Source organism: Capra hircus, chromosome 6, assembly GCF_001704415.2.
Source record: "Capra hircus breed San Clemente chromosome 6, ASM170441v1, whole genome shotgun sequence".
Classification (NCBI taxonomy): domain Eukaryota; kingdom Metazoa; phylum Chordata; class Mammalia; order Artiodactyla; family Bovidae; genus Capra; species Capra hircus.
In genome coordinates this window covers 86129028-86201116 of record NC_030813.1, presented here as the reverse complement: position 1 = coordinate 86201116, position 72089 = coordinate 86129028, and the positions used below count along the sequence as shown (strand labels likewise).

Below are 72089 nucleotides of genomic sequence, written 5' to 3'. Positions count from 1 at the left end.
CGCTGCTGAACAACCATCGACAGGAGAATGTTGGATCCCACCGAGGAAAGATGCCTCATGTCCAAGGGCAAAGGAGAAGCCCCAGCAAGATGGTAGAAGGGTGAAATAGCATTTAGAATCAAACCCCATACCTGCCAGAGATGCTTGGAGGGCTCAAATAAACCTGGTATGCACCAGGACCCAGAGACCCCACAGAGACTGAGCCAGAACTTTGTTTGAATGTCTCCTGCAGAGGTACAGGTCAGCAGTTGACTGCTGTAGGGCAGGAGCTCTGAGTGCAGTAGACCTAGGTATGGCATAAGCCCTGCTAGAGGAGGTCACCATTAACCCCACCATAGAGCCTCCAGAACTTACACAGGACTGAGGAAACTGACTCTTGGAGGGCACAAACAAAAGCTTGTGTGCACCAGGACACAGCAACATGAATCCACCACAGGTATAACATGAAAAAGGTTTGGGATATTTTTTAATTTTTTGACTAGTTTTCCTTATTGTTTTGGCTATTGGTCTGTTTTATTTTCATGTTCATTTGAGGATCCCAGCCACTTATTTGCCAACAGTAAGAACAGGAAAATAAACATCTGATGCTTTCAGATGTTTGCCTAAAAATCAAAGAGGTGTTTATGGATATAATCCCTGAGAGGGAGTTAACACAATGGAAATATTATAACAAAAATTTCAATACATTTAAATATTAAAACTATGTGTTAAGTTATTTGAAATTGGTAAAAAAGCTTAAAGAGGGAGGGAGGAAGGAGGGGGATTCAGGATGGGGAACACGTGTATACCTGTGGTGGATTCATGTTGATGTATGGCAAAACCATACAATATTGTGAAGTAATTAACCTCCAATTAAAATAAATAAAATTATATTAAAAAAAGCTTAAACTAGTTCCTAATATTTTAAGGATTTAGTTCCTAAACTAATTGGAGTTTGCATGAAATAAGAATTTAACTAAAAACATTTCTGATCTTCGTCTATGGTTTATATATTTATTTTTGTGAATTATTTTAAGCACATATTATAATTTAAAAATATTTTCAGGATTTTTCCTCCCAAATGTGTTTTTTCTATCACATGAGAATTTTAAAGGTTTTCTCTAGATGACAAAGTTTGATTTCTTTATTCCTAGAAACCAGAGGAATATCCAGAAGATTATGACTTTAATAAGAAAAATAAATGTAAAAATAAATTACTTATATAGCTATTTTGTTCTATAAAATATAACTGTATTTAGAAATTTACACAATTAAAGCCCTTAAATAAATTTAAAAAATTTGATACAAACTGATTAGATGAAATTAACTTACCAAAAATGGCAGGGTTAATGCCAGGATAGTCACAACTAGGAAAAAACTCTTCATCATTGCACCTTAAATTAAATTAAAAACATTAGATTAACAGGATCTGTTGCTGATAATTTAGGAGTGACTTGGAGCAATGTTTTCTTTGGTTTAAGGGTGGGAAAAGCCAGATTTAGGGGGAGATTTAGCCAATGTGAAAAATCTATTTTATCAAAAGCTTTAGAGAAACCAAACGGTAGGAAATATATGAATTTAATTTTTGGTTATGTTACTGAATGTCTCACTACAAGGTTAATCCTGTATTCCTTTCATATGTGCCAAGAACATAGTAGGAACAAAGCTCTGTGTGTCAGTGATGAGATTATTAAGGTGAATTGGTCAAGTAACATAAATTTTAGGAAGAGTTGCAACGTACACAAATCACTGTTAGATAAGAGAGAGTAGAAAGTGTCACAAAAGTGCTGTTCTACAGATAGAAGTGTTCAGTTAAGAAATCAATAAATTATTTCTGTAGGACATAGCATATAGGTGGGACTTGCCCATGCAGAGATTAATAGAGAGAAACTTCAAGGAAAAGAGAACTCCTTAGGAGTATCCATGGGCATTTGAATGGAGAAAAGGGAAAGACAAAGTTGGAAAGGAAGTTTAGGGCAGAGAAAGATGAGGCATTAAATGCCAGCCAAAGAATTAGATAGCTTTCCTAACACTTAGTTGAGTGGCTTCAGATAAGAAACTGAGGTGACTACATTCCTTTGGAGAACTGATCTCTATCTTGGGCTCTATTCTCTACTTTGAATCAGTATTTCCCTTTATCTGGCCCTAGTATTCTTCTTGCCTATAAATAGAAGTTTGAACTGAAATTTCTGAAATTCTCTGATTCTGTGATTGATCTAATAGGAATACTTAAAGAGACTGGGGGGAGTATCCTGAAACTTCATTTTTCATAATCTGCTTCTCCAGTAATCATAAGTTATATAATTAGCTTGATCAATTTAATGAAAAAAATAAGATATGACAATTACAGTTTTCTGGATGAAATATTTGAAGAAATAAATTAACCTTATCTTTCTAAAAACTCGAGTATACGGTAGTAATACCTATTTATTTGATTTTAAAAGCTAAATTGTCTTTTTAGAAAGATACATATAACATTTTAGATTTTTAAAATATTAATAAATTTTGCATTTATAAATTAAATACTACATTTTGTTACAGCTATTGTTATCATCATACTTGTATAGACTTGAAACCTGCAAACTGAGTTTTACAGACTAGGGTCACGGAGTTAGAAGTTCAGGCTTGATAAAGAGCGCACACCAGACTCAACTCACTTTTGATTTCCAGGTAAGAATGATTAGAAAGGCTGTCTACTAAACTGACTTCAGAAACTCTGATGGAATATCATTGAATGGAAAAGAAGTTAGTGTGAGTTCAAATTTGAGCAACCTACAGCGTTGATTGTTTCCTCAAATTTCATTGAATAGAATGGAGCTCCTTATGAATTCTTCACTTGTCAGTGAAATTTTTCTTAGTTGAAATAGATTTAATATATAACATTGTGTTAATTTAATGTGTCTAACATATTTATTTAATGTATTTGTGTTTTGTAATTTGATTGCAATTGTATTGATAATTAACAACTCTGTCATGTCACATAATTATCATTTCTTTTTTGTGGTGGAATAATTAATATCTAGTCTTTTAGCAAGCTTGATGATTATAACACATTACAGTGAATATAGAAACAATATTGTACAATAATCATTGGCTAACTTTTAAGATTGTAGTCTGAACGACATTTCTATGGTGAATCATGGAATCTTTTATAATTCATGCAAAATTATATCACAAACACTCATACAAAAACATCTTGTAAAACGGTAGTAATTGTTCCCTTTTAAGCATAAACAGAAACCAGAGAAATAAGACCATTCTTTACTTATCAGTTACTTAAAACAGTAAGTACTTGAATTTGCCTTCATAACTTGGCAGTCCAGAAAAATTTGTGAAACAGAACTATTCAGCTTTCGTGAGGGATGTATAAGTCCTGTTATTTTTTAAATTTGTATACTATAACAAATGAAATTATAACCTTTAGACAGAAATAAAATTTTGAAATTAATTAAGGGATCAATCTGGATTATCCTGTACTTTCATCTTCCTAAAAAGTTAGCCCTCCACATTTGTCTGTGGGAATAGATTCACTGTCTTGAACATACTTTTTTTTTTTTTTTTAAGAATCTACATTTTCTTCAATACTTTAGCAAGTATCAAATCTTGACTTTAACCCACAGTGAAGTTAAAAATAAATTTGATCATAACATTATACAGAATCTAATGTTTAGATAGAAACTAATATCATAATGATGACAAAGGATATTCAAGCTTAACAATAAAAGCCAAAAGGAAGAAAATGTTCTTCTAAAATAACTTTGGTGGTGTAATAATCACAAACTGCTGTGAAGAAGAATTATTCTCTTAGAATGTTTTAATGTGATTACCTTTCCTTGTGACCGTCAGCTCTTGCTTGGCAGTAGATTCAGTTGGCCTTTCAACTGTAAGGAACACCCAAGGTAAATAACCAGGGACTAATTAAAGGGTGTTAGTGTCTTGCGTCATGAGATTTATCTTCCTTTTACGTTGCACCAACAGGAAGATGACAGAAAGGAAAGATCTGACGATAGCAGGGCCATCTTTACATCAGTCTCAGTTAATGGAATGCAAAGAAGGAAATAGAGTTGTCATTCATAAGATTTGAAAACAGATTATTCACCCTTTTTTAAGACTGAATTTTTATGTTTATGAAAAGATATAGAGGATTTTTAAGAATATTCATTGTATTTTAATCAACTAATTTCACCTATTTGAATTTAAAGATATTATTGCCAGAGCACTTTTACATTTCAAATGTTTCTTATTATTTCAAGAACCTGGGTATGAAGTAATTCTACATATATTATGGGCTGTGGTTGGTCGTCCTCTTTCTAGAATTACAGCCATCAGTATTTAACAATTAGAAAACTGACCATCTTTTATATGCCCAAGAATAATTAATGTTAAATCCAAATATGAAACATTAATCAATATAAAGTAGGGATCCATTTTCATTTTATTCATCAGTAAATTCATCATTTAAACACCTGTTTGTTGATTAATTTCTTATAAATCAAAGTTGCACTTAGATTTTTTAAAAAATTTTTGAAGGAGTCTCCATAATGTTCTCCATAGTGGCTCTACCAGTTTACATTGCCACCAACAGTGTAGGAGGATTCCCCTTTCTTCACGTCTTCTTTAGCATTTATTATTTGCACTTAGATTTGTAAATTTCAATAATATAGGTGAACCATTCTGGCTGTACAAAATTAAATAACTAAATTCAGAATAATTGTTCTGTTTCAAAGATGGCTTATCCTGACTTACAAAATATATATCTTAAAGCCACCAATATGGGGGGTATTTTGGTAAAATACCACTAACCAAATAATTTTCCTAGGTAATTAAGGAAAGACTATCTGCTTTTGCTTACATTTCTCCACAAAAAAATGTTAACTGTGATTTCATTTTATCTGTGAAGTCCTGATCAGATTGTGGTATTTACAGGAATCGATGTAGGACTGCCAGGATACAAACAAGAATTAATAACAGCATTGTGTTGTATTCCTCTTTTTCTTAGAAGTATTTCATGTCTTGGAAGCTTCAGAGTGATGGTCATGATCCTAAAATGTTTATTCAGATTGTACAGAGTAAATTGAAAATTTCTATTTCTCAGAATAGTTTGACTTCTTCTGTCAAAAGAGAAAGATGGCAGAATTTCAAAACTGCTAACACAAGCTGCTGCAGTAAGACCAGCCATTCTGTTTAAACTGTTTTATCACACCATTTTCCTTTGGTCTTTTGGGTCAATTGATAGTTGCAAGATTAAGGTCTGGTCAGTCCCTAAATTATGAAAGTTTTCTATTCCACATAATGATTTCTCAGTCACCGATTTAGAGCCATAAAATCATATAGATTTATAGTTGAGTCTTTATTTAATTCACAAATCCCATAGACTCAAAATATCTTCAATGAGATTGTTTTCTCAAGATAATATATTTCACCTGGGAAGGATAGGAATTCTTCCCCCTACTAAAAGACAAACACTTCTACAGTGGGGCGGGCGGTCTCCTATCCACTTCAAACAATAATCTGTATTTTTGGGGAACTTTGCAAACTGGATATTATTCTTTTAGCACTTATAATATTTCAGGTTCTGTTCCAGGTATTAGGCTTCCCAGGTGACTCAGTGGTAAAAAAATCTGCCTGCCAAAGCAGGAGACACAGGAGATGTGGGTTTGATCCCCGAATTGGGAAGCTTCCCTGGAAAAGTAAATGGCAACCCACTCCATATTCTTTCCTGGGAAGACCATGGACAGAGGAGACTGGTGGGCTACTGTCCATGGGGTTGCAAAAAGTTAGACATGACTGAGCACGCATGCATGCATGCTCCGGGCATGAAGGATAAATTAGTAACCAAAGCAGGTAAAAATTGTTGCTCTGGTTGAGCTGATAGTCTAACACTTACTTGAATACTAGTGACACTGAACATTCCCCATATCAAATATACTGAACTAAGGGATTGAAAGAGTTTTGAATGATTGTTGTAGACAAACTGGGTATAATCTATACTGAAGCTGTTCAGATACCCTGATGTTTTCCAAAGAAAAGCTAAAGAAGAATCAGATCTCCTATGAAATGAAATCTACCAGGATGTTGGGATGGTGCTGAACAGTCTCAAAACTACTGTTTGTGATCTAGAGTATATTCACCAGCTTTGATCTAGTCATGTATTCTTCAGAGAGGCCGTGGTAGACTCCTAAAACACCTCTAGAATATGGGAGGAGGACCAACAGGGCATGTCAGTCAAGCAACAACTTCCTTTTGTTTAGATCCTGATAAGCAGTATCCATTAATGCAACTCTTACACAGTGGAGCCCCTGTATTTTGTAATAATGCTGTATTTCCAGCACTATGAAATAAACATTTTGTGATAAGTGGTATGATTATTATTGACTCTATGCAGTTTTTACTCACAACAATTACCCCTTGTTAGTATTTATTATTTCAATTGTGTAGTTTATCTCTGTTTCCCCTTCTTTTGGTAGTATTTACTTGCATATGGTTTTGTTATTTTTTTTAATGTACTATTTTATTTTTCAGCAACTTCATTATTGTGAAGCTAATCTCACTAGTTTCTACAATAAGCTTGAAGTACAACAATGTTTGTGATAGTCACAATATAAATTACTAACATAACTTTCTATATGATTCATTCTTAAGACATCAGAAAAGTAACATTTTAGTGCAGCATCATGTATGCTTTAGAAACCATTGCTGTGATATGTGAAAATCATAGGAAAATAGCATAAAATGCTCCTAAAATATTGTGTTCAGTCACTAAGTCGTGTCCAACTCTGCCACCGATGGACTGCAGTACGCCAGGCTTCCTTGTCCTTCACTATCTCCCAGAGTTTGCTCAAATTCATGTCCATTGAGTTGGTGATGCTATCAAACCATCTCCTGTGTCCTGCTTCTCCTTCTGCACTCAATCTTTCCCAACATCAGGGTCTTTCCAATTGACTCTTTGCACCAGGCAGACAAAGTATTAGAGCTTCAGCTTCAGCATCAGTCCTTCCAATGAGTTTTCAGGGTTGATTTCCTTTGAGATTGACTGATTTGATCTCCTTGCAATCCAAGGGATTCTTAAGAGTCTTCTCCAGTACCACAGTTTGAAAGCATCAGGTTTTTGGTGCTCAGCCTTCTTTAGAGTCCAACTCTCACATCTGTATATGACTACTGGAAAAACCATAGCTTTGATTATATGGACCCTTTTCTGCAAAGTGATGTCTCTACTTTTTAATATACTGTCTAGGCTTGTCATAGCTTTCCTTCCAAAGAGCAAGTTTCTTTACATTTCATGGTTGCAGTCACCATCTGCAGTGATTTTGGAGCCCAAGAAAATAAAATCTGTCACTGCTTCCACTTTGTGGTGGTTTAGTCGCTAAGTGATGTCCAACTATTGGGACCACATGGACTGTAGCCTGCCAGACTCCTCTGTCCATTGGATTTTCTAGGCAAGAATACTGGAGAGGGTTGCCATTTCCTTCTCTAAGGGATCTTCCCAACCCAGGGATTGGACTCGGGTGGCACTACAGGCAGATTCTTTACTGACTGAGCTACCAGGAAAGCACCTTCTATTTGCCATGGAGTGATGAGACTGTATGCTATGAATCGAAGTTTTTTGGATGTTGTGTTTTAAGCTGGCTTTTTCCATTCTCCTCTTTCACCCTCATCAAGAGGCTCTTTAGTTCCTCTTCACTTTCTGCTATTAGAGTGGTATTATTTGCATATCTAAGGTTATGCCTATTTTTCCCAGTAATCTTGATTCTGGCCTATGATTCATCCAACCTGATATTTCACATGATGTACTCTGGGTAGACGTTAAACAGGGTGATAATATACAGCCTTGATGTACTCCTTTCCCAACTTTGTAATTAGTTTGTTGTTTCATGTCTGGTTCTAACTGTTGCTTCTTGACCTGCATAAAGGTTTATTTCCTGTCTCTTTAAGAATTTTTCAGTTTTTTTTTTTTTTTTTTTTTTTTTTTTTGTGATCCGCATAGTCAAAGGCTTTCATATAGATGTTTTTCTGGGAAGCAGTAGATGTTTTTCTGGAATTTTGTTCTTTTGTCTATGATCCAACAGATGTCGGCAATTTGATCGCTGGTTCCTCTGCGTTTTCTAAACCCAGCTTGTACATCTGGAGGTTCTCGGTTTATGTACTGCTAAAGCCTAGCTTGCAGAATTTTGAGCATAACCTTACTAGCATGAGACATGAGAGCAATTATCTGGTAGTGTGAACATTCTTTGGCATTGCCCTTCTTTGGAATTGGAATAAAAAATGACCTTTTCCAGTCCTGTAGCCACTTCTGAATTTTCCAAATTTGCTGACATATTGAGTGTAGCACTTTAACAGCATCAACTTTTAGGTGTTTAAATAGCCAACTGGAATTCCATCAGCTCCATTAGCTTTGTTTGTAGTTAATGCTTCCTAAGGCCCACTTGACTTCACACTCCAGGATGTTTGGCTGAAGGTGAGTGACCACACCATTGTAGTTACCCAAGTCATTAAGACCTTTTTTGTATAGTTCCTACCTATTCTTAATCTCTTCATTTTCTGTTTGGTCTTATCATTTCTATCCTTTATCATGCCTATCCTTTCAGGAAATATTCCCCGATCTCTCCAATTTTCTTGAAGAGATCTCTACTCTTTCCCATTCTATTGTTTTCCTCTTCTTTGCATTGTTCATTGAAGGAGGCCTTCTTATCTTCCTTGCTGTTCTCTGGAACTCCGCATACAGTTGGGCATATCTTTCCCTTTCTCCTTGCTTTTTGCTTCTCTTCTTTCCTCCACTAATTGTAAGGCCTCTTCAGACAACCACTCTGCCTTCTTGCATTTCTTTTTCTTTGGGATGATTTTGGTCTCTGTCTCCTGTACAAATTATGAGCCTCTGTCCATAGTTTTAACACTAGCAAAGTGGAATATCATGATCTTGTTCTCTGTAGACCATTAAAAAATAAGGCACTTTGGGGAATACAGTAGATAGTCATGACCTCTACTTGCAAAGAACATCTAAAGAGAACTTGTTTTCAGCTGGACATTGATAGGAAGGCTGTGAAGAGACGTTTGATGTTATATGGAGTCCGAAATGAGATGTCATGGTGGCTTTAGTACTAGTGCACACATAACTTCATGATTTAGTAACTTTTCTGATTTCAGAATTTCTGGGTTTCTTTTAAGCACACAGATTACAAAATATAAGGGGTAAGCACAAAACTTTTCACTTTTCATTTCTATAAAGTGTTAATCATCCAGTATGGTTTTAGGGCTCTCAGTAATTCTGTCTTACATTTACTCCAATAGGTCTTTTACTCCTTTCAGGACTTTCAAAACAGATAGCCAGGTCAATTGTGACCTACGTGTGGCCAAACCCATTGCTAACGTTTAGAATCTCTGCTTGGTCTTAGCAGCCCTTGGAAACAGTGATGGTCTTTCTGACTTTAATGACTTATTTTTGTTTGTTTGTTTTTTGTTTTTTCCTCTCAAATCCCTGGTTGCCCTTAATTTCTCTCCTAGTTCCTTTTACTTTCTTTAAACTCTAAAGTTGAGAAAACTTTTAAAGATTCTTCCTGAGTTCATCCCTCCTCTACCTTCCCTCCAGGCTCTATCTTAGTATCATTCTAGTTGACCTACCCTATTTTTATATATTATTTCCATGCTGTTGACTTCACTGAACCACAGATATAAGTATCCAATAGCTTTTGTAATATCTCCATTTGTATTTGAATTAGATGCCCCAAATTTATCATGAACAAAACCTACTATTTGATCTGCAAACCTGTCCCTGTCTCAACCATGTCTTCCATTGGTCTTTTCCTTTTTAATAAATGGTCCTATGATACTCCCAGTGGTTCAAGAGAAAAGCCTATGGGTCATCTTTTGTTCCACCCTCCTCCTTTCCAACAGTCCATTAGAAGAATTATAAGCCCTGAATCCACCACCACTGTCTAGTCTTACCTAATGAGACCCAGCTACTGGCATCACACACTTGGCTATCCTAACAGCTTCCTGTCTGATCTCACTACTTTCACTCTTCTCATCTTATAATCATTCTTCATATAGCTATAAAAACGTGACTTGAACATATATCTGTCATGATTATTCTCCCATTTAAAAGCTTTCCATGGCTTCCTGTAGCACTTAGAATAAGTTCCAGGTCTTCCTCAGAGCCTATTACTCTTTCTTTAGTTCTCTTACCTTATCTTCTACCAATCTTTCTTTCATTATGTGCCAGTTTCAACAACCTTTCTGTTCCTAGGAAGGGCCAAATTCTGGGATTTCTGGGAAAATCAGGAACTTTTCACTTTTGTTTGCAATCTCTGAAACATTCTTACCCTAATTTTTCTTGTTAGTATCTCCATTATATTATTCAGGTTTCAGTTTGAATGTTTTTTTCTCAGAGACACTTTCCTTGGCACTTTTTCTGAGTAGTCATTTCCTTTTCTTCATCACCCTATCATTTTAACTTTTTATTTTCTTCATAACTTGTCACAAGAAATGATTTAAAAATTTACATATGTTCATTTACTATCCTCTTCTTCCACTAGAAGATAATTTCCCCAGCGCATATATCTTTTTCTGGTACATATGGGACACTCAAATGTTGCAGGAATGATTAAAAATGTGGGCTGTTTAAGTTGTAAATTCTGGCCTCACTCCACACTACTGAGTCAGAATTGTGGAGACACATTCCTGGAAATCTACACAGTTAATAAGCACCTAAATAATTTTGGTACAGATGAAAGTTTAAAAATCACAAAGTGGACAAGCATATTATCTGGAATTCTAATTTATTTCACTGAAGAGCTAGTATATGTGGTTGAGTGATGCATTTTTCTGAGATTAGTTTTTCTGTGAGAGCCTTAGAACAGACTTCCCCCAACTGCTGGGGAGACTGGGTTCTAGCTGAACTCTTGTTTGAAATGAGGGCAGCTGGATTTCAGTGTGGCCCTAAATTATTCTTTTTTTCTTCTTCTTCCTCTTTATTCCAGAACCAGAGTCTTGAACTGTTAAGGAAACCTGGAGGCTTTCTTAGGCTCTGGGATGGAGGGGCACTTCAGTTATCAATGCTTCACTTTTCCCCTTGTTTTGTGGCTAATTGCCTTCATCTGCCTTGATTTGACCCAACTTTGACCGGAAGTTTCAACTCTGTCTGGGTGTCAATAAATTGACATACATATCTGGGAAAATACTATCTCTTGGGTATCTTAACTATTTATATAAGAAAATAACTTATCAGGTGAAATTTGTTCTCTATATTTTTATAACAGAAATGCCATACACTGAACAACAAGAATATTGCTAACATATTTATTTCTTTTCCCTTTGTTTCTCAGGTCACAGGTTATTTCTAAGACTAAGAGAAGTTTATAAATTCGTTTGTATATTCATTAGAAATAGCTTCTAAATGATTTTATTTCCATTTTTCCCTCTTTTTTACTTTGCTGGTTGAGCTAAATATTATTAAAAATACCAATTTGAGTACTGAATTTATCCATCTGATAAGCATCTATTGAACATCTAATTTATGTTTATCTAACTGTCAATACCTATTTATCCTTTCAGGTTCAGCTCAAAGTCACCAGTAGGACCTCACCAAATTTGTGTAGGCAGAACTAATTTTTCCTTTACTTAAAAACGAAACGACCAAAAAAAAAAAAAAAAAAAACAAAAAACCAAAAACAAAAACAACCCTCTCTATGAATACCTTATTGGAACATTCATTATATTTATTGAAATTGTGTACATGTTTTAGTTTCCTCTTGCTAGACTAAGATCCTTAAAGCTGAAAAATGAATAATTTTGTTCAAATCCCTAGCATTTAGCAGAACAATTGACACATAAATAATACTTAGTTTTTTAGTGAATGGATAAAATTTGGAAGATTATATGGGAGAGGTATGAGTCCTCTCCCGCAAGGAAGTAGCAGAATACTGGAGTTGAATATAGCTCTTTGTTTACTTTTCCATGAAAGCTTTTTTCAATAATTAGTATATAAACTCTACATGAATATGGCCCCCAGTGTCTCTATAGCTGACTACATTTTAAGATGGCATAATGTGTTCAGGGACACACTGATTTTGACAACTGTTTTAGATGAGTTTAGGGGATTGGTCTATGGTCAATATAGTTTGGAAAATGTAGTGAAGAAAAACTATTTTTTAAACAGGCATTTTCAAGAATGTTACCATGTGTATATATACTGTAAATTTATAAGAGATATTTTGAGGTGCCACCTAGTGATATTAATGTTTCAAGAAACATGCTTTGGTAAACAGTGCTTTAGTGGGTCCTATCTTTTTTAACCAACATTGGATTACAAAAGAAAATGAAGGTTTGATTGACAGGTTTATTGGGAAACTACCCCACCAACCACAATAATAAAAAATGTCAGGACCAAAAATGATGTTGTCCAAATACACTGGGAGAATAATTGATTCACTTTAATAGAATGTATTTGCCTCAGAAATATAGTAGATAAAACATATGATGTTTTCTTTTTTCCTCAGAAGTCTACAGTGATGTAATTAAGCTGGATAAATTAAAAATCCTATTCCAAGAGTTAAGAAATATATCAAAGATTAAAAAAGAGGAGGGAAGATCATAAATTATTTGCAGAGCTGCCCTCCTAACCTTCAGAGCAGCCAAACGTTTTCTTTGGCTACTCTTCAGGGCTCTGGATCCTATCTTCTTTATGCCCCTCCGTCTTGCTTTCTCATGACTGCCTTTCATCAGTCATTCAATGGCATTCAATTTGTCAGCTGTAAGGTTGGGAAACAATTCCTATAAAATTAATTTTTCAAATTATATTGAGGACAGTGTGGTCCTCTGGCTGTCATTCATATAGTTTTAACTGTGATCACTAATTTTAGTGCCAAAGAAGGAGTGTTTAATGTTTGAAGAACTTCTGATCCCTGAAAATGGTTGACAGAGACAGCAGTTTCCCTGCTCAAGCCATGCCAAGAGGCTCATTAGGCTGGCCTTGATCTACAGCCAGCTTATGGTCATGGCAGAATTTCCTGCACTGATGCTAAGGGTCCAGTGATGACTTAAACTTGGGGTGAAGAGATGTAATCTTTACTCAGTGAGAATTCTAATTTCCTGATAAATTACCTATGGGACAAAGGCTGCCATTGTGACACAATGAAAGGCTTATTGTGTAGGTAGATTCTTGCCGGATGACTTCTGTCATATACTGCAGGGAAGCTCCTTTTCGTTGCCACATGCTACCTTTTTTTCCTTTCAGGGGTTTTGTTTCTAGAATGTTCATCATGTGATTTACGGGAACTGATGATTAGGACAAACTGATCCTCAATAAAGGTCACAGCCCTTTGCTATATGCACTTACCTTTATATGTAAGATAAATTATACTTGATAAACTGAAAGTCTCTGAGCTTGGTTTTCCCAAAACACATTGTGTGTGTGTGCGTTTGTATGTGCGTGTGTGCATGTGTGTGCGTGTGTGTGTGTGTGTGTGTGTGTGTGTGTGTGTGTGTGTGCTGCTTTCATTTTCTTGGGGAATCGTTATATTCTTGTGATACTCCAGGGGATCTTGGGCGGCCTTGGCTGGCAACGAACGGCTTGAAGCAGGGCTTGGGTCCCTAGCCAGAGACTGAGGCCAGCTCACAACAGTGAAAGTGCCAAATCTTAGCCACTAGACAGTGACAAGGTCAGTGACAAGGGCCCTGGCACTTCAGGTTTGCAGAAAAGAATTTCCATAAAGACACAAAGTAGTGAAGCAAGTAAAAAGTATTTATTAAGAGGAAAAAAAGGACAGTACCAGTGGATAGACACACTGGGGGACTCAGAGAGTGAGAGAGTTGCTGAGTCGTGCCCTCATTGCAGTTTGAATTACTTTTATGGAGCACTTCTTCTGAGTTTCCTTTGGTCAATCATTTTGATTTGCCTGGTTCACAGTCTATATTTGGTATATCTCAGGATCCTCACTTGTGTGCACACGCATCTCTTAGCCAAGATGGATTCTACTGAAAAGGCTTACAGGTAGGATATTTCTTGGCTTCACTCCCCATTTGACATCCAAGGAGCCTTTCTGAACATGTGTGGCCAGGGAGGTCTCCTGACTTTGAGAATAAGAAATATGCAGTCTGGGCTGGGCCCAGCCTTTCTTAATTGTCCTGCTATTCCCATCTTGGAGTTTCAGTCCACAAGGAATGAATCTCCAATCACTTTACCCTGAAGGGCACAGCCACCTCCGTCTCACAGGAACTTAAAATCTCTTCAAGAAGGAAACAGAAATACAAATTATTTATTTTACTAGAGGGTAAATTATAAGAGGATGCATTAAAAAAAGTGGGGAAAAAGCAGTGGAAGAGAGTCAAATGGTAAGTGATGCATTCTGTTTGGAGAAATAGGAGAAAATTTTTCAGGCAGGTCATAATATTGGATTTGGACCTTGAGAGATAAATTGGATTTAAACAGTGAAACAGAGGAATGGATATTCCATGAGGAGAGAGCATAATAAGCAAAGGCACAGTTGTGTGTGACATCCAGTGGTGGGAAATGATGGTGGCCTAGTGTGCCAGTGGAGAATGCAAGAGAGGCTAGAGGTGGGTGGCTGGAGGGATTTGAAAAGAAGCTGGAGGTTAGTATGTAGAGGCCTTGAATGCCATGTGGGGGAAACAGACTTCTTTCTTTCTTTCTTTCTTTTTTTTTTTTTTTTTTTGAGTGTGATACCATTTTTATAAAGCTCAAAACAGCAAAATACACTACTTTGAATGCCTTATATGCATGGTAAATGTAGACAAAATCTCAGAAGACTACAAAGTGTACGAGCACATTTTTATAAACTCCAAATAGCAAAACTAGCATGTGTCATTTTCAATAATTCTTGCATATAGTAGAAGTACATATGCAGAAAAGAAGTAAGAATTATAAGCAAACTTTACAGTGAGGAAAAACACACAGATCTTTGCAATGGCCTTCACTGTATTCTAACTGTGGTTGGAATGGGGTTTGCTTACCTGATTATGTTGTGTTATACACACATACATGAGTATGTACATGCATGGAGGGCTTCCCTGGTGACTCAGACAGTAAAGAATCTGCCTGCAGTGAGGGAGCCTGGGGTTCGATTCCTGGGTCAGGAAGCCCCCCTGCAAAAGGGAATGGCTACCCACTCCAATATCCTTGCCTGGAGAATTCCATGGATAGAGGAACCTGGTGGGTTGCAGTCCCTGGGGTTGCAGTCAGACACGACTGAGACAATAACACTTTCACTTTTCACTTCACTATGCATAGATGACAGAGAGTTGTATGGATAATATTATACATTTAAAAATTACTACAATTTGGAGCCAGACTTCTCCCTGGCTAATATTCTAAGTAATGTCAGTGTTAAGAAGCCATTCTGTAACTCCAGTTCTTTGCTCTATTGTAAAGTAAAAAATAAAATAAATAATAAAAAAAGAAAAAGAAAAAAATTAAAAAAAAATTAAAATCACTGACATTAACTCAGTAGTGCTTCTTCCTGATCCTTGTGTTTCTACTTGCAGAGGTCTCTCTGAATTTCCCCTGTAGGCTGATTCCTTCCCAATCTTATTGTAGGCGATTAAGAAGCCTTACAAGGCATTTGAACAAGACAGAATAAAGGTCATTATATGTTTTTAAAGCTAAATCCAGTGGCAGTTTGGCACTGGAGTTATTAGCATAGGAGAGCCTGAGGGCAGTTACCCTTATTAGCATGAATTTGATATTTCTTCCTGAAATAAAGTGAAAACAAATGGACTTAACTAGTGTTTGGCACTGTCATTGTGGAGTCCTGGACACAAAATTTATTTGACTAAATATGCTGCTAAAACAAAAGCACAAGATTTGGATAGTGGTTTTTATTTCTTTTCTGCCACATGCTATGATTGTGAAGGACACTGGACTTTCATGGTATTCAATTTCCCCCCACATAAAATGTGACTACTGAAATGAGATTATGTGGAGATTTGGTGATAGAATGATTTGAAAAAGAACTCTATCCTGTATGCTTGATGTAAATGCTATTTTTAGGATTATTCATGCATTACCTTTTTTTTTTAGTTAGAATATTTGGTTGTTTTTGATATCCTTTACCAATACATCAAGCTTAATATGCTATAGCATATAAATTTCAGACTAAAATGAGTAATTGAGTAATTCAGACTCAATTAATCAAATGTGTTTTTGAAGTAAATTAAATCATCTTCTAGTCTTATTAATACAAGCAGTAGAACTACATAACTGAAGGAAAGCTACACAATAGCCTGGAGTTAAAACTCCCCTCCAGGTTCTTCTCCCCACCATTCTATACAGAATAAAGAACTTTCTCCTCCAAGAAAGGAAAGGATGTTAGGATTGATTATGTTCAGCTCCCAGCTAATCCCAGTCTCTGGCGGTCTCAGGAACTCCTTATCCCAGTTGTAGAAAGCTAACTAATCAAAAATAATCATGAGGAAAAACAGACCCCCTCAAAACAATGTATCTCTGCATATATATACCTACTCTCTTCTTAACTTAATGCAGCAGCTCTCTAATCTGACTGCTGTTCCTTCTCTCCTCATTAAAAGTGATCTGTTCCTGTAAAGTGCTTGTCTCCTTCTTTTTCGGAACCGTATCGTCTCTAATTCTCTTACGCTACAATAACATAAGCTACTGAGTAGGCTTTCAGTCAAGGTAATTCCAGGGCTAGTGAATTCTGGTTACTTCCACTCCAGTACTTTCCTTGGAATAGCTATCATCACGAAGTGTGTATTAAATTAATCTGTTAAAATTTATTTTGCATTCCTACCGGCAATGCAGATTTAGAAAATGGGAAACCATGATCTTGTATGCTTCTTTAATCACATTTATTTTTCTATGATTAACAGGAATATTGATTCTTCAAGGAAGTGGCTCATGTTCAATTTTGCAGTGACCTGAAATAAATCACAGACGTAAAGTTATTAAACTCAGTGAGTCATGCGCTTGTGAATGTGTAAGTCTTTTTGCTTTTTAATTACAAATATTGGCTCAAAAGTATATCTACTTCTTATGCTCAAGAAGACAGAGTAGATGAAAGAAATAAAGCAGAGCCTTTTAGTGGTTGGCATTAGATAAAAGATCTATCCCCCCGTCCCCCCAGCCGCCCCAGCCGGGTCCTAATGTAATCTTTAGTACCATTTACATTGCCTCAATTCATTGGTAATTAACAAACTACCAATTTGTTTTCGAGTTGATGAAATAAAATATTTCAGGTGGAGCATTCAGTCTTTAGAATTTTATTTCATTGTGATAATTAAAAGTTAAATGAGTTTTGATACTAATTAGAACAATGGATAATTTTCTAAGGAATAGGCTGAAGTCTACTTTAGACCCTAGATCCACAAGTTCATCAGTTATGATCTTTACTTTGGCTAAAATTTTACCTTCTTTGGGTGCTCTGATTCAGCCCTTAAATGCACCATTGTTGATGATAGTAGAAAATGTTAAAAATATTTTTCAAAAATATTTTCACAAGAAAGGTTATTTCTATTGCATCACAGCAAGTGAGGGATTCAAACTGCTGTGTAGGTTGGATCCACAAGGGCACACATATGTACCTGTGAGTTGTTGTTTAGTCACTAAGCTGTGTGTGTCTTTTTGGCTACCTCATGGACTGTAGCCCACCAGGCTCCTGTGTCCATGGGATTTTCCAGGCATGAATATTGGAGTAGGTGGCCATTTCCTTCTCCAGGGGATCTTTCTGACCCAGGAATCAAAACCGTGTCTCCTGTTTGGCCGGTAAATTCTTTACCACTGAGCCACCAAGGAAGCCCAACCTCTGAGTAGAGACACTGACACTTTTTACCAGAGGAGATTGAAATAAGTTATAACTTGGGCTTCCCTGTGGCTCAGATGGTAAAGAATCTGCCTGCATTGTGGGAGACTCCAGTTTGAATCCTGGTTTGGGAAGATTCCCTGGAGAAGGAACTGGCAACCCACTCCAGTATTCTTGCCTGGAGAATTGCATGGATAGAGAAGCCTGGCAGGGTCTGTGGGGTTGCAAAGCGTCGGAAATGACTGAGGGACTAAGGAACACACACAGACAAATTGTAATTTAATGGGGATAAGTGAAAACATTGCAACAATTTTTTTTTCATGAAATAATGTAGTTCAGTCTACAGACAGCAAAGTAAAGAAAGCATATGTTGGATAATGTGTATGCTTCCATGCTGCTTCAATTCATCCCACTCTCTCTTTCCCACACTGTGTCCACAAATCAGTTCTTTATGTCTGCGTCTCCATTGCTGCCTTGCACATAGGTTCATCTGTACCATCTTTCTAGATTCCATTCACATGTGTTAATATACAATATTTGTCTTTCTCTTTCTGACTTCCTTCACTCTGTACAATAGGCTTTAGGTTGTAGGATGAACTCTAGGTTCATCTACCTGATTAGGACTTACTCAAATGCATTCTTTTTAAAAGCCGAGTAATATTCCATTGTATATATATATACCACAATTTCTGTATCCATTCATATAACCATACGTAAAATAGCCAGTGGGAATTTGCTGTGTGACACAAAGAGCTCAGTCCCATGCTGTGTAACCACCTGGAAGGGTGGATGCGGTGGGAGATGGGAGGGAAGTTCTAGTGTATGCCTGTGGCTGATTCATGTTGATATATGGCAGAAACCAGCATGGCATTGTAAAGCAATTATCTTCCAAAAAGAAACAAAAACAAAAAAAGACACATACTGGGGGCTTCCCTGGCCATCCAGTAGTTAAGACTGAGCTGCCAATGCAGGGAATGTGGGTTTGATCCCTGGTCAAGGAAATAGGATCCTCCTTGTCGCATAGCTAGAAAACAACAAAAACACCCCCTCAAAATCCCACATGTTTTGTATTCTGCATACTTACCACCTATTTCATCTTAAATTGCACTGGGACTTCTCTTTCTTATTTACTTCTCATTATCAGGGGTAGCTGCAGAGACAGATGCAGGTACTGGAATGGGAGGATAAAAATAGGCCCACCATGGACAGAGGAATCGTGAATAATGGTTGTGTGGATATTGGTAAGGAGGATAAAAGAACTGTGATGATAGTTCATCACTCCCACTGGCCTGTTGAGAGAAAGAAATTTAATGAACATGCAGGTCTTCATTTTTAAGTAGAGGCTTTAGAATTTCTGAGATATTTACCTTTTCTGTGTTTACTATGAACAGGGATTTGATTAATTTGCATCATTTTAGAAAAATGTAGGAAATCACTTAGAGATAACCATGTTCTTGTACCTTTCTACTCATAGCATGAAGATTTTCCTGATGATTGCTTCTGTAAGTGTTAAATCAAGGGGAGGGTATTGAGGAGGAGAGGTCAAATTTTTTCTCTTTGCCTTTATATAAGGTCTTTACTCAAAGATACAATCTCCTCTATTTTATTTCTTTCTTCCTTCTTTCCCTCTCTACCGTCGATCCATATTCCTATCAATTTCTGTATCCTTAATTCTCTATAGGTTTGGCCTCAATCATGCTTGCTTTAAGATAATATGATTCAGTGCAGTTCAGTTCAGTCACTCAGTCGTGTCCGACTCTTTGCAACCCCATGAACCGCAGGATGCCAGGCCTCCCTGTCCATCACCAAATCCCGGAGTTTACCCAAACTCATGTCCATTGGGTTGGTGATGCCATCAATCACCTCATCCTCTGTCATCCCCTATCCTCCTGCCCTCAATCTTCCCCAGCATCAGGGTCTTTTCAAATGAATCAGCTCTTTGCATCAGGTGGCCAAAGTATTGGAGTCTCAGCTTCAACATCAGTCCTTCCAATGAACACCCAGGACTGATCTCCTTTAGGATGGACTGGTTGGATCTCCTTGCAGTCCAAGGGATTCTTAAGAGTCTTCTCCAACACCACAGTTCAAAAGCATCAATTTTTCAGTGCTCAGCTTTCTTTATAGTCCAAGTCTACATCCATACATGAAATAATAAGATTAATCTGAGTATGAACAAATTCCTAAACAAGAGCTTCCTGTTTAAAATTTTATTTTCTTTTTCTTAAACATTTTTTTTTATTAACTGTTTAGACCAAAATAAGCTGCTAGTGAATTTTCCACTGGTGGGGTCATCAAAGCAGGCCCAAATTTCTTAATTCTCAAATTTTTGCTTATATTATCATTTTTATTTTCTCTTCTGGACTGGGTTTTGTAGAGTTAAAGCAGGATAGAGGGATGAGTGAGTATCAACATTTATTGGGCTAGTTTTAGTAAAAAAAAAGTATTGTAATACAATTCATCATAGAGTGATTCAAGTTTCTGTTTGGCCCCCCTGTTATCTGAGATGCTGAGATAATTCTCTTTATAACAAGCAGAGGTCATATCCCTGAAGGCTGAATCTCTGTTGAGTCTAATACCCAAACTCTGAAAGGATTTCTCTAGAGTTTGAGAAGTTTGAATAAAGGAATATCTTTAACCACAGTTATGGATATTTCACATGAAAATCACACATGTTAAACAGCAAAAGTGTAACTTACACTTCGTGATTCTCTTTCCTTGTCTTGAGAGACCTAAAGATTAAACAGTGAAGTTAATTCAACTCATGATAATAAAACACACAAATTGAGAAACATACATATGTATGAAGGAAATAGTTTAACTATCCACTACTCAGTGTTGTTTCATAGTAGCCATTTGTTTAAATTTAGGATTTGAGCTTCCAGAAAATATTCTAGGAATTATTTTTCTTAAAAATGTTATTATTTATTCTAAACACCTCAAAAAATTTCACCACTTCATCAAGACTATGTAGAATTAAACTATGCATAAAATAGTATATGATATATAAAATGGCATAGAATATAATGTAAAAAAGCCAGATATTAGACATGCTTAAAATAGAAACATTTCCTAGGATTTATGAATTAGAACAATAACCACAGCAACAACAACCAAAAAACCAACAACAACCCATAAATACTCTGAAATACAGAACTACTCACCGGGAAACCAATGGTTATTGCCAAGATGGCTGTGAGCAGAAGGAGAACTTTCATTTTACTCAGATGTAATCTAGAAGTAATAGAAAGACCAAATGTCAGCATAAATTCAGTAGATCTAGTTGTAGCACATATTATATTACTAATAGCTCTTAGAGCATCAACCTATTTGGAGACCATGATTTTTTTTAGGTAGAATCAAAGGTGTTCTGCAATTTTGATGTGACATCAAGTTTTTTAAAAAACAAATATTCACATATTATTTAAGAGTAATATTTCTCTGTACATGCTAATAAGAGTAGCTGCTGGAAGGAAATACAGCCTTGGCCTTTACAGAGACTTAGTGTGGGGATAAGCAATTTAGGGCTTCCCTGGTGGCTCAGATGGTAAAGAATTTGCTTGCAATGCAAGAGACTTGGGTTCAACTCTTGGGTCTGGAAGATGCCCTGGAGAAAGGAATAGCTACCTGCTCCAGTATTCTTGCCTGGAGAGTTATATGGACAGAAAAGCCTGGCAGGTTACAGTCCATGGTGTCGCAAAAGAGTTGGGCATGACTTAGTGATTAAACAATGTCAAATGTAGAAGAAAACAGAGAAATCAAGGAAAGATTTTTGGAGAGAGCAGAATTCAAGTGAACCTATCCCAAAGGGGGATTACAAATATGAATTCAAGGATGATTTAAAAACACCCGAAGCAAACAGGTAAAGCACATCATAGAGTCTTTCAGATCTTGTCTTATAGGCAGGACTCAGCATAATTACCAACTACCACCTTTTATTTTTCTACTTCTCAAACTGTAATACCCATAGCAGTATATAGCTGTATGCTGGGGAACACATCCAATGTCTCTGAATAAATTAGATGCATCTTCCTGGAGCATCAATTTCATTTAAGGATTTATAGGAAAATCCAAGTAATTTTTACATTCAAGTCAACATGATATTTTATAGAATGGAATGTAAATACAGAAAATTTTAAAGAAAAACAGGAGGCCACAAATAAATTGTCACATGTGTGGCAGTGCATGTTCCCTTCATTTACTGACTTAAGCTCGTAAATCAATGAGCCTGAGGCTCTTGTAACAGTAACAGGGTGCCACCAGCACTCCAGCCCCCATAAAGCTTTCTTTATGATCATTCTAAACTATGTACTTACGATAGCTGGGTGATGATTTTAAGAAAGAGTCTTGTAAATAGGTATACCCTAGATGATTGTCTAATCACTTTAAGATTACAGATTCAAGCAACCATGACAGTCTCAATGATTTTAATTTTGACAGTTTACTGGATATATCTATCTCTCTAGATAACATAGACAAAGGTATATAATATATCTTGATATATTAAAATCCATGGTACTTAAGATCTCTCTTACCTCAAACTTCCCAGTCCGTTCCTTCTCTGGGATGGTGTTATAAGAAATGGAAGTGACTGGCCCTGGAATAGCACAGCTATTTTATACATTCTGAAGCAAATGGGATGAAGCCTGTGGTTTGACAGCCTCTCCCTGGGATCAGTTCTTAGTTGAATCATCAACTATCACGATGTGTTGAAACTGCGGAATAACTGACATTCACAGTTTCATTGAAACTTTGGCTGAATGACTACCAAAGGCAACTATTTGTGTTTTCTTTTCAACCTGTGTAATTTGTATATTCAAAGCTTATCACTTCACATAAAGTTGCCCTCTGCTCTTTAAGTTTTTTCCTTTAATTTCTACAATTAAAAAAATTATTTTCTCAGCATCCTATTGGTATTGATTATAATCAATTGGGGAGTTTTTTTGGTTGTATTGCCATTTTAAGAAAATAAATAATCTTAAAAACTTTAAGCATGGGATTGATATCTTTTGCATGATTCTACCTTTAGTTCTTTGATTTCAGTGAGCAGGCTTAGAGTTTTAAAGATCAGTGGACCACATTTGGAAACATCAAGTATCTTAGTTACCTTATGGAAGATGACAATTTGCTTTTCAATTAAAGATGCACTTAACACAAGAGAAGATGTCTAACCATCAAATGTGGGATTAAAAACTAGAGCCCTCAAAAAATTCAAGAATCACTTTAAATTTCTATGCATAAAATTTGGGCTTTTTATCATATTTAAAGAGCCCTCAAAAATATTGCATACGTGCATTCAAATTCTATTTCAGCAGAGTTTTATATGAACAAAATTGTAGCAATGCATCAATGTCCCTCTTTTCTATTTTTTTTTCTAGAAATTAGTTCTCAAAAAAACTCAGGAAAATAGTTAAAAGCTAACATTTCTTGAAGACTTTTGCTCAGGCACTTTGTATGTATTACATCATTTAATCCTCAAAACAACCAACTCCAAAAGCAAAGTATTAGTATTATCAACATAATCCCCATTTTACAGAAAAAGAGGTTTAGAGGTAAGGTATCATAATTAGTACTCTGGTAGAGATGGTATTTAATACCCATAATTTGATTCCAAACCCCAGACTCTTGCCTAATGTCACTGTTGCAGGTTAGCAAAATCAGTGTAAAAGCAGGGAAGCTTTAAACTTTTGTTGCTTATGATTAAATATTCAGTCTTGCCACTCTGATTGAGAAAACTGCTTCATTCAGAAACCTAATTTATTATAACTAGTGTGTTTTTGAATATCAGTTTTCATTTTAACCAAGATGGGATTAGAGTTGATTTCCTCAGGACTAAGACAGTAGGTTGTGTGTGTGTGTGCACATGCAAATAGATGTGTGTATTTGTATGCACGTGTATAACATATTCACTTCCTTATCTTACGTGTTTTAATTTCTTATACTTATCCAAAATTGTTCTGACAAAAGCTGCCAGTTGCCTCTTGATTGTGATGACAATGAATGCTTTTCTGTCCTTATGTTATAGACATTTGCGGGTATTTAATTGTGATGACCATTCCACTCAGAAAACTAACTTTCTTTCCCTGGGTTTCTTAAAACCACTTTCTCTTGTTCTTTTTCAGCTTTTTTGATAGCAACCTTAAGTCTTTGTGGATTCTTTTTCTTCAGTGCATTGTACTCGACCTCTTATGCATTTAATCTACATGTGCTCTACATAATATAGTTGACTTCTGACTCCCTAACCTATGTTTTTATCTTGAAGTCTTTAACTGCATATTCCATTTAGATGTTTGATGAGTATAATTCAAACTGAACTCATTGCTTTTACCTCCCAATCTCTCTTCACCTTCATCTGCTTCCTCAACTGATGTTTATCAATCATCCATCCATGCCAGAAATCTAAGACTCACTCTGTCTTTGCCTTGTCCCTCTCCTTTGGCATCTAACAGTAATTAAGCGTTTCCTTGCTGTGTATTCACAGACTCAGTCTTTTCCATTTTCAAGGCCATTTTCTTGTTTTAGTCCTTCATTTTCTTTTGGATTGTGGCTATAGCCTCTTAATTTGATTCTCTGTCTCCATTATTCTCCTCTCTCCAACCCATCTTCATCATATTCTTCATGTCTTTTAAACCTGTTAAAATGCAATTATAGGATAAAATTCATACTGTCTTAGCTGAGTATACACATACACACTGAAACAGGGTTTTAAAAACTAATAATTTCACTAATAAATAATTCTTAAATATAATATTTTTCCAGGTTTGTTGAGACATAGTTGACATATTACATTGGGTAAATTTAAGGTATACAATGTAATAGTTTGATAGCTGTATAGGTTATGAAATGATTACCATAATATGTTTAGTTAACACATCCATTACCTTACATGGTTAGCTTTGTGTGTTTAAGTGTGTGAATGTGTTGTGGGAACACTTAAGATATAACTCTCTCATCAACTTTCAAATATAGTATACAGTATTGTTAAGTATAGTCACCATGGTGTAGGTCAGATCCCTAGAACTTATTCATCTTATGACTGGAAGTCTTTATACTTTGACCACCATCATCCATTTCCTCTAGGCTCCAACTCCTTATAACCCTGTTTTCATTTGTTTGTTTTTAAATTTCACATATAAGCAAGATAATGAAATATTTGCCTTTCTAATTAGTAAATTTTGGTGTCCTAACTTTTGATTTCCATTTGTGTAGGGCCACAAGTTACCCTGATCAAACCAGCAAGTTGCAGAAAGCTGTGATTATCCTACTATTGAAATTCTAGCTACTACAAGGTAGCAGAAAAAGTGAAGTTGTCAGCCATCACTACTAGCAAGCTACATGAAGTAGGAAGAGCTCTAGATTTGAGGCTGGTGATTATATTTTTAGATTTTCTTTGTTGGCTACGAGTGGGAAAGTCATACTCTGAGTCTCAGTTTTCTTATCTTTAAAGTAAAGATAATTATCTCTGGAATTGGGAATTAAGTGAAATGAAATGTATAAAAACATTCAGCATTCAGTCTGATTTCATAAATGATGTTTTATCAGTGTCAGAGCTGAAGTTTTTAGTAAATCTGACCTCTTCCTGCCATACATCCTCAAGGTTCCTCAGAGGATTGAGTTTCTTGGCTAATATAAAGGTATATAGAAGCACTTTGGGCTTCCCTGGTGGCTCAGCAGTAAAGAATCTGCCTGCCAGTTCAGGATACGTGGGTTCAGTCCCTGGGGTGTGAAGATCCCCTAGAGGAGGAAATGGCAACCCACCCCAGTATTCATGCCTGGGAAATCCCAAAGAGAGAGAAGCCTGGTGGGTTACGGTCCATGGGGTTGCTGAGTCAGACATAACTTAGCAACTAAACAACAACATACGGAAGCACCTTACATAGTAATTAAAATCAGATAAATGCTTAATGGGCTTCCCTGGTGGCTCAGACCATAAAGAATCTGCCTGCCAATGCAAGAGATGCAAGCAGGTTTGAACCCTGGATCTGGAAGATCCTTTGGAGGAAGAAATGACAATTCACTCCGATATTCTTGCTTGGAGAATTCCATGGAGAGAGGAGCCTGGCAGTTCCCCGATGACTCAGTGGATGAAGAATCTGCCTGCAATGTAGGAGACACAGATTCAATCCCTGGGTTGGGACGATGCCCCTGGAGTAGGAAATGGCAACTGATCTGCTGGAGAAGGGATGGCTACCCACTCCACTATTCTTGAGTTTCCTTTGTGGCTCAGTTGGTAAAGAATCTGCCTGCAATGCAGGAGTCCTGGGTTCGATCCCTGAGTTGGGAAGATCCCCTGGAGAAGGGAAAGGCTACCCACTCTGGTATTCTGTCCTAGAGAATCTCATAGATTCTATAGTCCCTGGGGTATCAAAGAGTGGGACACAACTGAGCGACTTTGATTTCTGGTGTTCTTGCCTGAAAAATCCAGAGGACAGAGGAGTTTGGCAGGCTACAGTCCAAAGGGTTGCAAAGAGTCAGAGAGAACTGAGAAATTAATCATGCAAGGGCTTACTATGTTAGTTAAATCTGAAAATAAATAGGAAATTTTGAAATTGAGCAATATCAGGAAGCAACTATTCTTTTTCATTGGTGATCTAATTTTACTCACCATACAGTATCCCTCCAAGGACAAATAAGCTGTAATTCTGGCTGAATTTAGGCAATAAAAACTGCTATTCTTTTCTTGTGATAATCTTAATTCAGATGTCTATAATTTAATAAACAGAAAACACTCTTGCTTTACAGAACAAAAATTACAGATACAAGAATACTCTCTGCAAAGTCTGCAGCAGATGGCTGTCTTTCAAAGGGCAAGGGTAATGCAGTTCAGTTCAGTTGCTCAGTCGTATCCGACTCTTTGTGTCCCCATGGACTGCAGCACACCAGATTTCCCTGTCCATCACCAACTACTGGAGCTTGCTCAAACTCATGTCTGTCGAGTCTGTGATCCCATCCAACCATCTCATCCTCTGTCATCCCCTTATCCTCCTGCCTTCAGCCTTTCCCAGCATCAGGGTCTCTGCTAATGAGTCAGTTCTTCGCATCAGGTGGCCAAAGTATTAGAGCTTCAGCTTTAGTATCAGTCCTTCCAATGAATATTCAGGACTGATTTCCTTTAGGATTGACTGGTTTGATCTCCTTCCAGTTCAAGGAACCCTCCGGGGTCTTCTCCAACACCACAGTTGAAAAGCATCAATTCTTCAGCGCTCAGCTTTCCTTATGGTCCAACTCTCACATCCATACATGACTACTGGAAAAACCATAGCTTTGACTAGATGGACCTTTGTCGGGTAACACAAAGGAGGCTAACCAGAAAGTTTGCCCATGGAGTGGGCTTCAGAAGCTGAACAGTCTTATCATATGAAAGTTTAGTTTTATCATGGGAACTCAGAGGGCAGAAACAAAACATTAATATATCAAGATATTAAAAATAATCTATAAGAAAAAATTTTAAAGTTAAAAGACACCTATCTCTACAGGTATTCAAGGAAACATTGAGCGACCACAGGCTGAGGTATAGAAGGGACTTTTGTACAGCCAATGGAACTTCTTAGATGACCTCTCTGTACCCTTTCAGTTATAATACTTTCAGACTGGGTGTTAAATAGAGATGAAAATTCCTACCAGAAGAGGTTTAGTTAGCAATTAATAAAAAAATAAATCCCATAGGTTTATTCTCTTCAAAGGATTAGAATTAGTGGTCAGGAAATACACATTGTAAGCCACACTATGGGAAGTCTTAGAGGATTAACTCACTACTACTTCAATAAGAGAGCAGAAATATTTTGTTCTACATCTTATATTCCACATCTTATAATATATACAAAGTTGATATATGATAGAAATATTTTGTAGAAATTTAGTACATATACTTTTTTAAAAAATTAATTTTTATTGGAGTGTAGTTGCTTTACAATGTTGTGTTAAGTTTCTACTATACGGCAAAATGAATCAGCTTTACATCTACATATGTCCCCTCCCTTTTGGACTTCCTTCCCATTTTGGTCACCATAGTGCATTAAGTAGAGTCCCCTGTGTTATAAAGTATGTTCTCATTAGTTATCTATTTTATACATAGTATCAGTAGTATATACACATAACACTTTCTTTAGGCATTATCACCTTTTTTGGTGTGTGAATTGAAAACCATAAGAAATGACCTAATCAAGTTAATAAACTTGCATACATGTCAGTGCTAAGGAGGAATATTATTTTAAAAAGTCTTGGATGCCTTCCATTTAAGAGAATGGATACAGACAAATCTGAATTCTCTTCAAACCTCTATGAATGCTACACATCCAACTAGAAGTGACTGTAGTGACTGTGGATTTCTGCAAAAGAATTAGAACCCTATGTGTCAATGTTGTAGAATCTGAGTGGTTGTCAGTCCCCCAGCCATCATGGCACACCTGACTCCCAGCTGTTAAAAAGCAGAGTGGTCCTAGAGTTCTTATGCCCAGAATCAGCACTGACAACACCACAGTCATGGCCGGATGTCCGCATGTCTACCATGCTGTTCCTTGAAACGGGCCTGGCACCAGCAACCAGTAGATGTTTAATAAATACTTATTGAGTGAACAAGTTAGCTTTTGCAGAAATTGCTTTAGCTATTTCCTTGTGCTCTTTATCATTTATGCCATTGCTTGAAGCCCAGAGTCCAGTTGCTATAAATCTGTATTTATTAACTTTGTACTATATTCATGAGACATAATTTTATCAGGATAATTTTAATTTTATACCAAGTTCTATTAATAATTTATTTTTATATGGATCAAATCATGGAAATTACCATATTTGATATACGTTCCAAACAGCATACATAGCTCACGTTGCTGTATTTGACATATACAAACAGCTTATGGGCCTATCCCCAAATTTGCCTTTCCCTCTATAAAATAAATAATTCCTTTTCTCAAAGTCAAGCAAGTAATGGTTAAATACAAAACCTTAAAAAAAACCAGTGACTTCCTTCTATGCACTATTACTTATTTTTCTAAACTGTTTGCATGTGTGTGTGCTTAGTTGCTCAGTCCTGTCTAGATCTCTGTGACCTCGTGGACTGTAGCCTGCCAGGCTCCTCTGCCCTTGAAATTGTCCAGGCAAGAATACTGGTGTGGGTTGCCATTTCCTTCTCTAAGTGATTTTCCCCACCCAAGGAGCAAATCTGCATCTTCTGCATTGGCAGGCGAATTCTTAACCACTGAGCCACCTGGGAAGTCTATACATTTTTTCCTAAGCTGTTTAAATAGAACCTGAATATTTTGACATGACATAGTTTATAATATCACTACCTTGTCTGTGTTACACATCAGTGTAACACTTCCTGTGGTTCCTACTGAGTAGACATTATATGCTGATGGTGATACACATGTAGAGGTTTAAGATTGGCCTGCAGAGTCTTGCATCCAGGATCTGAATTACACTCCTCCGCTTAACTTGGATAAGTCTCTTAATCTTTTATAACCACCATTTATTCAGCATTAAAATAACGAAGACAATATTTTTTCCTGTTTGTCTCATAGCTTTAACAATTTAAATTTAAAAAAAATGATGTTTTCTATAAGGCAGTGTGCTACAGTCAAGTCTTAAACTGCGAGTCTTCTTCAGATACATATCTGATCTTTTCCATGTTCATGGTTCAGAGTTTCAAGTTTTTCCCCTTTATTTTTATTGTTGAATTATCAAAATGTTTCTTACAAAAAACTTGTTTCCTCACTTTAGTAAAGATTTTAATTATACAAAATCCTTAAGGATCCACATAATTAGGAAACTTTCTGTTAGCTCTGCATTATTCATTATTAACATTGTCAAAAAGAATATGTCCTGGAAGCTGACAATGCTTTGCATGAAATACATTGTATATATTCACCATAGCCCTGTGGGGTAAGTTATGCAATTATTTCTATTTTACAGATGAGGAAAATGTGGTTTAGAAGTTAAATATCTAAGATCATAAATGTAGAAAACTATGTAACTGGAATACGGAATTAGTCAGATTCTAACCACAATAGGAGTGATATGAATAGTGAATCATAAGGAGACTGTAGAGATTTTTTAAAATTATATAATCTGCTATTTTAAAATTTGTTTTTATATCAAAAGGGGTTACATGACAACTTTTTTGGCCAAAAGACTACAATATATGATAGCCTTTTAGATGTATACACCTTAAATAATAACTATATATTCAAAAATAATGCATTTTAATTTGAACAAGAGAAACTTTAGCCACAGAGTATCCTTTCTCTGCTTTTAGTTCTATTCAACTGTCAGTGGCTTTGATACAGCCCACCCACTTTGGACAGGGCAATCTACTCTACTGAGTCCACCAAGTCAAATGCTAATCTCATTCAGAAAATATTTCACAGATACACTTAGAAAAAAAAAATGTTTAAATCTAGATACTCTGAGGCCAGTTGACACACAAAACTAGCCAGCATACAAGGGAAGGTTGCTTATATTCAAAAGTAAAATCATTCAATAGAAACAGACTCGCATCTATTGAAATGAACAGATAAGAATTTTAAAATAAGTAGATTTAAACAAGCTGAAGGACTTATAGAAATATAATCAATATGCTGAGTATTAGAAATTCCTTGGTAAGATAAGAAAATTGTTGAAAATCAAATGGAAATCCCAGAACTTAAAATTTTTAAATCCTGAAATTAAAATTTCATTGGAAGAGAATGGTAGTAGAAGCAGATTGGATATAGCAGAAGAAAAGAACAGTGAATCCTAAGAAGGTCAATAGAAATTTTCAAAATTGAATCTCTCGGAAAAAATATTTAAAAAGTTTCAGTGACCTGAGGGATAATATCACACAATCTAACATGAATTCTAGAACGAGAAAATAGAGAAAATGGAATAGAAAGATAGTCAAAAAATATTGGAAATTCCCACCCCCCCCCTCAAATTTAGTAAAAGCCAATTCTAAATGCAGGAAATTCAAAGCACAAATTGTATTCATATGAAGATAATTAATTATAATAATAATAGACAAAGACACACTTTGTGTATTATTTGTTGTTCAGTCACTAAGTCTTGTTTGGCTCTTTGTGACCCCATAGACTGCAGCACACCAAACTTTTCTCTTCACTGTCTCCCAGAGTTTGCTCAAACTCATGTCCCTTGATTCAGTGATGCCATCCAACCATCTCATTCTCAGTAGCCCCTTTCTCCTCCTGCCTTCAATCGTTCCCAGCATCAAGGTCTTTTCCAGTGAGTTGGCTCAGGAGGAATCATGTGGCCAAAGTATTGGAGCTTCAGTATCAGTTCTTCCAATGAATATTTAGGGTTGATTTCCTTTAGAGATTGACTGGTTTGAACTCCTTGCTGTCCAAGGGACTCCCAAGAGTCTTTTCCAGCCCCACAATTTGAAAGTATCAATTCTTCAAAACTCAGCCTTCTTTATGATCCAAATCTCACATCCGTACATGACTCCTGGAAAAACAGTAGCTTTGACTATATGGGCCTTTGTCAGCAAAGTGATGTCTCTACTTTTTAATATGCTCTCTAGGTTTGTCATAGCTTTTCTTCCAAGGAGTAAGCGTCTTTTAATTTTAGGGCTGCAGTCACTGTCTGCAGTGATTTTGGAGCCCAAGAAAATAAAAATCTGCCACAGTTTTCATTTTTCCTCATCTATCTGCCATGAAGTGATGGGACCAGATGCCATGATCTTAGTTTTTTGAATGCTGAGTTCTAAGCCAGCGTTTTCACTCTCCTCTTTCATATTCATCAAGAGGCTCTTTAGTTCCTCTTCAATTTCTGCCATAAGGGTTGTATTGTCTGAATATCTGAAAGTGTCATATTTCTCCCGGCAATCTTTGTAACAGCTTGTGATTCATCCAGCTTGGCATTTTGCATGATGTACTCTGCATATAAGTTAAATAAGCAGGGTGACAATATACAGCCTTGATGTACTCCTTTCCCAATTTTGAACCAGTCTGTTGTTCCAAGTCCATTTCTAACTGTTGCTTTTTGACCTGCATATAGGTTTCTCAGGAGGCAGATCAAGTGGTGTGGTATTCCCATGTCTTTAAGAACTTTCCAAATTTGTTGTGACTCACACAGTCAAAGAGTTTAGTATAGTCAATGAAGCAGAGGTAGATGTTTTCCTGGAATTCCCTTGCCTTCTCTATGATCCAACAGATGTTGACAATTTGATCTCTGGTTCCTCAGCCTTTTCTAAATCCAGATTGTACATCTGGAAGTTCTTGATTAATGTGCTGTTGAAACCTAACTTGAAGGATTTTGCGCATTACCTTGCTAGCATGTGAAATGAGTGCAGTTGTGCAGTAGTTTGAACATTTTATGGCACTGCCCTTCTTTGGGATTGGAAAGAAAACTGATGTCTTCCAGTCCTGTAACCACTGCTGACTTTTCCAAATTGTCTATTATAGCCAACTAGCTAATACCAAAGATACAGAGGAATTCTCAAAAGTAGATCAAGAAAAAACACACATTTCATATGGGAAAACATCAGTATGACTGGTGGTCGTATACCAAAACTGGAAGTGGTTTCTTTCTGTGTTCAGTTCAGTTCAGTTGCACAGTTGTGTCTACCTCTCTGCAACCCCATGGACTGCAGCATGCCAGGCCTCCCTGTGCATCAACAGCTCCTAGAGCTTGCTCAAACTCATGTCCTTTGAGTCTGTGATCCCATCCAACAACCTCATCCTCTGTCGTCCCCTTCTCCTTCTGCTTTGAATTTTTCCCAGCATCAGGATCTTTTCTAATGAGTCAGTTCTTCACAGCAGGTGGCCAAAATATTGAAGTTTAGGCTTCAGGATTAATCCTTCCAATAAATATTTAGGACTGATTTCCTTTAGGATTGACTGGTTTGATCTCCTTACAGTCCAAGGAATTCTCAAGAGTCTTCTCCAACACCACAGTTAAAAAGCATCAATTCTTTGGTGCTCAGCTTTCTTTATGGTCCAACTCTCACATCCATACATGACTACTGGAAAAACCATAGCTTTGATTAGATGGAACTTTGTTGTCAAAGTAATGTCTCTGCTTTTTAATATGCTGTCTAGTTAGTTCATAGCTTTTTTTCCCAAGGAGCAAGCATCTTTTAATTTCATGGCTGCAGTCACCATCTGCAGTGATTTTTGAACCCAAGAAAATAAAGTCTTTGTGTTATAAAGGTTTAATTTTATATGTCAGTTACTCAGTGTGATTTTTAACCCTTAAAAAAAGATGGATATGTATACAATTATTAACAGTGCCAGGGAAGCATTTCCTTTCTTTTGAGGAAAAATAAATTTCTTATCAGAATATCTGACTGGGTCTATAATTTAAATTAAAAAAAAAATTGGATAAACAGCAAAAACAAAACAAAATATGACCTATGGGTGACTTTTCATCTGAATCAATGGAGGCCAGAAGATAATGTAACAACATCTTCAAAGTGTAAAAGCAAATAGATCTGTAAGTTAAAAATTCTATAATTCTATAGAATTCTATAAAAATGTGGGTATAATAAAAGCATTTTAGGAGCAATAAAAGTGGAAGAAATTAACAATCCTAAGATACAAGCTAAGCAAACTTTAAAAAATGTTCTTGAGGTTGAAGTGAAATTATATCAAATAAAAATCCATACTTATGGGGAGTAAGGAAAAACACTGAAGTTGGTAAGTACGTCAGTACATATAAGCATATTTTTTCTTTAAAGTCTTCAAAAATTAGTAGATATGTATAGAAAAAATTTGTACAAAAACAATAGCTCAAAAGACAGTGGGGGTATAAATGGTATTTGTATTATCATAAAATAATTTTTTATGTGTAAAGATGTAGAATGTTAATTCTTTGTAGACAATGATAAACTAAGGTTATATAGTATAATATTCACAGAAACACTAAATGATACATATTTATTAGCTAAGTAGCATATAAAGAAGATAGAGAGGAAGAATAGTAATATATGTTTAATTAAAAATAGAAAGTGGGAAACAAAAGACACAGATGACAAATAGAGAACAAAAACCATGTGGGTAGACTTAAACTCAAACATAGCAATAATTATACCAAATTTAAATAGACTATTTCAATTAAGAGACAAATGTTGAGATTAGATTAAATATCAAGAACCAACTATATGCTGCTTATAAAACACTTTAAATGAAAAGACAAACTCAGAGAAAATTATAGGAAAGATGTATCACATAAATACTAATCAGAAGAAGCTTACACGTCTCCATTTATATCAGACAAGTTATTAGTCGCTCAGTCATGCTCAACTCTATGGGTTCACCAAGCTCCTCTGTCTATGGAATTCTCCAGGCAAGGATACCAGAGTGGGTTGCCGTTCCCTTCTCCAGGGTTTCTTCCCGACACAGGGATTGAACCCAACTCTCCTGCACTGAGGCAGAATTGTTTAGCCTCTGAGCCGCTAGGGAATCCCCTAATATTTGACAAACTAAGGTTCAAAACAAGGCATATTACTGGAGATAAAGTAGGGTCATGTCAATGATTAAAAGATCAATTTCTCAAAAACATATGAGTTCCAAAAGTGTACCTAAAATCAGAGCTTCATAATACGTGAAGCAAAAATTGACAGAAGTAGAGGAGAATAAATGAATCAAAAATGGGAAAATTTGAATGACACAATCAAGTTGATCTAATGGATATTTGTAGAGCATGAGGACCAGCAACTTATTTTTTAAATGTACAGGAAATATAACCAAGACCGATCAAAAATCTGAGCCATGGTTTAGTATCAATAACTTTCAAAGGAGTAAAATGGCATTAGAATATGCTCACTTACGATATAGAATATGATTTCAATGAGTTTAATTAAAAATCAATAGCAATAACATGTTGGAAATTCCCAAATGTTTATTTATCATCATATTTCTCACTAATCCATGAGTTAAAGAAAAGAACTGTTAGAAATTTTTTTTGCTTTAAAATGCTTATATAAAAAATAGAAGAAATGTTTGAATCAATGATCTAAGCTAAGGGTTGGCAAATTGCAGGCTGAGGGTCAAAGATGGCCTGTTTGTTATTAATAAATAAAGTTTTACTGGAAAACATTCATACCCATTCTTTGACATATCATCTATGTTTGCTTTCATTCTACAAACTGTAGGTTTGGTAGTTGCAACAGACTATATGGACCACAAAGCCAAAAATACTATCTGGCCCTTAAAAAAAAAAAATATTCGCTGACCCCTGTTACAAGCATTTACCTTAAGAAGCAAATAGAATAAAGAAAATAAGAAAAGAAAAGATGTAAATAAAAAAAAAAGAACAAACAAAAAATTCAGTGAAGCCAAAACTTGTTATTTTTTTAAAATTTTTATATAGAATTGATGAACTCCAACTAGATTGAAAAAGAAAACAGGGGAGTAAGTAGAGGTTACAGAGAGAGCTTAAGTACAGATTTGACAGACATTCAAAGGAATATAAGATTGCATGATAAATATTTTCATGCCTATTAATTTGACAGCTTAGGAAAATGGACAAGTTTTCTGAAAGACAAACTTTATAAAACACATAAGAAACAGAACATTGACATAATCCTACATTTAATAAAGTAACTGAACTGTAATGAAAAATATTCCCCAAAGAGTGCTCTAGTCTCTAATAGCTTCACTGGTGAGGTCTATCAAACATTTAAAGACAAAATAATACCAAAAATACACAAAAACTCTTAAAATAGAGAGGAACAGACATTTCCCAATGCATTTTATGAAACCAGCAAAAGTCCAATATAAAAACTGCCAGGGACATTATAAGAAAAGCAAGTTACTGTCTAATAGTGTTCACAAACACAGATGTAAAAATCATTCATGGAATAATTAGTGAAGAAAATATAGCAATAGTTTAAAACCACACCACATTATAACAAATTAGTATGTTTTTCCCCCAGGAGTGAAAGTTGGATTGAACATTGAAAAGTGAAACAATGTGATTTACTACATTAACCAAATCAAAGAGAATATCCATATTTTATTTTATTAAATCATTTAACAAAAGTCAACACTCATTCATAATAAAAATTCTCAACAAACTTGGTTTAAAAGGGAAGTTTTGCAATCTATAAATATAATTTATGGAAATTGAACAGCTGACATCATACTTAATTGTGAAATAATGAATACTCTTCTAATATCAGGAACAATGCAAGTATATCCATTTTTATTCCTTCTAATCAACATTGCATCATATACACTTGTCAGTGTAGCAAGGTAAGAAAAAGAATTAAAAATGTATGGAGTAATGGAAACAAGAGAAATTGTTTTTATTTCAAGAAAACTTCTCTCTTTTAAGATGGAAAATAATATGGAACCTACAAAGCAACTGTGGAAATTAATAATTTTATTTAGCAAGATCATTCCATATAAGCTCAGTGTTCAAAAATCAATTGCATTTCTCTATGCTAAACATAGAAAATAAAATTAGACACATAAAATATTTAGAAAAATAATCCACAAACATTGTAAGACCTCTACACTGAGAACTACAAGACATTTCAAAGATAAATATAAAATGACCTGAATAAGTATATGTCATGTTCATGAATTTGAATACTCAATATGATTGAGATGCTAAGCCTTTCCTGATGGATCTAGAGATTCAGCACTATCCTGTTAAAACTCAGCAGGGTAGAAACTTACACACTGACTCTGAAGCTTATATGGAAATGTGAAAGACATTAATTTATAGTAATAAAGACTGTGTAATATTGATGCAAAGACAAAAAAACAATTAAATGGAATAAAATAGTTCAAAAATAGATGCAGACGCGAAAATTCAATAGATTTTCAATAAAGATACAAAGACAGTTCAGTGAGGAAAGGATAAACTTTTACAGAAATGATTCTGGAGCAACTAGGTGTCTGTATGGAAAAAAATGGGCTTCCCTGATGGCCCAGTAGTCACATATGTTTGTGAGAGCTGGACTGTAAAAAAGGGAGGATACCAAAGAATTTATGCCTCTGAACTGTGATGCTGGAGAAGACTCCTGAAAGTCTCTTGGACAGCAAAGATCAAACCAGTCAATCTTAAGGGAAATCGGCCCTGAATTCTCACTGGAAGGACTGATGCTGAATCTAAAGTTCCAGTATTTCGGTCACTTGATGCGAACAGCCAACTTACTAGAAAAGTCTCTGATGGCTGAGTGATAATCTGTCTGCCAATACAGGAAACACAGGTTTCATCCATGGGTCAGGAAGATCCCCTGGAGAAGGAAATGGCAACTTGCTCCCTTATTCTTGCCTGGAAAATCCCAAGGACAAAGGAGCCTGGCCCACTATAGTCCATGGGTCACAAAAGAGTCCAACATGACTTAACGACTAAACAACAACAACATGGAAAGAATTATCCTTGACATTTATCTTCACACTCTACACACACACACACACACACACACACACACACACACACAAACCTCTACACAGAAAACCAATGGCTACATATTTAAATGTAAAAGCAAAACCACTAAAAAGTCTGTAAGAAAACAAAGGAGAATTTATTCATTACTTTGGAGTAGGTGAAGATTTCTTTACTAGGACAAGAGATACTAATCTTCAAAAAATTGACAAATTAACTGCACCAAAATTAAAAAAAAATTGATCCTCGAAAAGCACACTAAAAAATGAAAAAACACGCTACAGACTGGAAAAAGTATTTGTAATAAAATTTTGGATGGACCAAGTGTATTATCCAGAATACATAAAAAGCTCTTACAACTCAATTGTAAGAAAATAAATAAAAATAAATGTAACTTTCAAAAATAAAGATATGCAAATTGCTGGTAAGCATAGAAAAACAACCTATTATTAGTCATTAGGAAAATGCAAATGAAAGCCACAAATTATGTAATAGAGTAGATATAGACTTAACTGGCTTCCCTGGTGATTCAGATGATAAAGAATCTGCCTGCAATGCAGAAGACCCAGGTTTGATCCCTGGATTGGGAAGATCCCTCGAGAAGGGAATGGCAACCCACTCCAGTATTCTTGTCTGGAGAATTCCATGGACAGAGGAGTCTGGTGGGCTGTGGTCCATGGGGTCACAAAGAGTCAGACACAACTGAGTGACTAATACTCACACTCTCAGACTTAACTATTTAATATATTAGATTAAGGTATAAATTTCGGAGCCAGTAATAATTTATATATGTTTATTAAAGTCACAACAATAGAAATGTTCATGCAGTAATTTCTGAGAGAGAGAAGAGAGGGTAGAGGTCAAACTTGGTGACAGTTAATGTGAAGCTCAGTTGGTAAAGAATCTGCCTGCAATACGGGAGACCTGGGTTCCATCTCTGGGTTGGGAAGATCCCTTGGAGAAGGAAAAGGCTACCCACTCCAGTATTCTGGCCTGGAGAATTCCACAGACTGTATAGTCCAAGGGGTGGCTTGGACACAACTGAGCAACGTTCACTTTCACTTTGGTAGAAGAGGAACTCATGGAAATGATTTAAAAGAAAAATTCTAAATGTTGGCCAGAAGGTGGAGGAACTGGAATTGTGACACGCTGTTGACCAGAGTATAAAATATAGCTACCTTGGAAAGTACTTGCGTGCATGAATGCTAAATTGCTTCCATAATGTCTGACTCTTTATGACTCAAAGGTGGTAGCCCACTAGGCTCCTCTTTCCAAGGGATTCTCTAGGTAAGAATACTGGAGTGTGTTGCCATACCCTCCTCCAGGATATCTTACGGGCCCAGGGATCGAACTGACATTTTGTCTCCTGCTTGTCAAGTGAGTTCTTTATCACTAGCCACCTGGGAAGCCCAGAAAGTACTTAGCACTTGCTTATAATAAACTTAACCTATGGTTTGGTGGTTTTTGTTGTTTTTACTCAGGAGAAATGAAAATGTATGTTAGCAATAGAACTTGTACAGAATGTTCATAGTAGCTTTATTCCTAATGTCAGTAATTAGAAACAACGCAGATGTTCTTCAATAGGAAAATAAACAATCGTATATTCATTTATTGTAACATTATATTTAAGCAGTAGTGTGAATGAATCACAAAAGCATTATATTGAGTTAAAGAAACTGCCACAAAAAAATGCACAGTGTAATATCGTGTTATTTAATATGTATAAAGTCCCAGAACAGGCACAATTAATACACGGTGATAGATATTTTGTTTTTTAAAATAGTAGCTTTAAAAACATGGGAACAGGGAAACCAAATTGACCAGAAAAGAAAAGGAAGGTTGGGGTGGTGGAAATGTTCTGCATCTTGATAGGGGTGATGGTTGCAAGGTACATACATTTATATGTGTATTTATGTGTATGTGTATATGTGAATCAAACTCATCAGACTGTATATTTAAAAATATGACTAAACAATGATGATAGTTTGGTTGTGTATATAGTATTTAAAGTGAGAGCACACATAAGTTCTATATGCCAGTCTTGAACTAATGCTGTTATAATACACTTAGATAGGAATCACCCAGTGAAGAAGGTTGGTAAAGTTTTGAGGCTAAAGTGTGAATTACCAAATATAAGCAACTCTGATTTAGAATATTCTACGTAAAGTTTTCCTGGTCAAATCTGTTCAAAATTGAATTTCTCTTTCTGCTTTGCCTTTCTTTCACTGGCCTGGGATGGGGAGATTAGGAACACAGGGTTAAACAGACATATAAAATGTAGTTCTTTGCATGTATCCAAGTAATATTTCCATTAACTGTAGACTCTTGTATTCTTAACCTGTTAACAAAAATGACAGTTTAAAGCTCTTCTGTAATGCAATTTGACGTATATAGAATATTTAATTGGTAAGGTCCGTCTAGTCAAGGCTATGGTTTTTCCAGTGGTCATGTATGGATGTGAGAGTCGGACTGTGAAGAAAGCTAAGCGCTGAAGAATTTATGCTTTTGAACCGTGGTGTTGGAGAAGACTCTTGAGAGTCCCTTGAACTGCAAGGATATCCAACTGGTCCATTCTGAAGGAGATCAACCCTGGGATTTCTTTGGAAGGAATGATGCTAAAGCTGAAACTCCAGTACTTTGGCCACCTCATGCAAAGAGTTGACTCATTGGAAATGACTGTGATGCTGGGAGGGATTGGGGGCAGGAGGAGAAGGGGACGACAGAGGATGAGATGGCTGGATGGCATCACTGACTCGATGGATGTGGGTCTGAAGGAACTCCGGGAGTTGGTGATGGACAGGGAGGCCTCGTGTGCTGCGATTCATAGGGTCGTAAAGAGTCGGATATGACTGAGCGACTGGACTGAACTGACCTGAACTGACTATAGTATTCTTGTTTTCAAACATAGTTGTTGCTCAGCAATAATTTGCCAAGACATCCACCTGAAACAAATTGGATCTCCAGTCAGAGATTTGGAAATTTATTTTTTAAGCTGAGTCACTAAATTGGATTTTGACATCCAAACTAATAAGATCCTTTTAATATTGTGTAGAATAAGAAATAAATTTGGCATGTTTAGTTTAATATTTTTTATAAAAATTATCCTTGAAGGAAATTGCAATGTTTATCATTATATTATTTTATTTATGTAGAACTTATTTAATGCTTTTGTATGTTAATATTATATTTGTATAACATGTAATTTTCAAAGCATTTAATATTGTAATCCCTAATATTGGCTTCCCTTGGTGGCTCAGGTGGTAAAGAATATGCCTGCAGTGCATGTGACCCAGGTTTGATCCTTGGGTTGGGAAAATCCCTTGGAGGAAGGCATGGCAACCTACTCCAGTATTAGTATTCTTGCCAGATAATTCTGTGGACAGAGGAGCCTGGCAGGCTACAGTCCATAGGGTCTCAAAGAGTCGGACAGGATTGAGTGACTAAATTTCACTTTTACTTTTCTAATATTGCCAGGTGGTTCTCAGGTGGCTCAGTGGTAAAGAATGCGCCAGCAGTGCAGGAGACTCAGGAGATGTGGGTTTGATCCCTGGGTTGGGAAGATCTGCGAGAGGAAATGGCAACTCACTTCAGTATTCTTGCCTGGAAAATTCCATGGACAGAGGAGACTGGTAGGTTACAGTCCATGAGATTGCAAAGAGTGGGACAAGACCTAGCGACTAAACACCACCATATACGTGGTTTCACATCCAAAGATTCAACCAACCTTGGATTATATAGTATGGTTGTAGGTATTTATTGAAAACTCTGCATATAACGGTACCCCCTCCATTTAAGGGGCTTCACTGGTGGCTCAGACAGTAAATTTGTCTGCAATGCAGGAGACCCATGTTTGATCCCTGAGTCAGGAAGATTCCCTAGAGAAAGGCATAGCAACCCACTCCAGTATTCTTGCCTGGGAAATCACTTGGACGGAGGCGCCTGGTGGGCTCCAGTCCATGCGATTGCAGAGTTGAACACGACTGAGCGACTTTCACTTCATTTCAGTTTAAACTCATGTTGTTCAAGGGACAGCCATATGAGCCAGGTATCTTACATGTGTTATTTCATGTGGTCCTTTTGGAAATTTTGAAAAGGTAGATATTGTTACCTCTGTTTTACACCTGAGAAAATTGAGACTCAGGTTAAGTGCCTTACTGAAGGTTCAAAGTCAGATTGAAAGCCACATCTGAAGAAATCCAAAATCTATGCCTTATTTTGTATAATATGTTGCTTCACCAAACCAGCATACATCTTCCTGGGGACCTATCCTTTTGGTGATGGCAGCCATCTCTCCATGTATCTGTGTCATATTGGGAATGAGCACTTAATGGGATCTGCCACCAAATAATTTTGATTCTAATAGGGACTGCATCAGAAGGAATCTAGTTGAATGGACCTGGGAGGAATAATGTGATGATATGTCAAAGCTAGGAACATACTTTTGTTCATCAGTGTCAGTCACCACACTTGTAAATCCAATGACTGGATATATTTATTCTCATCAATGCCACCATTTTCCAGAGCCTTCCTTTATTAATACACTTATACAATTAATCCAGTGATACTCTATTTTTAGTGCTGTTACTTTCCAGATCATGAAATGATAAGATATTTAGAAAGAAATGTAATTTTGTAAATCTAAGCTTATTAAATGATTGTATTACTTTTCTATGATATTTAAAGAGTATAATGCTATTTATAAGTAAAAAGAAATTCAGGAGAAGAGCCAAAAGTATTTCATAGTTTTCAAAGAATCAATATTAATATTGAGGAAATAAAATGATACTCAGGGTGCTGCAACATCTTTTTTTCTGAAAAATAAAATAAAAGAGCATTTTAATATCATTAGACTGCTTTCTATAAAATTCCTGAGATATTTTCTAAATTGCTTAAAAAGAAATAAAACTACATTTTTTTGCATTGGTTCAGAAGGTCACACTATACTGAAATCCCTTTAGTATTTCTGATTAAAAAGCTTGAATTATCTTGCATTGCAAACACAGCCACATTATAGAAGAGAATTTTCTAAAGAGGTGCTCACACTATTCACTTCTGGTTGTATTTTTATTGACTTATTTGAATCTAAGAAATGCTAAGTATTCATTTTCATAGGAGAAATCAGAAAAGACTCAGAGGAAGCAGGGGACAGATTTTAAAAATCTTTGCCTTTTACTTTTCCAATTCAGGCCAAATTATTTGCTTTTTAGTGTGAATTTTTTACATGTTAGACCCAATCCCACCCTGCCCTTCTATCAAACACCCACTAGCCTCATAGCCAGTGAAACTCTTTAGGACAGGTAATCAATTAAAGTAATAGTTAATATAAAAATCATGGAATTTTAAATTTCCATGTGAATATGCACTTAAAAAATTACTTTGAGACTTTTTTTCATTCCAAACTAACACAGATGTATTAGCATTACTTTTAGCTTGCAAAGTGAAGTAGTGATTTGGGGGAACTGACTTTGCATATGAGCTTCACTGTCGGCTCAGATGGTAAAGAATCTGTTTGCAGTGTAGGAGACTCAGGTATGATCCCTGGGTTGGGAAGATCCCCTGCAGGAGGGCAAGGCAACCTGCTCCAGTATTCTTGCCTGGAGAAGCCCCATGGACAGGGGAGCCTGGTGGCCTATAGGCCATGGGGTTGCAAAGTACTGAACATGGCTGAGCAACTAAACATAGCATAGCACTTTGCATTTACTGTCTGTCTGTAACATGGACCTAGTATATTTGCTATTTGTGTTCTCAGAGTTTATGAAAAGTTTATGGCATAGACAGACACTATCCTCAAAAATTTATTTTGACTAAAAAATTTGCTAATAAAATAGCTCATAATTATTGTTAGCTTTGTAGGAATATGTAAGCACTAACTTGTTTTTTTTTTCATTTTGGTATATGCCTTTAGTTATTCTTACAATTTTTTTCTTTTAATTTAGGATATGTCATGGAACATAATGCACGTCTCTTGGCAAATACCTACCCTAAACTCTAAATGATTAGGACAACATCTTATGGTTCCTTCAGGCTATCAGTCTTGGCCTAGTGAGAAAAACATACATAAAAAGCTTTTATTAAATAAAAATTACATTAGATTCTGATTGATTATCTGTAAGAAATTATTGGTTTTCTTATTCAAGGTTAAGACCATATATTCTACTACATATTAACTTTGTCATGATTTTCATAACTAAGTCCTATAAATCAAGCATGAACTTTATTTTTATACTTTCTATTTAGAGACCCATTTCTTTCATAAAAAGAATCTTTGATTACCTTCTTTTCCATTAGCTCTGTGGTAATAATTGGGTCCACAGCAGAAGTAAAAAAAAATGTTGTGCTGGGTTTTTGTGAAGTTGAAGGAGTGAAAATTCTTGCATTGGTGCGCTGAAAATTTATCATTTCTTTTTGTAAATATGGTGACACTTCTGCTGGCTATAAGGGTGAGAAAGAAAAGTGATTACAAGTTCAAACACAAGGTCAAAATTGGGAAGAATATAAAGCAGTAAAGCAAGGATTTTATTTGAGAAGTAAATGCCTTATTAGTTTTCTAGACTAAAATCTATCCTTTAGAAAGAGTATGTATGTATGCCAGCAAACATGGATGTCTTTTAATACCTGACTTTAAATGAGTGTACCTGGGCTTCAAAATCACTGCAGATGGTGATTGCAGCCATGAAATTAAAAGACACATACTCCTTGGAAGGAAAGTTATGACCAACCTAGATAGCATATTCAAAAGCAGAGATATTACTTTGCCAACAAAGGTCCATCTAGTCAAGGCTATGGTTTTTCCAGTGGTCATGTATGGATGTGAGAGTTGGACTGTGAAGAAAGCTGAGTGCCAAAGAATTGATGCTTTTGAACTGTGGTGTTGGAGAAGACTCTTGAGAATCCCTTGGACTGCAAGGAGATCCAACCAGTCCATTCTAAAGGAGATCAGTCCTGGGTGTTCTTTGGAAGGAATGATGCTAAAGCTGAAACTTCAGTACTTTGGCCACCTCATGGGAAGAGTTGACTCATTGGAAAAGATTCTGATGCTGGGAGGGATTGGGGGCAGGAAGAGAAGGGGACGACAGAGGATGAGATGGCTGGATGGCATCACCGACTTGATGGACGTGAGTTTGAGTGAACTCCAGGATTTGGTGATGGACAGGGAGGCCTCAGTTCAGTTCAGTCGCTCAGGCGTGTCCCACCCTTTGAAACACCATGAATTGCAGCATGCCAGGCCTCCCTGTCCATCACCAACTTCTGGAGTTCACTCAAACTCATGTCCATCGAGCCAGTAATGCCATCCAGCCATCTCATCCTCTGTCGTCCCCTTCTCCTCTTGCCCCCAAAGAGTCGGACACAACTGAGCGACTGAACTGAAATAAACTGATGGAGAATATTTGGCTTGTATTAGCTCCTCAGTAAATAGTTGATGAACTGAGTGAATTGAATCTTGTGTGGCAAAAGATTACAGGGTGAAGGAGTAATAATTGTTGATGGAATAATAATAACAGTTTCATTAAAATGCACAATAGTGCAAGGAGCTATAGTGTCAGTTGCTGATTTCCAGTAACTATCAAAGTGTGGTAAGGAAACTTACCATTGCAGCCATTTCAGGAGCTGTGCCTAGGAAGGGATCAAAGGCTGGTTGCTGTCCTCCTGGCATAACCTTAAAAGTTGCAAAGTTTAAAATGGTATAAATTAATAATCCATAAAACATTTATCTTGCACCTAAGGTGGTTATACCCTTCTCACCTTCTTCAATTAGTTTCTTAAAAACAAAAATCATAATTTGGTTTTGAGAAAGAGAAAAGCAATTCCTGACACCGAGAAACTGGCCTAACACAATAGCTCTGCTGCAGCGTTTGCAGGAGCTGGCCTGACATTCTCTGCTGGATGCTGATGTTCTCCTGTTGTACCTTAACAATCCTACAGAGTACCAGGCAAGGTCAGCTCTGAACATGATGAAGTGCAATCAAAAAAACAGTACTTGGTAATCTTGCCCACAGCAAGGTCCCTGTGCAAGGCATGAAAATATCAGGCATCCTTAGGTCCTGGATAATCTGAAGAATTTCTTTTTTTTTAATATAAATTTATTTAATTTAATTGGAGGTTCATTCCTTTACAATATTGTATTGGTTTTGCCATATATCACCGATCATGGTCTTTGCCTCACTCCATCATTCTTACTTAAAAGGAAAGAATTGTTAAGTTACCCAGTCATAGAACTACCCCCAGTTCTTGAGATTCTTTACCATCTGAGCTACCAGGGAAGCCCAGTTCTTGAGAACTCCAAATCAAAAGTAATGTGACTACTTGAACTCTCCCCCAGATCACTGACACAAGACCAGACCCTGTGAGATGTCATTCCAATCCTTCCTGTTAACACACTCCACAGTTCCTCATGGTGTGTGTCCTCCCCTGTTGCAGTAAGTGGATAAATCCAATTTTGTCCAACTAGAGGTGTGTTCCTGGTGGGTTTTTGACTAAAGGTCACTGGTAGATTTAATAGTTTGTTTAGCAAGTAGTTTCAAAGCTGGTTTTTCTTTTTTTAATGAAAAATACATTTACTTACAGGTTCTACTTCTTGTGGAATATATCCAAATTCAGTATAGAATGGCATCTGTTAGAATTAAAAAAAAATGTGTTAGATCTCTCTTATGATTTTTGTCATAATGCAGTGATAAATGATTAAAATATATGTATATTATATTGTACTAATGCTTTTTTTGAAAATTTATATGTTCTAGGTAGTAAAAATAATTGTTAAATTACCAACCATATGATTTTAACAGCATATGATTTCTAGGTTAAAACTCTCCCTTTCTCTTTAAATTAGTATGACTTAATTGGAAGTACTACTACCAGTCATTTGAAGCATAATTTTCAGTTTTTTGTAATTGATTTGATAAGTTTTAAGTGATGATAAATTAAAAATCTAATTTGCATTCTAACTAAAAGTAACCTAGTTATGTATGAGCCATCTAAATTTATATTAAAATTTTACTATTTTATTGAAGGTCCACAAAACTCAATATTGCATTACCTAATTGTATCTCATTGCTTTCCACATGACTCAGTGGTAAAGAGTCTGCCTGCTGATGCAGGAAACCATGGGTTCAATCTTTGGGTTGGGAAGATCCCTTGGAGAAGGAAATGGCAACCCACTCCAGTATTCTTGCTTGGGAAATCCCATGGACAGAGGAGCCTGGCATGTTACAGTCAATGGGGTTGCAAAAGAGTTGGACACGACTTAGCTACTAAACAACAGCAACAGTTCGTTCAAAATTCAATCTTGGTGTGTATTTCCAAATTAGTGTTATGTTAAAAGAAAGCAGTATGTCCTTTTATGACCATCAGTTCAAGCCATTGAGTTTTTGCACTAAGTATAAACCAGATATCCTCTTTGAAATGTTACCTTTTCTTCTTTATCCTTAGATGGAACTAGTTAAATTAAAATCAAATGCTTGTAGTACCTGCTCCTCAAACAGCTGCTCTCTTGTTTGTGGAGGTGACTGTGCGACTGTTTGTTGAGGCTGTTCCCAGGGTAGGAACATGTAAACTGGATAGTACTGAAGCATCTATTGTAAATAGAAAAGTACAGAAGAGCTTCCTTCAGATCAGTGCAGGCTTTAAAAAAAAATTCTATTATCAATATTATTTTAAAGCTGATTTGTCTTTAGCGATTTTGTGAACAAAAGAACACATAATGCAGTCCTTCCCAAACTTTAGAAAAAACATATATTGCACATGACCCTGGACTTTGTTTCAAGGTTGCTTGGTCAAACACATTAGCAAGTAGTGAATTCAACTAATAACAGACTTCTTAAAAGGGTACCATGAACTTCATATGTAAGCTTTATATACAAATTACTTTGTAAATATCTAAGAAGATAGCCTATGCAGCATTTTCCATGTGTATTTTTTGACTCTTCATTCTGCAGAATGTGGTATTAGACATTCTACCATAATGGATGAATTGTTCAGAAATGTATTGCCTTTAATAATTGTCACTTTATTGAAACAACTCAGGTGAATTATAAGATATTTGGAAAATCTAGAAATAGACAAGGAAAAAAATAGGAGCAGCTGCAGTTTTACCACTCACATCATCATGTATTGGTTTCCACTTATGTCTGTGTGTCTGTATATGTGTTTATAGAAAATTATGATCATTGTACATCCATAGAGTTTTGTCTCCTGTTATTTAATAAGACCCCCTAATGGAAATGAGTTAAGAAAAACAATAACTATGGTTTGAGAAGAGGTATATATTTTGTATAATGGCTTTTAACTCTGGCCAAGCATCAAAAACACCAATTGAACATTTTAACAGATAGTCATATTTAAGATCTCCTCATGGGGTTTTGATTCATGAGGTGTGGGCAGGGTCCAGGTGTCTGTAATTTTCAAAGTTATCACCAGAGATTTTAATGCCAAGCCAGAATGGTGAGTCACTGATTTAGTGGTTAAAGGAAGGGTGAAGAATTAGATTCTAACTCAGCTATTTATTTTCATTAGAATTGGGAACTTAATCTCATAAAGACTTAGTTTTTTGATCCTAAAATGAAGTAATTCTACTTGTCAGGTATCTAATTCTCTAACTGGTATGAAACAGAATGAGATAATGTCTAGGGGTAATGTTTGTTTTATAATGGGAGTGGACAAAATTACATAATTATTGCACTATAGCCAGGTGTCTAACTTTTTATGAAATTGTCAACATTCTTCTGGTGAATAATATAATTTATCCATATTCATATTTCTTTGAATGCAGGGTATTATATTAACATTGAGAGGATTTTCTATATTACTTTAATGGTTTTACTACTTTACATTCTTTAAAAATTCTGCTATTTAATGGAAATCACCAAAATTTGACTGTAATATGGAGTTAAACTGAAAATATCCAAGAACCTGGAAATGTTTAGAGCATAACTCAAAAAAACCTCTGTCTACATCACACGATATTTCATCAGATTAATGCATCTTTCTCTGAACCAAAATTTAGGGTTGGCCAAAGTCAGTCTATGGTATTTCTCCCGAGTTGTTATCTAATGCTAGCATTTTTGGTGGAGAGAGAACTCAACCTAAGGCTTAGTGAGTTCCATAACTCCCAACACAGCCATGTCCTGGTGACTCTGGGGTCCTGGAGACTCCCAGCTGGCCTTTCTTTTAAAGCTGTTAAGTGAGCCTAACATTAACAAACTGCTGCCAGCCCAGCAGGGGTAGTACCCAGACAGTAATAGCATTGCATGGACTTTATAGCCCTGCCATAGAAGTCAGAGCTACAAATATAGAAGAAAACGTTCAATGGAGAGAGTATGCAGCCGTCTCTGTACAGGAGTGGTGGCCTTCCTTTCACTTACCTGTGCTTGCTCTTGAGGCATTTTGAAGAACACAGAAGGCATAACCTGCCAAAAAGGAATTATGAAAAAGTTACACTTGACTTTTTAAAACTCCAGCGCTGATTTCTTTAGACCTAAGTGTATGAATGTAAAATGTATATTAGCAGACTTCTAGGATGACAAAAGGTCATCTACTATATGTACCAGCATTAAGACAAATCACTCTTTTATTGAAGATGAAATTTCCTTAATTATCCTGTCCAAGACATGTTTTCACACTTTCAATTCATGACTGTGATCCTGGAAGAGCTGATTTATATGGCATTTTTCATATCAAAAATCAGAAGTACAAGGAAGTACTTTCAGTGATGGTAGAAACACATTAGAGAAGCAATTCTCGCTCAGGAAACACCTATCTTATTTCAAAGCTGATTCATATTCGTTTTCACAATCCATGTGCATTATATTTCCTTTAGATAGAAGAGACTTGACTTACATTCTTAAGGCCCCATTGGGTCTGCTGTGGCGTCTGAGGCTGTGAGGGGTCCAGCTGTCCTGCCTGGGTTCCTTGGGCAAAACTGACCTGTCCTGGGACGAATATCTGATTTGGGACCAGTCCAGCAAACTGCTCGCGAGCTGACAAAGAGAATGGGGAGAGTCCTGGAATTTGATCCCGTTGCTGCTGTTGTAGAATTCCAGGGAAAGGAAGAATCCATGAATTGAATGGGCCCTAGGAAGACATAAGAGATAGAAAGGAAGCATTTCTCTTTCACTTAGAAAAGAATTAAAAGTCAGTCCAGAGTGAGAAAGAAGCAAATGTAAAACAATTTCTATATTTCTATTGCTGCATTATAAAAAAGGACAGCATCTTGGCACATTATGAGTCAGGCAAATAGCGTGAACAGTGGTAAATTCCCAGTGATCGTGATGACAAGTATGAATGAGGTGGATAAATGGTACAGAATCTGCAGTTGCCAGACTGGTTTCAATATATAGATATATTTACCTATTAGCTGTGTATGACTTGTCATAAAATGATTAATTTTACTATCTCATAGTTGAGAGCATTTGTGCCTAAAAATGTTCATTTGATTACAGCTTTTACTTTGGCCTTCAAATAAATGGAAATTAAAACATATGTGAAAAAGTAGTAACTTTAAAAGTTAAGATTTCAGAAATAGAATCAGAAAACATTTTGTTCTCCTACCAAGAGCCACAAGAAAAGAGCAGTAGGAAATATTTTTGAAATAATTATTGGGTTAGGGATACCTGAAGCTGTAGTGGTTGAAGCTGAGCATTATTAAGATTCAGACGCAACTAGGAAAGGAAAGATAATATGAAAACAAGATTACTACACATGTTAAAACTATTAAGAATAAAATTTACTACAAATTCTGTACAGTCAAATACTGTACAACTCAGTTTCCTGTTAGAGGTGAGATGTTTTCTCACTAAGCTTGAACTAAATCACTGAGATTAGAGGTTAGGATTTAACTACCTCTTCTCTGCTGTGTGTGAGATTGCATAGCTTTACCCCATTCCAGTGGTTTATTCAGTCATTTTATGCTCTTAAACACCTATATCCACCCTGTTAGGTGTTATTAGAGCAAAAAGGTATACAAGAATCTGTTTCTGCCTTTAAAGAATTGGCAATCAAATAAGGGAGGCAAAGTAGTATTCTAGAAACAACCTTGTATGCAAAACAAACATAAACATTGGGAAGGCATTTGGCTATAGTTAGTGGGTAGAACTGCAGGATAAATCAACAAGAAGGCTTTTATCTCTTCCTGCTGTGTTTCCATAAGACAAAAAACTGGGGATATTGTTTTAAATATTTAAACTAACCTCATTGCTGTTGCTTGCAGACAAAAGGCGCTGTGGAATAAGCTAAACAAACAAAAAAACAGAAACAGTAAAAGAGGGATTCGTTATGGGTTTCACACAATGATTTCAATTTTATCATGAAATCACTCACCGGGGCTGACATTGTGGCTCCCAGTATGCCGAGAAGAATTAGAGTTCTCATTTTCAGATGAAATATCTAGAAAATACATTGTGAAACTTAGCTGTAAAATGACTGTCTATGTAAAAATCATGATAACAATAATCAGCCAGGATTGTTCACTCAGAAGGTGGTTGGGTGAATTCCACAGTATTTACTTATGTCTTAGGATTTATAATTAAAAAGTACATTTATAAGTATCTGTAACAGAATTCATCCTTTTTCTCAGAGCAGTTTTTTTTTAAAAACCAAAATTGCTTGTCCTTTTAGCTTTCCCTGAATGACTCATTTAGTAGCATACGATCTAGTTGGATGAATTTATGAGCAAGAAGGACTCATTTCTTGTACTGTTCTACATCGTAGGGAATGGGTGTATAGGTCCATGGCGGAGCTCAATGAACTCGGTCTTTATTATGAAAACAATTTTATTGTCTATTTAATGTGGTAAAAGTACTACAGTGAAGATCTGACAATAGCAGTTCAGTACCAGGAAGCTTCTAGATAAAATTTTAATAACATTAAAATATATTAAAATGAAGCAACAGATCAAAAATTTTCTAATTCAAAGAAAGAGGTTATAAATTAATCTGTAATATTGATTTATAGTATAATCTGTGGAAATATATTACCTCTTGTCCTCCAGATGCAAAAACTCTTGCTATAGTTCAAATGATTGACCTGCATCAACATTTAGAGTGATCTTGGTAGTTTGTCCTGCAGAACTGACTGATTTGTGTTTATAAAATTATGAAAGCAAAGATTTGATATCTTACCTCACTCCTTTTCTTATGAAGAGAAATCTAGACTCATTCAAGGCTTGTGTCCTTTTTAATCCTTCAAGCCTGCTGCTTGGAGCTTCTCCTAAATTTTAAAGTCCCATCATTAGAAAAGGAGGACCAATCATTGTTCAAAAGGACCAGTGATTCAGTGGGTTTCAGACAATGGCTTAGCTAATAACCCCCTTCCTAATCATCTAGGTGGTATATGGATTCCCACAGTTTTAGTAATGTCGTTAAATTATCCTTAGAAAATTTCCCTGTGATCATTCCTGGCTTCTGCTTTGGTTATGACTAATTTTTCCAGAATAATAATCTTTCTCTGCTCCTTCTTTTACCATCCTTAAAATGGACACCTTAATAGAGTAACTTTAAAAGATTTTATTCAAGGATTATTGAGAGATTTGTTCTATTTTAAGGGTAAAATACAAAATTTTTAAACAAAGAAGTAGGTCTAAAAGAAAAAAAATTCAAAATCTGTTTAGGAGAGGTAAAGATTCTTTGATTATTAAATTCTGGACTGGGTAAAAATGAGCTATTTGGGTTCAACCTTGAAAACACTTACATCTCCTTCTATCGAATAAAATCCTTAAAAAGATTGCTAAATTTCTGTGAATCTATGACATACATTTTTTGGATATGTGCTGCTTGGGATTACATAATTTAATAAATATGAAGCATGATTGCCTATATTTAGAAATGATGGAAAGTGAATATTTTGTGTTTTAAAATATCCTTTGTTGCTAAATATGATTTTAGTATTCAAAATACAACTAAGTATTACTTTCTGCACTCATTGTTATTTATATTTTCTTCATAAAGCAAATTTTGTGTTTGTCTTATTTTCCTTTGTTGTTAATATTGACCCTGCTCTAATGAATAGTTAGGATCACAAATGTGATAATATATTAACAGTGAATTTCCATTGTTCAAGAGTTCTTTAACTAATTTAACTTTGAATAACTAATGGAAGCCTTACCATGCAGGAAACAAATTTATTGCTTTTCAATGAATTTGGCTTTCTTGGTAGAAAGAGTGGAGAAGGCAATGGCACCCCACTCCAGTACTCCTGCCTGGAAAATCCCATGGATGGAGGAGCCTGGAAGGCTGCAGTCCATGGGGTGGCTGACAGTTGGACATGACTGAGTGACTTCACTTTCACTTTTTACTTTCATGCATTGGAGAAGGAAATGGCAACCCACTCCAGTGTTCTTGACTGGAGAATCCCAGGGACGGGGGAGCCTGGTGGGCTGCAGTCTATGGGGTCGCACAGAGTCAGACACGACTTAGCAGCAGCAGCAGAAGCAGCAGTAAAAAGAGACACTTAGAAATTGAATGACTCATTAACACTAAAATGATCATGCCATTTGCTACCTAGCCAAAAAAAACTATAGGGACAATAAATAAATAACGACAACAAGACCCCTCTTCACTAAAGCAGAGAAGCTTCTACAAGGATTGTATATCAGTTAGACAGGAACCTTCCTAAGATTTAGGAGAGTTATCTTTTTTAAGTTAGCTAAATAGCTGTACCACCCCAGATGTTGATGCAGATCTTACTAGAGCCAAGTGGTTCTATAACCTAGCCAATTGTTACCTGGACCAATAGACTGGCTGAATGGGTGAATTAGGTTGATGGCTCTAAATTGCCTGATGATATATTTACAATGATTTACCTTAGTTTATTCTGAATATTGTCAAATTAAATTTAGTAAACCATAAGCTCTCAGTCGCCTAAGATTTGCTATTGCATCCATTGTACAGGGTCTTAGGCAGCTAACCCCACAACTGAGCCAGAAAGTTGTCAGAGCTAAACATGGAGAAAGTTAGGATCTATATTGTGTGTGTGTGTGTGTGTGTGTGTGTGTGTTCAGTTGTGTCCAACACTTTGTGGCCCCGTAGACTGTAGCCCTCCAGGCTCCTCTGACCATGGAGTTTTCCAGGCAAGAATACTGGAATGGGTTTGCCATTTCCTCCTCCAGGGGATCTTCCCGACTCAGGGAAAGAACTCTCATCTCTTTTGCCTCCTGTATTGGCAGGAGGGTTCCTTACCGCTAGTGTCACCCGTATTATAGAGCCAAAATAGAATCAGTGTGAACACTATTACCCTGAAAATGAACAGTTTTGCCTAACTGCATTTCTTAAACCTGAAGTTAGTTGGGAGGAGATTTCTGTTACTGTTTTATTTTTGCTTTTATTTTTCCATTACTTGGATAGAGGAAAGTTGCCTCTGAGTAGGAAGGAAGGTAGCCAGGGGCTCTAGTTTAATTCTGAAAACATTGCAGTATGAATAGTGTCTGTGTCTGTTTCTCTCACCCATCTGTGTTAAACTTATTAATTTCTCTATTGCATGTCATTCACCCAGTAGGTATTCCATTGGCTTTGTGTTAAATAAATGGGTTCCTTCATTCAGGGGAGAAAAAGGTGACCCAGACCCAGAGCGCTGTCAGTCTGTATGGATTAAGGTGCAGGGACATTAAGCAGAGGAAGCTGAAGATGAGGAAATCCTGGACCAGGTAATGTCCCTGTGACTTCATTATTTTGTTTTAGTTCAGTTACCAGAACACCAGACACCCTTTATTCAAATAAAAGTACAAAAACAAATGTCATCGCCAAGTACATTTGGATTATGTACCATTGAAATTGTCCGTATCTTTTCTCTCTTCCTGTAACATAAATGATGAATCGGAAACAACAATGGCTTTTAAGTTAGTCATTCCAAAATGTTCTCTCTGCTTTTATTGTTGAGCTATTCTGACAATCAGTTAAGAAGCTTATGGGAGCCATTGTGAAGTAGATTCAGTGGATCAGGAGAATCAAATTTGAATTTTAGCACTGCTTATAATAAAAATAAATTTCTTGCTTATGAATTATACTTTCCCAGGAACTTCTATTTAGGCATCAGGGTAGGCAGGACAGATATATCACTGCCACGTTTCATTGAGAAAGCTGAGCTACAGAAGGTTCAGTGACTTCTTCCTTTCATTTTTCCTATGACAAATACTTATTGTGCACCTTCTATAGTCTGTGTCCTTGCCAGACACTGAGAAATTAGTATTAATAGAGCAGAAATTATTTGTGCCTTCACATAAATTACTCTCTCTTCCACTGTCAAAAACGCACCACAATTGTGGCTACTTTTCAGGTCTTTTGATTCTTAACCAAGCAGCCTTTCTAAAGCATCAAGCTGTCTAACCAGAGAAGAGAGACAGAGCACAATTCCAAAGATAATTAGCAGATAAAAATAATAAATGATAAAAGTGAATATTTTCATATACTACCAGACTTGAACAATAAGTTTCATCTCAATGAAGGCAGTAGGTTTTGTGATGCTAACAATTATTTCAAGAGTAGCCTGTGTAGTAAATACAGAGAATAAGCAAGCTCTTAATCAAATCTCTTCTGTTACATCGTGTTTACTTTTATATAAGACTTTACTAAATACCTCCTTCTGGTTAGTAATACACTGCTGGATAGTAATGATTACATGACTACTGTGGCTCTGGCTTGATTTTATGAGTCTAATTTTATTACATTTAAGATTGGTAGGTATGTGCGTGTGAATTACAACTATAAAGTATAATTTCTGGGAGTAGTTTTGTTCAGGAATAGATGGTAAGAAAAATAATCCACACTTCTTCCTTTCACAAAAGGACCCACGAGTTTCAGAGTAATTGAGAAGCCAGCCCACTGTGAAGCTCTGGCTACAGAAAGGCTACTGTCTGGGATTCCCTGCGTTGTGGCTTGCAGATTGGGCAGTGGAAGCACAGCCCCTGCAATGCAGCCATGCTGGTCTGGGCATTGTCAGCATCCACTTTCTCTGAAAATCACTTCTTTTGTTTCCTGACTTGAACCGCTTTTTTCTTTCTACTGAACCTCTATAGTATTTAGTTGTGTCCTCTGCTCTTTTTCTGAATACAGAAACCTGTATCTATTTGTTCTGTTCGGATCTGTCATGAGAGTTTGGCCCAAACCTGGTTTCTGTTCTGTAACCTCCCAGAAATTAAAAGACGCTTACTCCTTGGAAGAAAAGTTATGACCAACCTAGATAGCATATTGAAAAGCAGAGACATTACTTTGCTGACGAAGGTCCATCTAGTCAAGGCTATGGTTTTTCCAGTGGTCATGTATGGATGTGAGAGTTGGACTGTGAAGAAAGCTGAGCGCCAAAGAATTGATGCTTCTGACCTGTCGTGTTGGAGAAGACTCTTGAGAGTCCCTTGGACTGCAAGGAGATCCAACCAGTCCATTCTGAAGGAGATCAGCCCTGGGATTTCTTTGGAAGGAATGATGTTAAAGCCGAAACTCCAGTACTTTGGCCACCTCATGCGAAGAGTTGACTCATTGGAAAAGACTCTGATGCTGGGAGGGATTGGGGGCAGGAGGAGAAGGGGATGACAGAGGATGAGATGGCTGGATGCCATCACTAACTCGATGGCTGTGAGTCTGAGTGAACTCCAGGAGTTGGTGATGGACAGGGAGGCCTGGCGTGCTGCGATTCATGGGGTTGCAAAGAATCGGACATGACTGAGCGACTGAACTGAACTGAACTGAACCTCCCAGAAACAAATATGTCCATTTTAATCAACATCTTATAGCTCTAGTCATTTTTAAACAGGAAAATTTTATTTATTTTTGGCCACACTGGGTCTTCGTTGCTGTGCATGGGTTTTCTCTAGTTGCAGCGAGCAGGGGCTACTCTTCTTGGTGGTGTGTGGGTTTCTCATTGCGGTGGCTTCTCTTTGCTGTGGGGCACAGGCTCAAGGAACATGGACTTCAGTAGTAGTGGCACACAAACTGAGTTGCCCTGGGGCATGTGGACTCTTCTTGGACCAGGGATCCAACCTGTGTCCCCTGCATTGACACGCATATTCTTTACCACTGGATCACCAGGGAAGTCCAAAATCTTACAGTTCTAGTAACTTGTTTTAAAATTAGTTTCTTTGGTTGATTTCTTGCTTTCTCCTTTTCAGACATTTAGTCGAGCCCATGCTGTGATCATCCCTCTCCTATGAGTGTTCCATCAAGGGAACCTAGCAGCCTGGGCCAGTCTGCCATAGTTCTCCCACAGAATTCTGTGGCTTGTCTGGTTTTCCATTTTGTTACATTAAAAGTTGATCTCAACAAAATTTTATGCATTCTGATAGCAGTGATATTTTATTGCTCAAAATATTAGCTATCTTGTCTTCCCTTCTCTTTCCTCCCTGCCGTCTTCCATCTATTTATTCTTTTCCTTTATCTCTTACTCCATTTCTCTTTCTTTGTCCAAATAACCAGGTTTATAAAGCCCTCAATAATCTGACCCGTGTTTTATTCTCTCACCTCATTGCTTCTCACTTGGTTCCTTATTGACCAAGCTCCAGCCACACCAGCTTTCTTTCTGAGTATTTAACATGTTAAATTTATTCCTGCCTTGAGGCCTTTGTATTTGTTCTCTAAGCCCAGGATGCCCTTTGATCACTGAGGGGCTGATGCCCTCTTGTCATTCAGTTTAGGAATAACCCCACAAAAGGTATCAGCTTCCTTCCTTCAATTTAGGAATCATCCCACAAATGGATGTTCCCCGAGTTACCCAATCTAGACAAGTCACCTCTATCATATCTATTTAAATTGTCTGCAAAGCATGCACTGCTGTCTCATAATACATTTGATTATTTGGTTATTTATTCTTTTCAGTGTTAATCATAAACATTTAGTTTTACTTTTTAGTTTCTATTGCTAGACTATTACTTCATTAGAGCAGAATCTTATTTTGTTTACTTCCTTATCCTCAGTGCCTCGAATGGTGCCTGGCCCATATTAGGCATTTGAAGATTTGTTGAATAATTGCATGATGACTGTTCTGACTCTGAAATCCCAAAGACACACTTTACCATAATGAGATTAAGTGCTTCCTAGCAGCACTAACAAACATTAAAATTCACTGAAATGTTTTGATAGGACATTATATTTTTTAATGTGTTGTTTACTTTTCTTTTTAAAAATTCATTCTGTCACTTAGGAATATTATGATATAACCAAATTGTTAATGCACTGTTTCTTACATTCCAAACAAAAAGTACATATCTAGCTTGGTTATATAACTATAATAGAATCTGTTACTTCATTTCTGGCAAACTTACACATATGAAGAAGTTGGTAGAAAGAAGTAGTCATTTGTAATTATGTGTTTCTTCATTTGTAATGTCTTAACCCATGACTTAGCAGTCTTAGAAATGTCTGCTTTTTCTGCTTGCTATTTGAACAGTGAAGGGACAACTTATATTTGTTGCTTGGAAAATAAGACTGAGTATCAAATCTGATTATGGAGTCAAGGACAGAAATGGGAGTTAGATTGGCGGAGAGCAGGATCATAAATAGAAAAAAATCAGTATGAAGTTTATAGAAAACAATACTAGAACTCTGTGCTTGAGGCCAGTCAGTGTTACAAGCTTAGATTATGGAGACGAATATGAGTCAAAGTACTACTTGATTCTAACTTGTCATCCTGCTTCCCCTTGGGGATACTTCTGTCCAAATTACTGGCATTGGTCAGTTGGTCACCCATATTCACATCATCCTGTCTTCTGGAGTTAGTGATGGGAGAAAAGTCATCTTTAGTGTGAACTCTTCCTTTTCAGAATTCTGTGTTAGTCTCCGTCGTGAATGCTCCGATGCCCCAACCAGAGCCCCACTCAGGAATGGGGGACTTTTCATTTCAGCTGCAGGCAGTGCTGCCAGACAGCAGCCTCTTCAGAATTTGCTCACCTCCCTCGATCCAGGATATTTCCCATCCCCTGGCTAACAAACACCATCTAACTAATCCACTGGAGGCCAGGCCTCTCATCCTAGCTCCAGAATCCCATGGGATTGAGTGAAGCCTTTGTTGACTGCACAGCAGCTTGACATCTCCCTTTGTCTGTTCCTGCTTTTTTTTTTATAACTCCAAGGACCTTTACTACATTTCCTGTATGTTAATCTCCACCTCAGTCTGCTTCCTGGAGATCTCGACTGGAGATAGTCACTAAGACTTTGGTCATGAGAATATTAGCTCTGGATGACCTGTTATAAAGATTTGATCATGGTGTGCCAAATGTTAATCATTTTTCATCAGTTAGCCAGCTCTGAATCATTGCAGAGAAGATTATTTCTGAGAAACAGACTGTAACTCACTAGTCTCATTTATCGTGTGTTGAACTGTGAATGCTCATTCTATGCTTTGGCCATAGTTTAATACCCCAAACTAAACTTCTCATTAGACTTGCTACTATTACATATTTTAGCAATTAGATGTAAACTGAATAAGAACCAATTTATCTGATATAATGGGTCATGAAATGACTAAACAAGAAAACCCTAACACGCTGCGTATAAAGTCCATGTTGGAAAATTATGGCTGGTTATTCTTGTGTTAGACTGGTTGATAAAACTTGCCTTCCACTACATCATTGCAACACATTTCTGACCAAGTTTCAGAGGGAGAAAGGGAACAGAGATCTCACTAGGCTAAGAATCACCTGGCATCAGTGGAGCATATGCCAGAAAGCTTAGCACGGCATACTTTTTGAAGTACCAAGTTAGAAGCAGGAAAATCCAGGGCTACAGAAATTTAGTTTCCAAAAACTCCTACAAAACTTCCTAGTCTATTGCATTCATTCATAACCAATTTTTAACTTGTCCGCATCTCAAAGAGAGGCTTTATAAAGAAAGAGATTAAGAACACAGACTCGAGTCCTTTTGCTTGGCTCTGTCAGCTGCAAGCCTTTGAATTATGGTCAAGTTTTAACTTCTCTGAGGCTCAGTTTACCTTTCTGCAAAATGGGGATAACCTCCTAGGATTGTTGAGATAATTCATGTTCTGTTCATATAAAAAGCACCCAATGATAGTTAGATTCATCATTAGACAATAGGCACCTTGAGCATCTCCAGGGCATGGTGTGAAATTGACCCAGGTTTTTTTGTTGAGTGAATGAAAGAATAATATGAAGAAATATATTTTATTACAAAAACCAGCTTGGTAAATGGAATGGCACTTGGTGCAGGAAACTAAAAAGTGAACTGCCAAGAGCCAGTGTGATGTGAGAAACAAGATTCACAGAGCACTTGCTTACAGGGAGGTCCCTGAACCAAAACTAAGGATATGTATTATCAATCAATTAGCCTATTATTAAAAATATTTTTTGAAAAAGTTTTAAAATATTGATTTTAACATTTTGTTAAGAAACACTCACTTGGTTCTACCAATTCCTCTTTCTCTCAAATTCTAACCTTTCTTTTAGTCAGTGGTATGTTAAAAGTCAGTTAGCCAAATCTCTGACAGAAAAAAAGGGGGGGAAAAACCCCTTAATTTTTAATATTTCTCAATTTCCATAGTGTAAAACCTCCTATCAGACCCATTTCAAGTTACCAGTTATTTAATATCTAGCTTTTAAAATTCCTAAAGACTGAATCTCAAGAGGCACACAAAATAATTATTTTGCTTTATCAAAATAATGCTTTCACATAATGGATAATGCTTGATTTCCCAAATACAGCTTTGTTGCCCTGGTTAGTAGTATTTTACATGATGTATCCCACATAACTGTCAATTTATGTTAAGGTTGTAAGTATTTACAGATATGTGAAACTGACATTTGTTTGGTACCATGTTTCAGGTTCTTAGCCGTGTTTTCTGAATCTTTTTTTTTTCTTCAATTGATCCTCATAAGAATCTACAAAGTATCATTATCATCACTATACTTGCAATAAAACTGAGGCTCAGATTCTAAATAATTTGCCCAAGAGGGCATAGTTCATTAATGATGAAATCAAATTTGAACTCAGGTCTTTTTCTAAAGTGAGTATTTATTTCTAAACCATCCTTATATGTTTGCCCAGGATGAAGACATTGGACAGTTTTTTCCCCATATAATTTTGAGATACATGAAATAAATGTCATGATCTTTTCGATTAAAATGTCCTTCTCATTATTTGTTGAAGATTCCCCAGGTGTGTTGAATAATATAATCCTTGAAATATATTGTTGTAATTAATATGTCTCAATTTCTGTATTTTCAGAGGCTTGCCCTAGATCCCTTGGGAATTTTCTAAGACAGAGATACTAATTTTCAGACAATTTATTTCTGCTTCTTCAATAGACTGAAGAAAGTCATTCTGACAAGAGGAAATGTATTCAAGAATATTGCTCCAATATACAGCTTAAGTGCCCTCAGCTGAGATTACAAAACGGGAAGGTCACATAATAACAGTGCTTATTGTTCCGGTCACATTTCAGTAAAGGAAGTTTGATTTTCTCTATTCCTTTTCCAAGAACATCTTCCACCTACAAAAACAATTATTTAAGGCAGCATAAGCCAAGAACTAATAATCCAGTGCCATGGACAACTTTCCTCATCGGAACTGCTTTCAGAGACACAGAAACTCTGTGCAAATACCAATATTGTGTTTTCATAAATATCTGCTTAACTGGATGTTTTAGTAATATTGCTTACAAAGAGCTCAATCTTCTTTCTGGAATTAAACTCATGACTGTGTTGGATACCTCATCAAATTTCTGAATGTATGTGTTATAATCTCCCAGAGCTTATGCTTCCTCTTATATCTCCTCTTTTTCCATATATAAAAGTATATATCACACAGACAAACATTTATTTGCAAACTTCTGTAAAGCATCACAGTCAGCCCCTATTTCTGAATGATGATGTTAATTAGAACAAAAATATTACTAACAGGTAAATTGTGCGGTGTTATACATAGTGCTTTATTTACATACATCAACTCAATTGTATTAATCATCCCACAATCTTGAGCTATAGATATTGATAGTCTCATTTTAAAGTTGGATAAAATATTGATCACTGAGATTCTGAAATCTTCCCAAGGGTATGTGATTGATGAGTTCCAGGGCCAAATCTGAACTGAGATCTATACAACTCCCAAATACTCTTCTTAACAACTGTACTACTACAGCACATAGTTTATTAAAGACTTATTCCAGAATCTTAATGTTTACACTTTCATATACCTACACATTAAAAATTCACTCTTCAGTGAATTGAAGAGTGTTTTGTTGTGGGTCTGATGGTTATGAATCTACATTTCCACAAATGCATTTTCCTTCTTTTGTATCCATGCATGAGTAAGAGTTGAAGAAATTTAACCTTCATCGATTGGGTCACAAAGAGTTGGACACGACTGAGCACACATACACACACACACACACAACCTTCATTGATTATTTATTATTAATATGTTCCTTTCTGTGGTGGAGACTTCTCTGGTGGCTCAGACGGTAAAGAGTCTGCTTGCAATGCAGGAGACCCAGGTTCAATCCCAGCGTTGGGAAGATCCCCTGGAGAAGGAAACGGCAACCCACTCCAGTACTCTTGCCTGGAAAATCTCATGGACAGAGGAGCCTGGTAGCTACAGTCCATGGGGTTGCAAAGAGTCAGACACGACTGAGCAACTTCACTTTCTGTGGTGATGCCTATTTTACATTATGGTGACAAATATCACTTTCTTAGACTGTCACTCACTAGGCAAAGATGAAAAAATAGTGTCTTTAAGACACTTTCATTAAAAATGGGTGGCCTGGAGTGGGAGGTGAGGGGTAGGCTCAAGAGGGAGGGGTCATATGTATACTTATGGCTGATTCATGTTGATGTATGGGAGAAACCAACACAATATTGTAAAGCAATTATCTTCCAATTAAACATAAATAAACTTTAAAAATGCTACAAAATAAAATTTAAACCTGAAGGTATGAAAGGGTGAAAAAGTATTACCAAGAAACATTTACGAAAGTGTCAGCTAATCTCTCTAAGAAGACTAAAGCAGTCCATGAATAAACATTACGTAATAACGTGCAAAATGTCTGAGGAGGGGTTACCTGTCTAAGCCTGGACTTTGAATAAGTGTTAGTCTGGCTTGAAATGACTCTCCTAAAAACCAGTGTGAATGAAATGACTTGTGGAAAATAATTTTGAGGCAGCATAGCTTCTGCTTGCAAGAACAGCAGGACTAATTACTTGGACACTCCTTCTTCAGTAATTACTCATCCTGATTTCTCTGGGAGGTACTCATTCACTGAGCAGTCATGTTAAGTATTTGCCCAGTGAAGTGAAGCAGGGTTATTGAAATAAGCAACTTGCATTTGTTCAGGGCTTTCACACAAAGTGCAGATCTAGGAAATCACTGAAAGCTAGAATAAACATGTGATGTCTCTATTCAAAGTAGAATTTTGAAAAAAAAATTATCAGTCAGGAAATATAGAATTTCTTTATGTTGGATGGTAGAAAAAATTCCTAGTTCTATATATCTCATAGGTACTTCAGAGAACTGATTTAGATTCAAAGATTAGATGTGCTTTCAGATAAAAATACTTTTGGCACAGATGGATAAAATTTGAGCCCAGAAATGAATAACTGGAAATCTGGAAATCTGGCCTGGAGCTAATTGTGATATTAGGAAATTCTTGCTAGGAGAAGTTCCTAGAAAACATGTGCATTGCCTTTTTCCTTTAAATGTCAAAAGCACCACAGAATTCAAGGACATAGTTTCCTCGGCAACATGCGATGGGTGACATAGGTAAGATGGTCACAAGATTTCCAGATGTGTAACCACTGAGCAGTGCCAAGTCCAATAAAGGCCCTAGAATTTGGCAAAACCCACAGCTGTTTATGAAGTACAATTACAACAAAATTTGTGAGCCCTAAACTATCACTTATACAGTGATAAAAACTGAAGTTTATAACAATGCTGTTTGCCTAAAACATTGTGAAAGGAAGACTCTCTGATAAGGCAAAGCATAGGGTGATTTATTAGAACATCATAAATGCATGAATGAATATGATAAATTTGTTCACTTCAATTCCTCATTTATTGCACAAATGGCATGATTAATAACATGATTTCATCTTCGAAACGTTGAATCCCATTTCAGGCAATTACCAGCCATATAATTTTGAGCAGGTTAACTAGCTTCTTTGAACTTGTACCCTTGTCTGTAAAGTGGGACACATTAACAGCATATCTACAGAGAGTAAATGCTACTAGATGAGAAAATTCATTGCTCATCATAGTAATAATTTTCAGCAGATTATTTTAAGGGAAACTTGAAACATCTGATTTTCTAGGAAGAAGTCTCTAAGAGATAACAATCATTGAAAAAAGCTTCACAAACTATTCATATATATGTGACCTTCCACTCCAATCTGAAGTCACCAGGTTGCATTAAAAAAACAATTACTTGGAAAAATGTCAGTTTTAAAAATAAAAGATAAAAAATTACTGCCAATATGCCTATCTCCTGCTGTCCTATATTTTTCAAACCTTCCTTGATTAATTAATGATAGTTTAATTATGGTATATTCTTTATACTAAATCTTAGTATCCCCTATTAAAATGCAGATGAATTTATTTCTTCATCCAGAATCATTTATTGAGTACTAACAATGATCCCACATCCAGGGTCAGAGGTGGAGGAGAGGAGGAGCTACCCCACATCCAAGGAGCAGTGGCTGCATCAGTGCAGGAGGGCCGAGAGGAGCTACTCCACATTCAAAGTCAGGAGGGGCGGCTGTGAGCAAATACCCCTAGTCCAAGGTAAGGAGCAGTGGCTGCGCTTTGCTGGAGCAGCCATGAGGAGATACCCTACGTCCAAGGTAAGAGGAACCCAAGTTAAGACGGTAGGTGTTGCGAGAGGCATCAGAGGGCAGACACACAAACCATAATCAGAAAACTAGTCAATCTAATCACACAGACCACACCCTTGTCTAACTCAATGAAACTAAGCCATGCTGTGTGTGGCCACCCAAGATGGGCGGGTCATGGTGGAGAGGTCTGACAGAATGTGGTCCACTGGAGAAGGGAATGGCAAACCACTTCAGTATTCTTGCCTTGAGAACCCCATGAACAGTATGAAAAGGCAAAATGATAGGATACTGAAAGAGGAACTCCCCAGGTTGGTAGGTGCCCAAATGCTACTGGAGATCAGTGGAGAAATAACTCCAGAAAGAATGAAGGGCTGCAGCCAAAGCAAAAACAATACCCAGCTGTGGATGTGAGTGGTGATAGAAGCAAGGTCCGATGCTGTAAAGAGCAATATTGCATAGGAACCTGGAATGTTAGGTCCATGAATCAAGGCAAATTGGAAGTGGTCAAACAGGACATGGCAAGAGTGAACATAGACATTCTAGGAATCAGTGAACAAAAATGGACTGGAATGGGTGAATTTAACTCAGATGACCATTATATCTACTACTGTGAGCAGGAATCCCTTAGAAGAAATGGAGTAGTCGTCATAGTCAAGAAGAGTCTGAAATGCAGTACTTGGATGCAGTCTCAAAATTGACAGAATGATCTCTGTTTGTTTCCAAGGCAAAGCATTCAATATCATGGTAATCCAAGTCTATGCCCCAACCAGCAATGATGAAGAAGCTGAAGTTGAACGGTTCTATGAAGACCTACAAGACCTTTTAGAGCTAACAGCCAAAAAAGACGTCCTTTTTATTATAGGGGACTGGAATGCAAAAGTAGGAAGTCAAGAAACACCTGGAATAACAGGCAAAATTGGCCTTGGAATATGGAATGAAGCAGGGCAAAGGCTAATAGAGTTTTGCCAAGAAAATGCACAGGTCATAGCAAACACCCTCTTCCAACAACACGAGAGAAGACTCTACACATGGACATCACCAGATGGTCAACACTGAAATCAGGTTGATTATATTCTTTGCAGCCAAAGATGGAGAAGCTCTATACAGTCAACAAAAACAAGATCAGGAGCTGACTGTGGTTCAGATCATGAACTCCTTATTGCCAAATTCAGAATTAAATTGAAGAAAGTAGGGAAAACCACTAGACCATTCAGGTATGATCTAAATCAAATCCCTTATGATTATACAGTGGAAGTGAGAAATAGATTTAAGGGACTAGAACTGATAGATAGAGTGCCTGATGAACTATGGACACAGGTTCATGACATTGTACAGGAGACAGGGATCAAGACCATCCCCATGGAAAAGAAATGCAAAAGCAAAATGGCTGTCTGAGGAGGCCTTACAAATAGCTGTGAAAAGAAGAGAAATGAAAAGCAAAGGAGAAAAGGAAAGATACAAGTATCTGAATGCAGAGTTCCAAAGAATTGCAAGGACAGATAAGACAGCCTTTCTCAGCTATCAATGCAAAGAAATAGAGGAAAACAACAGAATGGGGAAGGCCAGAGATCTCTTCAAGAAAATTAGAGATACCAAGGGAATATTTCATGCAAAAATGGGCTTGATAAAGGACAGAAATGGTATGGACCTAACAGAAGCAGAAGGTATTAAGAAGAGGTGGCAAGAATACACAGAAGAACTGCACAAAAAAGAGCTTCATGACCAAGATAATCACTCACCTAGAGCCAGACATCCTAGAATGTGAAGTCAAGTGGGCCTTAGAAAGGATCACTACAAACAAAGCTAGTGGAGATGTAGGAATTCCAGTTGAGCTATTTCAAATACTGCATGATGATGCTGTAAAAGTGCTGCACTCAATATGCCAGCAAATTTGGAAAACTCAGCAGTGGCCACAGGACTGGAAAAGGTCAGTTTTCATTCCAATCCCAAAGAAAGGCAATGCCAGAGAATGCCCAAACTATTGCACAATTGCTCTCATCTCACATGCTAGTAAAGTAATGCTCAAAATTCTCCAAGCCAGGTTTCAGCAATATATGAACCGTGAACTTCTAGATGTTCAAGCTGGTTTTAGAAAAGGCAGAGGAACCAGAGATCAACTTGCCAACATCTGCTGGATCATGGAAAAGGAAGAGAGTTCCAGAAAAATATCTATCTCTTCTTTACTGACTATGACAATGCCTTTGACTGTGTGGATCACAATAAACTGTGGGAAATTCTGAAAGAGATGGGAATATCAGACCATCTGACCTGCCTCTTGAGAAACCTATATGCAGGTCAGGAAACAACAGTTAGAACTGGACGTGAAACAACAGACTGGTTCCAAATAGGAAAAGGAGTATGTCAAGGCTGTATATTGTCACCCCGCTTATTTAACTTATATGCAGAGTACATCATGAGAAATGCTGGGCTGGAAGAAGAACAAGCTGGAATCAAGATTGCTGGGAGAAATATCAGTAACCTCAGATATGCAGATGACACCACCCTTATGGCAGAAAGTGAAGAGGAACTTAAAAGCCTCTTGATGAAAGTGAAAGAAGACAGTGAAAAAGTTGGCTTAAAGCTCAACATTCAGAAAACGAAGACCATGGCATCCGGTCCCATCACTTCATGGGAAATAGATGGAGAAACATTGGAAACAGTGTCAGACTTTATATTTTTGGGCTCCAAAATCACTGCAGATGGTGATTGCAGCCATGAAATTAAAAGATGCTTACTCCTTGGAAGGAAAGTTGTGACCAACCTGGAATGCATATTCAAAAGCAGAGACATTACTTTGCCAACAAAGGTCCATCTAGTCAAGGCTATGGTTTTTCCCGTGCTCATGTATGGATGTGAGAGTTGGGCTGTGAAACAAGCTGAGCACTGAAAAATTGATGCTTTTGACCTGTGGTGTTGGAGAAGACTCTTGAGATTTCTTTGGACTTCAAGGAGATCCAACCAGTCCATCCTAAAGGAGTCCTGGGTGTTCTTTGGAAGGAGTGATGCTAAAGCTGAAACTCCAGTACTTTGGCCACCTCATGCGAAGAGTTGACTCATTGGAAAAGTCTCTGATGCTGGGAGGGATTGGAGGCAGGAGGAGAAGGGGATGACAGAGGATGAGATGGCTGGACGGCATCACTGACTCAATGGACATGAGTTTCGGTGAATTCTGGGAGTTGGTGATGGACAGGGAGGCCTGGTGTGCTGCAATTCATGGGGTTGCAAATAGTCGGACATGACTGAGTGACTGAACTGAATTGAACAATGATCCAAAGATACTGCATTCAGAGCACTCACAGTTTAACAGATGAGAATTACATGTAAATTAATGAATGTTGTGTTGTTTGATGAGGATGGAATAGAGGTAAGGCCCTGGCATGTGTGGATCAAGGATGGAGTGAGCTGATAAACCTTCATAGGGCAGAAAACCTCTGAGCCGGGCCTTAGAAAAAGAGGAGAAATTAATAATCCAGAATGAAAATAGCAAGCAAAATGTACCTTTTGTGCAAACTCATGGGGCATGACACAGCTTGATACTTTGGGAGCATAATTACTGGTTTGAAATCATTAGAATATAGGATTCCTGTGGGCAATTGGGAAGATAGAGGCCACATCTTACAGGGTTTTCTAAGACAAAATAAATGTATTTGGATTTTACTCTTTTGACATGTGGCATCTATTCATTAAGGAAAGGTTACATGTGGTAGTTATTAGTAGTATTCAGCAAACATTTCCATTCTTCCTCTTGGTCACGTGTAAAGTTCTACTTTCAGCCCTTAAACTTAGTGACTTGCTTTGACCAATTAAATATGAGCAAAGAAACAGCATGTATCACTTCTGGCTGGAAGCTTTCAGCTAATTCACTACTTCATTTCTGCTGTTGTCACTGGCAATGATAGATGGTAACTTTTCCATCAGTATGTGTGTTTTTAAACCAACTCCTCACAGTGAGAACAATCAGTATGTAACAGAACTTAAAGTGATTCACAGTAAGTAAATAGTAGTGGAATGGAGAAATAAATCTTGTAGTTTCAAGTCACTGAGGTTTGAGGGTTGTTTGTTACTACAGCATAATTTATCATTTCACTACCATGTGAACTGCATAGACAGCAGACCCTCCTAGTTCTGTGGTATGTTAACCTAAGGGGCTTCAAGTGAACTACATGATCTTTCCAGACCCTAGTTTTATCATCTGTGAAATAAGACTAATAGTATCTGCCTTGTGGAGCTATTGTGGTGGAGGAAGTCATCAAAAGGATGTGATGATTGACCACCAAACCAGACCCAGGCAATCAGAGTCTCCTCACTGTGCACCCACCCTGGTCTTGGAATGCAACTTTTGTTCACTGTTCCCACAACCAGAACCGTTTTCAAGGATGCATCCTTGAGAGGGAAATGTGTTGTCAAGACAATCTGGACAGCATACATGACTGAACCCAATGAAAGGCTTTTGTGTAGACTTTTAAGATTTTGGTGGGCAGGTGCAGAGATTACTGGTCTTGTGGCCATCCAAAACAAGCCCTGTATGTAAGTTCTCTTTATTAAAACTGTCATCTACCAATCGTTCTGTTCAGAATCGGAATGTTATGCCTCTTTCATTGGTCTCTCTTGGTACTTCATCAAAGGGAAGTACTTAATCGCTGTCTGATACCCATATAATGTGTATTCCTTAAATAGAAGCTGTAGAAGAGGGTGGCAGAAGATGAGATGGTTAGATAGCATCACCGACTCAATGGACATGAATTTGAGCAAATTCCAGAAGATGGTGAAGGACAGGGAAGCCTGGAGTCACAAAGAGTCAGACATGGCTTAGGGACTGAACAACAACAATAACGAATAGAAGCTGTAACCATCATTATTAAATTAATGTTGCTGATATTTCCACTTCATTCATCTCAGCCTTTCAGTCCTCATGCTCATTTCTTTAACAATTAATTCAGGGATCATTAACAGTTTCCCTTTAAACTTCAAGTTCTATAATTCTGTTAGTGATGCCTCAGCAATTTCTGAGTCCACTGATCTAAAGATGGTCTTGATGTTCTCAGTTTTCTATGTTTTCTATTTACAAACTTACTCTCGAAACACTAATGGACTAACAGCTAGTTAAGCGTTCCCATTCATGAATGTAGACATATATACATATATATAGTCAATAATTTTACTTTATAATGCAAATCCTTAGTATTCATGAGCTATGCATAGAGCTAGCAATGCCACAAATTGTATGACTATTTGTATATAAATGTGTGATGATAGGATAAAAATTATTAGATTGTCTTTTTAAGAGTGAACTACAGGTAGCAGGCCAAGATCACTGAGTAAAATGGTGCAGGAGCATGGGTGTGTGTGTGTGTGTGTGTGTGTGTGTGTGTGTTTGTGTGTATGTGTGTGTGTGTATAATGGAGAGAGAGAGAGAGAGAGAGAGAATACAGGATGGTGACATGGTTTAGTTGCAGAATTAACGTTTTCTTCCTATAGGTTTGTTTTTGAAAAGTTGAATCATTAAAATAGAATTATTAAAATGTAGAGAAAATTACTGAATGAAATAAGAAGTCAGAAACCTGAACACATGACTCTTATAGTAAGTTCCTGGTGAATCTGATTCCCTTTGGGTGTTTTATCTAAATGATTCTGTAGCTAATTAAAGGAACAAAACTTTTATAAATGCCAGTCACAACTGATTGCATACTGCTACTTATAAAGTTGTACTGAGAGAGATTTGAAGGCTAACTCAATTAGTAATGTCTGCAGGGGCCACAGTATGGGCCCAAGTCATGATAAAACCGTCAGCCTTGAAGCAGACTGTGTTTACCAATGCCGTCAGAATCTATATATGAACACTTGAGGGCGATCTCTTCCTGCTTTGTACATACAGAGGGCTTTTTTTTTTTTTTCTTCCTATAGCGTAATTCCAACAGAATGGGGTCCACTGGAGAAAGGAATGGCAAACCACTTCAGTATTCTTGCCTTGAGAACCCCATGAAAAGAATGAAAAGGCAAAAAGATAGGACCGTGAAAGATGAACTCCCCAGGTCGGTAGGTGCCCATACAGCTGGCATATTGCTACTGGTGATCAGTGGAGATATAATTCCAGAAAGAATGAAGGGCTGCAGCCAAAGCAAAAACAACACCCAGCTGTGGATGTGACTGGTGATAGAAGCAAGGTCTGATGCTGTAAAGAGCAATATTGCATAGGAACCTGGAATGTTAGGTCCATGAATCAAGGCAAATTGGAAGTGGTCAAACAGGACATGGCAAGAGTGAACATAGACATTCTAGGAATCAGCGAACAAAGATGGACTGGAATGGGTGAATTTAACTCAGATGACCATTATATCTACTACTGTGGGCAGGAACCCCTTAGAAGAAATGGAGTAGTCATCATAGTCAAGAAAAGAGTCTGAAATGCAGTACTTGGATGCAATCTCAAAATTGACGGAATGATCTCTGTTTGTTTCCAAGGCAGAGCATTCAATATCATGGTAATCCAAGTCTATGCCCCAACCAGTAATGCTGAAGAAGCTGAAGTTGAACCATTTTAAGAAGGCTTACAAGACCTTTCAGAACTAACACCCCAAAAAAGATGTCTTTTTCATCATAGGGGACTGGAATGCAAAAGTAGGATGTCAAGAAACACCTGAGGTAACAGGGAAATTTGGCCTTGGAGTACAGAATGAAGCAGGGCAAAGGCTAATAGAGTTTTGCCAAGGGAACACACTGGTCATAGCAAACACCCTCTTCCAACAACACAGGAGAAGACTCTATACATGGACATCACCAGACGGTCAACATTGAAATCAGATTGATTATACTCTTTGCAGCCAAAGATGGAGAAGCTCTATACAGCCAGCAAAAACAAGACCGGGAGCTGACTGTGGCTCAGATCATGAACTCCCTATTGCCAAATTCAGACTTAAATTGAAGAAAGTGAGGGAAAACCACTACACCATTCAGGTATGACCTAAATCAAATTCCTTATGACTATGCAGTGGAAGCGAGAAATAGATTTAAGGAATTAGATCTGACAGAGTGCCTGATGAACTATGGACTGAGGTTTGTGACACTGTACAGGAGACAGGAATCAAGACCATCCCCAAGAAAAAGAAATGCAAAAAAGCAAAATGGCTGTCTGGGGAGGGCTTGCAAATAGCTGTGAAAAGAAGAGAAGCAAAAAGCAAAAGAGAAAAGAAAAGATACAAGCATCTGAATGCAGAGTTGCAAAGAAGAGCAAGGAGAGATCAGACAGCCTTTCTCAGCTATCAATGCAAAGAAATAGAGGAAAACAACAGAATGGAAAGACTAGAGATCTCTTCAAGAAGATGAGAGACTCTAAGGGAACATTTCATGCAAAGATGGGCTCAGTAAAGGACAGAAATGGTAGAGACCTAAAAGAAGCAGAAGATATTAAGAAGAGGTGATAAGAATACACAGAAGAATTGTGCAAAAAGATTTTCATGACCCAGATAATCACGATGGTGTGATCGATCACTCACCTAGAGCCAGACATCCTGGAATGTGGAGTCAAGTGGGCCTTAGGAAGCATCACTACAAACAAAGCTAGTGGAGGTGATGGAATTCCAATTAGGCTATTTCAAATCCTGGAAGATGATGCTGTGAAAGTGCTGCACTCAATGTACCAGCAAATTTGGAAAACTCAGCAGTGGCCACAGGACTGGAAAAGGTCAGTTTTCATTCCAATCCCAGAGAAAGGCAATGCCAAAGAATGCTCAAACTACCACACAGTTATACTCATCTCACATGCTAGTAAAGTAATGCTCAAAATCTCCAAGCTAGGCTTCAGCAATACATGAACCATGAACTTCCAGATGTTCAACCTGGTTTTAGAAAAGGCAGAGGAACCAGAGATCAAATTGCCAACATCCACTGGATCATGGAAAAAGCAAGAGAGTTCCAGAAAAACATCTATTTCTGCTTTATTAACTATGTTAAAATCTTTGACTGTGTGGATCACAATAAATTGTGGAAAATTCTGAAAGAGATGGGAATACCAGACCACCTAACCTGTCTCTTGAGAAACCTGAATGCAGTTCGGGAAGCAACAGTAAGAACTAGACATGGAACAACAGACTGTTTCCAAATAAGAAAAGGAGTATGTCAAGGCTGTATATTGTCACCCTGCTTATTTAACTTATGTGCAGAGTACATCATGAGAAACGCTGGGCTGGAAGAAGAACAAGCTGGAATCAAGATTGCTGGGAGAAATATCAATAACCTCAGATATGCAGATGATACCACCTTTAGGGCAGAAA

The 72089-nt window shown here is 36.9% G+C and overlaps 2 protein-coding genes and 1 long non-coding RNA gene across 4 annotated transcripts in view; all 3 read right to left on the bottom strand.

Annotated features, from left to right (window-relative positions):
- The window catches only part of CSN3 (casein kappa), a 14114-nt gene extending 10260 nt beyond the window's left edge, over positions 1-3854 (bottom strand). Inside the window, 2 exon segments of the mRNA NM_001285587.1 lie at positions 1312-1373; positions 3807-3854. Coding sequence (NP_001272516.1) covers positions 1312-1368 — 57 coding nt within the window. The 5' untranslated portion in view covers positions 1369-1373; positions 3807-3854.
- LOC106502214 lies at positions 20436-22317 on the bottom strand. The gene is made up of 3 exons (XR_001295805.2): positions 22277-22317; positions 20906-20975; positions 20436-20473 (listed from the first exon to the last, which is right to left on the bottom strand). It is a non-coding gene; the product is annotated as an uncharacterized LOC106502214 (long non-coding RNA).
- Positions 43054-50448, bottom strand: ODAM (odontogenic, ameloblast asssociated). 2 transcript variants are annotated; one of them, XM_013964694.2, is made up of 10 exons: positions 50385-50448; positions 50255-50296; positions 49679-49726; positions 48906-49139; positions 48431-48475; positions 46538-46642; positions 45637-45684; positions 44662-44730; positions 43347-43505; positions 43054-43112 (listed from the first exon to the last, which is right to left on the bottom strand). In XM_013964694.2, the coding sequence occupies exons 1-10, from the start codon at positions 50433-50435 to the stop codon at positions 43083-43085; spliced, it is 831 nt and encodes a 276-aa protein (XP_013820148.2). In that variant the 5' UTR covers positions 50436-50448; the 3' UTR covers positions 43054-43082. The 2 variants fall into 2 exon arrangements, with proteins under 2 accessions (XP_013820148.2, XP_005681781.2); XM_005681724.3 differs by having other exon boundaries at positions 43347-43501; positions 44658-44730; positions 50385-50435.

Excerpts from the sequence above, each read along its gene's own strand:
- ODAM (XM_013964694.2), bottom strand. The coding sequence starts at position 50,435 with ATGAGAACTCTAATTCTTCTCGGCATACTGGGAGCCACAATGTCAGCC. Across the intron at positions 49,727-50,254 it reads CTGCAAGCAACAGCAATGAG|TTGCGTCTGAATCTTAATAA; the intron begins GTTAGTTTAAAT and ends TTCCTTTCCTAG. Across the intron at positions 44,731-45,636 it reads TTCCACAAGAAGTAGAACCT|GTTATGCCAGGAGGACAGCA; the intron begins GTAAGTAAATGT and ends GCAACTTTTAAG.